At 39.4% G+C, this 72089-nt stretch overlaps 3 long non-coding RNA genes across 4 annotated transcripts; 2 read left to right on the forward strand and 1 right to left on the reverse strand.

The window, feature by feature from the left end:
- Positions 1 to 11233: 11233 nt before the first annotated feature.
- Positions 11234 to 13379, forward strand: LOC116692850 (uncharacterized). Its single transcript, XR_004332798.1, has 2 exons — positions 11234 to 11273; positions 13267 to 13379. It is a non-coding gene; the product is annotated as an uncharacterized LOC116692850 (long non-coding RNA).
- Positions 13380 to 27903: 14524 nt separating this feature from the next.
- LOC116692851 (uncharacterized) lies at positions 27904 to 50161 on the forward strand. Of its 2 annotated transcripts, none has more exons than XR_004332799.1 (3): positions 27904 to 27916; positions 40163 to 40167; positions 50034 to 50161. It is a non-coding gene; the product is annotated as an uncharacterized LOC116692851 (long non-coding RNA). The 2 variants fall into 2 exon arrangements; XR_004332800.1 differs by lacking the exons at positions 27904 to 27916; positions 40163 to 40167 and adding exons at positions 39830 to 39839; positions 49580 to 49586.
- Positions 47711 to 59260, reverse strand: LOC116692852 (uncharacterized). The gene is made up of 3 exons (XR_004332801.1): positions 59129 to 59260; positions 55641 to 55644; positions 47711 to 47721 (listed from the first exon to the last, which is right to left on the reverse strand). It is a non-coding gene; the product is annotated as an uncharacterized LOC116692852 (long non-coding RNA).
- Positions 59261 to 72089: the final 12829 nt, after the last annotated feature.

Raw genomic sequence — 72089 nt, forward strand, 5'->3', positions numbered from 1 at the left:
GTTGGTTGCTCAACCACCCAAATGATTACTTGTTTTTTCGTCTTTTGTTGACTGCACACAATCTCCCCCCCCCCAGAGTCCCACTGGCCCCATGTTAATTATTTTGTCAACCCTCATATCTCTTTTAATTGTTGCGGGTTTGTTTATCCTGGAGATCAAATTGAGCTTGGAGAGATTGTGGGTGGCTGCCAACACAGATCAACCAGGAAGACTGATGAATGCATATCAAACAGTCTGACTATGGAAGCCACTGTGAGACACGCTGACAGTATTACTGACTTAAATGGACGTATGGATAGAATAATCATACTCGTGCACCTAATATAGCCCTATTCAAAAGGGCTTTTAAACAAGTTTCAGACATGCAGAAATGATAACAGCTGCTCATCAAGCAAAGCCACTATCTTCCTTACATTACATTTAATAGCCTAAAGTGCTGTTAGCTATAAAACTGTTATTTCTGTAATGGAGAGTGAAATTAACTGGTTGCAGAATGATTCTCTGCTGTCTGACTGCCTAGAGGAATCAAATCTTTAAACCAAAGCATCGTACCTACAAGTTTGAATAGAAGTAGCTCACATACAGCGGTGTATTTGCGGTGTCGAGTCGGATTTGTTATTGGAAGTTTGGGCCTCCACTCAGAACGGTATTTCCAAAATCTATCCTATCTATGGATTGGCTCACATTTACATTATTTTCAAAAATGTGTTCACATTTACTTTGTATCCTCTGTTATGCAGCTCAGAAATTTCAGTTGGAAACCGCTTTCTCATGTCAAGAATAAATATTCATTACTGTGTTGACGAAATTTCCTGCAGTCAAAGTCAGGAAAAAGGCAAAATCACCTTACTTTGGTCTCAAAATCAGGTAACAAGTTTAAATATTGCAACTCAACCGGATGCAAATCCAAATAACATTTATGCTGTTCAGGTAGCTATTTTTCTAAGAGTAGGAAAACATGTTTGTTTTTTTGTTTGTTTTTTATAATTTAAGTATGTAATGCTGGGAAACACTGCTCGGTACACATAATTAACCAAAGCTTTTATTTCTGCTTACACTCTTGTTTGTGAGCTGGAAAAACAATTGCATTCACACTTGTACAGTTCTCTCATGGTTAATGGCTTTATTCTCTGGTGGCTCTCTTGTACCTTTAAATGCTACAACTCCCTGAAGAATTTATGGCCAATATACATATTCAAAAGACTACAGTAATTGTAAAATGAAGAGAACATGAGATAAATGTTTCTGATGTGCTTTTTATCAAAAGATCCTACGCTGGGGAAGACTTCATCTCTACCATATGACTATATTTTCAGGATATCTCCGAAGCACAGACTATTTATAAAGCAAGTATTTTTGTTTAAATGATTGCACCCTGCTGACTGATGCTTGACATCCAAAAGAATCAAGTTATGCATTTTTATAAATGTAATGTGTTAAAAACTGGATGCTTTGCATACACTGCCTATTTTGTCAAAGTAAGCAAGCAGCTTTTAAATGGCAATCTGTGACATTAAATCAGTGATGCAGTCAGTTTTATTGACACATCTGATAAGTAATACTGAAGGTAAATAACTACACAAATAAGTACACTTAAAAAGATTTAGCAGTGTTTCATTTTTTACTGTTTGGCCATTGACTCAGCATCTCTGGTTGTGCTATCTATTCAGGCTATGATTGGAATATTTCTTTAAGCTTCTGGAGAAGGTCAGAAAAGTAATTAACCTTGTTCCGTGTGCATCAACAGAAGGACTGAGTTGAGAGTTCTTTCTCTCTCTCTCTCTCTCTCTCTCTCTCTCTCTCGCTCTCTCTCTCTCTCTCTCTCTCTCTCTCTCTCTCTCTCCCTTCCTCTAACACACACACACGTACACAGAGAGTGAGGTTGTACTTGAATCGGAGTCCAATGCTTTTTTCCCTCTGATTTAAATTAATAGAAATAAAGACAACATTAACACAAAGTCCAGTGTTCACATGAATTTACCCTTTAGAGAGTGACACACAGACAGACGGACACTGACATTTAAATAATAGCACTTTAATTACAGGAAGCAGAGCTGGGCCTTTCTGTGGTTGGCTCTCACTTTCTGTTGGCTGCCCTGTCCATCTCTTCTTCTTCACCCCCCCCCCCCAATGGACTGTTGGACTGTTTCAATTTAAGAAATCCACATAGGTGTTGAGGGGGCTTTAATGGCGGTGTTATTTCTCTCCAGTCAGCTTAGTTGGCCGCCTGGAGACTTTTCACATAGGCTGAGTGATTTCTTGCTGTGCACCTAAATGCTGCAACTCCATCCTCCGACTCTCCCTCACTCCAGCACTTGTGTTTTTGCAAATAAGCTTGTTACATCACATAATGCTCCCCTACCCTTACGCAGCAGGCTATCGATTCTTGGACCAAACTGCTAATGTGAACAAATGTTTCACAGATTTTTCACTTTCTATTTCCTGGCTTACTTTAATTGTATGTGTGGGTCTTTAAAATGAGAGCTGGGGTTGCAACGTTGTTCTTTTCTTCAGGTTTCTTTGTAAGAAAAGCCATCGGTGTTTCTAAGGCAGAGTTGATGTGATGAACTATGTTCGCCACACATTTCACACATTAAAGAAAGCCTGAAAGAGTTCCTTTTTCTGAGGTACAGTGCCCAGTTTGGTATTTTCTTTTCCATTCGCAGCCAGGTTGTTTATAATGCATGTATCGTACTGCCATCACATAACGCTTTTGATCACAGAAGATGGATATTCACTTTCACGCATCATTTAACAAGAAGATGACAACTGCGGCTAGTAGCGTCAGATGCAACACATGCCTAAACAAACCTCCTCCAGATGCAGGGACGCTCGCTCACCCAACAAAATGCTGGAATAAAAACGTATTTACAGCTTTCTTTTTCACAACGTCCTCATTCATTGAACTTGTTTTTATTTTTAAGTGTCTCACAATGTCAAAAGTAAGCATATAAAAACATATATGGGTTACAGGAACATGTTTGTACAATGTCAGTATACTAACGTACTTCTGTCATTTAATAAGGTAATTTGGATAAGGTTTGGTAGAAGTTTGACGAGAATTAAAGAGTCCCTAAAATAAATCAGAATGATTGAACTTGTAAATTTAGTGTAATAATATTCTATAAAGCTAGAAGAATAATGAAAACCTAAACTAGCTTGGCCTAACATAAGACACAAAGACCTTTTCCTCGGCTATTACCCATCAAGCAGCTGATTGTGTTTTTATCATAGAAAACCTTATAATTTACACTTTCCAATGTGTCCACTGCAAAGTTCTTTTAAAATTAAGTGAATTAGATCAAACATAAACAGGGAGAGAGCCAGGAAAACCAAGGTAAGCAAGCAGGTGATTCATATTTTATCTTTGGAATCTGATCATTGCTATTACCTATAATACAGTATGTCTTTTATATCGTTTGTGTTTTTTTGCAAGATTGCTGTGTGAATTGCTGAATTGCTTAACGTGGGCACCGAAAGGAAGCAGATAGTGCTTCAGCGGCCAATGTGCAGTAAAAAATAGACTACTCAAAAGATAGACTATGAACAAATAGGGCTACACATTATGAATTAAGGAAAAATCATCTTAAAGTAGCGCAAGGAAACGATGCCAGTGGAACTTAAGTTTCAGAGAAGAAATACACAGTAAAGTTGTCAGATGGTATCAATGAATTAAAGCAGCAGCTCCTCAAGACCAACATTTGAGGCTGTGGTTCATAATTGTCATGGTGTGAAACATAGGTCTGGTCTGTCTAACAAAGTAACATTAATTACACCATAACACTTAAAATGAGTAATCCAGAACAATAACTTGTTTTAAAAATACACTGTAAAATCATAAACTCAACACTTTTGTTTTTGCCCCCATTTTTTATGAGCTGAACTCAAAGATCTACACAAAAGGCTTATTTCTCTAAAATATTGTTCACAAATCTGTCTAAGTCTGTTAGTGAGCACTTCTCCTTTGCCGAGATAATCCATCCACCTTACAGGTTTGGCGTATTAAGATGCTGATTAGACAGCATGATTATTGCACAGGTTCAGATTCAGATTCAGTCTCTCTTTCTCTCTCTCTCTCTCTCTCTCTCTCTCTCTCTCTCTCTCTTGCTCATAAAAATTGGGGGCAAAAACAAAAGTGTTGCATATAATTTTGTTCAGTATGGTATGATGACATCAAAAATCAGTCCTCAGTTTTTTGTCAAATGTATCATGTGAAGTGCTACTTCAGTACGCAACAAACACACATTATATATATACATATATATATATATTACTGGGACCACTGCAGATGAACATTTACAGCAATAGAGTGTAGTTTCTGTCGCCCCCATGAGGAAGTCTAAGTAATGACAACAAAACTGTCGGCACGGCCACTTGATACAAGCCTTCTGTGATTGCGCACAGCAATACTGACAAATACAGAGAGAGTTTTGTAGAGCTGATAGTCTAAATTAGCTTTGTAGCAACTCATTTGGCAATGGCTTGAATGTAACTGAAGTTCATTAATATCAAAAAGCTTTAATATCTATATTTACTGTACATTATAGACAGCACCGCTGACTATCCCTGAAACAAATTCATGAAAAGAAATCATCATCAACAATCACAATACCAGACCTATTTGAATTGCTGAAAAAAATGTGTGTAGCAATTCAACATGGCAGTGTTACTTTTACTCAACTCACATCACTACACTGTAAATGCTGATCAATTGTAAAAGCCCTGACACCCCAGGGAGACGATCGGCTGTTGTCCCACTAGTTTTTTCCCCGTCTGCCTCCTGTAGTGTGTCAGCACCTTCAGAGAGAAAAAGGTTGAGTGTGCTGTATTTCATTGGTGATCGACAGGCACGTTATGCACTCTTCCTCATTAAGCCCAGAGTTCTGATGGAACGCTGTTTGGTACCTGGATGAGAAAAGGTCATCACAGGAAGTAACCTGCCGATCCCAGAGACATTTCTTTCTCGGGCCTCGGTTTAATTATTAGTCTGCATCATGTAGCCAGAATGCTGACACTAGGTGTCTTAATGAAGAAATGGCATCATTGGCTGTGGTTTTAGACTCATTTGACCTCTCCAGAGTTACCTGCCCCACACAAATCGCCATTCAACTCTCAGCCATACAAGGATGAGGATTGCAATTATTGTATTCAGGCTATTTCACCTTACTCACATTTAAAACTTTAATTTAGCAAAATGATTGCACTGTGAAGTAGAAAACCTCAAGAAGCAACTGTTTTTCCAACTTTGTGTTGCCTCGTCACTAAATCTCAACTTTGAAATGAGTTTTAGCAAAGCATCATTAAGATTAAAATAAGCGCCATCAAAGGTAGCAGACCAGCTGTGGATGAGAGGAGATCTTCAGACACTAACAACACATACCCGGCCCAATTATACGACATCAGTCAAGATGAGAATCATGACTTCAATCACCACCTTTGAAACATGATCAGAAATGCAGAGCATGTTAGGATCAACACACACCAAAGACTTTGCCTTCTCAGAGGGACATGGGGCGAGAAGCATGAATTGCAAAAAGTAAAAAAAAAATTAAAAAAAAAAAGGTTGGGAAACTGATAGGGAGCACTGCTTAAAACACCCACTAAAAGGCTCGTTAGGCACCAACACACAAATGTTTTTTGTTTTTTTTTTTTCGGTTTTTAGCATTGGGAAATTTATTTTCTAATGATTTGTAATAATTTTATACAGATCGCTTTTGTGCACGGCAAATCCCTATTTTTCTTCCCAAAAGGAAATTTTTGGGGGAAAAAAAACAGTGAGCAGTTCTCTTTTATGTGGCTTTTGAATGAGACTCTCAAAATGTACTCTGACATCCATGGCAATTAAATTTTCGCTACAAAACCGTTCTTTCACTCGAGCAGTAGTAAAAAAAAAATTTTTAAACCCTGCACCTTTAACATAAACGGGACATGAAAGGACTTTCTAAAACCTTTCCGCATATTTCTTCAAGTTTCTACAGAAATGCCCCCAGTTTTGTTTCTTTTTGAAAAATGAATGTTCGACCAGTAAAAGGGCATCAATCCAAAAAAAAAAATTATTTGCCAGCAAATTAATTAATAGGGGGAAAAGGAAAAATTTTGATTTAAGCTTCATATTTATTTTTTGACAGTAACCCTCCATCTATTGTGATTTTTTCCATTATTTCCTTCTGACAAACACCAAACCCTTTTTAAAAACAATGTAGGCGTTCTGAGGAGAAAAAATCCTTTAAAACACTCCCCCACACAACACACACGCACATGCACAAAACATAAAACAACACCCGCGCCCACACACACCCTCACACCACACACCACGGAACCTTTTGACAGCCATGGGGCAATTTTTTTATTTTTGAAAAAAAATCAGACTAAAACATTTTTTGAAAACTTTTTTTAGCCATGGGGATTTTATATCCCAAAACATAAATTGTTCAAATATAGCTGGGCTCCGTCCCACAAAAAGATCCCCCCCCCTGTGTGAGATAAGAACAAAAAGGAAACATGAGATGGAGGGGGCAAACAGGAACCGTTTGGGCCAAGGATGCGGGTTACCCGGAGTAAGATTTGGCCCCAGATTTGGGAGGGACGTATTGGGGGGGGCCGCCCCCCTGTGTTCCCCCCACAAACTCCCAAAAGCCCCCATTTTAATTGACACCGGACGTCCCCCAATCGGCCGGGATCCTCAAAAACTGCTTTCATAAAAAACCCGGAAAAATTTAAAAAAAAAACCATGAACTAAACATGGGAAAAAAATTCCCTTAAAGGAGAGGAATTTTTTAAAATTGATAGTTTTTTTTAAACCCAAGGTGAAACCGCTTTAACTGGAAAAAAACTAAAATGCCTCTTATTTTTAGGGCCGTCTCTCAAAATGGTTTTAAACCCTAGATTTGAAAGAGAGATCAAAGGCCAATGTTTCCCCATTTGTTAATTCCTTGTTTCGCCTAAAGGTGACATCTTTAAAATTTAACTCAAATTCTTTTTTCTCCCCACAGTGTCCCCCGCAAAAAATCCGCCATGGGGGGGGCCCCTGACCCAAAGGGCTTTTACCCCCTGAGGGGTTTTTTCCTGGAAACCCTTTTAAACGGTGTTGGAGCGACCTAGCTTGAAATGCTCTGGCTTTCTGAGACCGCCAGGGCAGACTAAGCCAGGGCCCCCCGGGGGGGCAGACTTTACAGCTGGCTCTGACTGCCCCGGGGCCCCCCCAAAAAATTCATTTAAACCAATTCCGACTACTGGGAATGTGGGTCTGCTCTCATTTTTCCCTTTTTTGCAATAAACCACTACGGCTGACAATAAACGTATGAGCTGTTGTGCTTGTCAAGGTCTTAAGATAACATTGTTTTTCTCACAAGAGACAACAGTAACCCAAGTACTAGTAAACACTTTACTGTTTACAATTCAGCACCCATTACTTGAGCATGCATGGGTGTGTGTAAGTTTAATGAGCTGTTCCTGTCTGCGTGTGTGTGCACACCTGTGTGTGCGTGTGTGTGTGTGTAAGTGAATGCATGTGTGTGTGTGCATGTTATTGCCCTACATTTAATTTACAGCTTCCGTTAAAATGACATCAACAGCCTTTGACAAAAGCCGTAAAGAACACGGCAACAAGGAATCTAATTAAATCGTGAACGTGACCTGCTGATGGCCAACTTGAGATGACAAAGGAAAAGCAGCACACAGAGAGAGAGAGAGAGAGAGCGAGAGAAAGATAGATAGTGGGAGGAAGAGAGACAGGGAGACATATACTGTTAATGGAGAAAGTTGTGTAAGGGTCATCTGTGGGTGTAATTTGTAGTGCAGTGTGCGGGGAATAATTTCAATCATGCACAGTGGCTTTTCTTAGGGTCACTTAGGCATCCTAGATTAATTGAGCTGAAACTGGCGGATGAGGAGGAGGCATACAACAAGAAGAGGGAGGCGGAAGACCTAAGCTTTGGACTGTGGTATAGCTTTCTTGCTTGTGAGCAGAAAGGGAAACGACCCGTGTTCTGACCCTCTCGACCCTGCTGTATGACAGAAAACAGCACCACGCTGTGCTGTGCAGCAATGAGCTACGAGAGAAAACACAGCCAACGCATGGCTTCTCCTTCTCCACAGCTGGAGCCAGTAATCTGACAGCCATGTCTGTAAATCTCATCTCCACGCCCATTCTTCACACTGCAAGGAGAAGAACACACTTTTCTCTCGCTGATTTTATCCTTAATTTCATCAGAGGGAATCAGGACAAAAACCCTGGCTAACAATCTTTATGCACTATATTTGATAGAGTAGCCTTTTAATGTTAAATGGTTTACTGTGCAGATGGAAAATGGAGCATCATTGGTATAATCCTCTTAAAGCTCTCAATATCACTTGTGAAGCACTAATCTGAACAGGAAAATTCTCAGTCTAAATCTCTTTCTATCTGGAGGAATCAGCATTGTGTGTTTTAAATAGCAGTCGTGGGTCAAATGGACTGGGAGCTTAAGAAAATCTCCTCAGCGTTTTAAATTATTTTTGAACCTGGTATTTGTAACAGCAGATATTGGCAAAACAGGAGGAAATGGCAATAACATAGAGAACAAGAACTCATCAAAAGCTTGATTGCATTTCAATGGAAAACAATCATGTCGTTTCAATTTCAATGTTTTTCATGTTTTGTTTGGAGGGCCAAAATTGGCTGCAGAGAGACAATGAAAAAAAAGAATAGCAAACAGAAGAGAGGTGGACTGCAAATAAGAACCATTCCAGCAACGCAGAGGGGTGTCTTTTATACAAAGAGCACTCTAGCTGAACACAAGGGTGTTTTGAGGCAGAGGGAGTGCACACATTGCCAGCTCCAGCTCAACAAAACGGTGTTAGCAGGTGAGGAGCTGTGCACAGTGACTGCACCAGATAAACACACAGGTTTGTGAGAGGTTGAAAGCGTCTGTCACAGAAATGGGCTAGCTGGAGTACAAAGACCAGGTGAAAGCAATTCTATTGGACCCATATTCATGCACTTTGCACATCATGCATTCTCACTTCATGAATCAGCACACACACACACACACACACACAAACACATTCCAAGGTTTTGCAAGTCCGTCAAGTGGTCAGAGTGCCCACATTGGTTTATTTTTTGTCTTTAATCTCAAGCTACCAACAAGGGAAGTGGAGGCAAGTCAATGGTTCCCTATAGTGTCACCATCTCCACATTCTCTGCTGCAGCCTTGGGAATAAAAGGTTTGATGTGACATTAAAACAGTCTCTGTTCTTTGCCTGCTTTCTCTCACTTATTCAGCTTGGCTGTATGGCGCTAGATTTTGTTTCTTTATTAGATGTGAGAAAATAATCTGAAAGAAAAAAATAATGTTTGAGAGAAAACGTTATCACACTGATAGCAAAAAGCATTTTATTAGAGGAAAAAAATCATACCAATAGCAAAAAATCTCTCTCAAAATACTTTTTTAAACTCTCAAATATATGTTTTTTGCTATCATTGTGAGAAAAAAAAAAATTCTCAAAAATGTGTTTCTCTTAAAACGTATTTCATCTCGCTCTCAGCACATAAGTCTTTGCTCTGGATTCAATTTCTTGCTCTCGTCTCAGGATTTTTCTCTGGATGTGAAAATAATGTAATGGGCGGGGCCACGTTCCTATTGGCCAGTTGGGTGAGCACCGTCTTGTCTTGGGAGTCCATCTGAATCATTACACCATTGTCACCATCATACATAGATAACTAGCAGCCAGCCCACTTCTACATAAATACCTTATAATTATCTAAACACTTTTTAACAGTCAAACTGAAACACGCAGCCGCAGATGGACCGCCATCGGGGGGGCTCGGCCAGCGTGGAAACATTGCTGGAAAGCTTCGCTGCTGACCTGGAGCTCCAGCGGGACATGGAGAGCCCCACACCCGGTAGCGGCGTCACAACCCCCTGGAGCTCACCGCCAGTGTTGAGAGTTTGAAAAAGTAGTTTGAGAGAGATTTTTTGAGAGAATTCTTTTCACACTGATAGCAAAAAATATACATTTGAGAGTTTAAAAAAATAATTTTGAGAGAGATTTTTGCTATTGGTTTTCTCTGAAATATTTTTTTTCTCTCTCATAAAATGCTTTTTTGCCATCAGTGTGATAACTTTTTCTCTCAAACATTTTTTTCTATCAAATCAATTATTTTCTCGCATGTAATAAAGAAACAAATCCAGCGCCATTTACTGTAGCACTCCATGTTTGCTCAGGTAGGCCATACATTAAAACTGAAAGTGATTTAACGTGTTTCAAATAAAGTTAGATGTAAATAGTTGAAGAACCCCAAAAAAAACAAGACAGAATACACACAACGGAATACACCTTTAGCTTGAACTCCTTTTTATTGGTCGAGATTGGTCAGAACGTGATACCTGTTGTGATTGGTAGCGAGCTAGTAGATGAGAAGACGACAGACAAGCAGTGGCCACGAGCTAGCAAAGAAAAGAAAAGGGTGAGGTCGGCAGAATGGATAAAGTTTAGAGGAAAACATTGTAACAGAAAGTCAAGACGCCAAGACACGTTTCCCTACATCATTTCAGTTAAATAACGTTCGGCTAAATGTTATGTTTGTGTTTTTGAGATACTGAAAATATATAGCCACTAAGCTAGCGATAGTAGCTAAAGTAACAATGCTACATGTTTAGCTATAGGCTGCTAACGTTATCTAAAGGAAGTGTATCGGTAGCAGTGTCTTCAAGTTAGCTTATGTGGCTAGTAAAAAAAAAAAGTAAATTCTGGACTATGGAGTGTCAGATAGACCCTGCAGTGACCAGTAACGTTGCGTGGGTCCTCTGGTGAAGACTCTTGTTGGACTTTTAATGTTACAAGGTCAGACAGCTCCACTGGAAAAGCTTCTGACGAAGATTTCCGCCGCCTGCTAAGTTACTCCCCTGTTCTTCGGCTAAACAGTTAAAGACGTTCTTCGACCCCCAAGCCGTCTCGCCAGGACCAAAACACAACCGTAAGTTGGACTTTCTTTGTCTTTATTGTGATTGACTAAAGAGAATTCTACTATCTGTCACACCGCAACGTTTTTAATTGTGTGTGGGTGTGTGTCTCTCGATTTATATTTAGTAACGTAAGTGTTGTTGCCCAGTGGCGTTTTTAATAGTATAGAATACAATTTGGTACGTCCCAATCATAGACCGTTAATATTATATAACATTATATATATATATATATATATATATATATATATATATAGAGAGAGAGAGAGACACACACACACACACACACACACACACACACACACACACACACACACACACACACACACAGTCTATGGTCCCAATAGAGGCGTCATCAGACCGGAAGTTGCCATATTGGAGATACTCCGCATCACAACAAAGCACTGAAGTAGATCCCTAACGTCAAGGAAAATGGGTAATTATTGCCGTGTTTTAGGTTGTACCAATAGGTCAGACTGAGAAAAAAAACGTTCAAAATATTATTGACTTTCAAAAGTTATTCAAAACCAGGGAGAAGAATGCCAGAAGTTATCAGAGAAAAGAAGGCGCTTGTGGTTGGCAAAGCTCAAACTCACTCAGATAGTGAACAGTGTAGATAGCAAACTCGGGCTCTTTGAGATGAAATAAAACAACGATTGAGAGTCACTTGGCTACACCTTGAGTATTGCAAGGATATCATACAGTTAAGGTTAGGTTGATTAAAGATGTTATTGCATTACTTACTTTGGCCTTCACAACACAACGGTTGTTAATGACTTGGTACAGCGTCTCCCTCACCCATCCACACACCGTCGGGTTATAGGCCCTAACCTTTTGTAGGATTTAAGGTCTGCAGCTGTGTATGGGCTCGGCAAGAAAAGCAGGTAGTTGACTATATCGGGATATGCAACTGAAGGAAGAATCACCGGGTCGTCATGGATCCATGAAGACAGAGCCAACTCGTAGGGATCTGCACCGCTAATAAACTTTAATTTCTCGAAATATCTCGCCTTTTCTTGTGGTCCAAGTCCTTCCCTAAATGCCTATGCATCTTGGACACTTGTCTGTTGTTTAGATATGGCTACGTTCACTTAAAGTATCCAAAGTGCACAATAATCCACTGTACTCCGTTCAGTTGTTTACACTGAGTTCCTCCAATATGGCCGCGCATCCGGGTTACTGCCCAGAACGTCACGTCGGTGAAAACTCTCTATACGTAGGATGTCAAATGCATTATGTTGAAAATAAAATTTAGTGAAAGTATGGGGGGGTCACACTATTCCACTGATCGACAGGTGGCGGTAACATCTAAGATATGCTGCAATCTGCCAGCAAAGTCAGGGAAGAAAAAAACACACACACTTTCTGTCAACCCTTCAGGCTGTTGTGTTTTCCATCCAGTATTTGTTATATCAAAGTTGTGAAATAATCAGACATCAACGAAACATAAAAAAATGTAGTTTTAAAATATCAACTCTATTTAACTTCTTAGACCCCCATATTTTGTCTGTCCACCCTACCTGTCTTTGCTAGTTTATTGTGGTCGACATCAATCTCTGTCAGTCTCTAACAGTTTATCTGTGTCTGTGCGTGTCAGCTTCAATCAGCTTCGCCAAATCTAGTAGAGCATTTCATCTTGACAACAATGAGGGAGAGCGATCCCTGGATACTTAATACACTCAGCCAACATCAGTCCTTACGCTCAGAGGAAGTTTGTACTTCTCTCAAGTTACATCTGGGATGGATCTACCTTGTATAAGCTCTCTGTTTGTAACTTCCAAGAACTTGAACTCAAAGGCATCACATGTTCCTCACATTTATAAAAAAAAAAAAAAAAGCTGCTCTCCCAGGAAGTAATCCGCCCCCGAAGTAACAAAAATAATTGTAGAAGACCGTTGACGTTTGTGTTGTTGTAATTTCTTCCTCCCCCTCACTCTTCCTCCCCCTCAAGCAAACAGGCCATGACTCAAGCTACACTGAGCTTCATGGCTGCCATATAGCCTAGGGGGGGACAAGGAACATATTGCTCTCCCAGCCTAACACTTCCAGGATTAAACATTAATTCACAGGGCTCTGAAACTTTAATATCTGGGCATGTGTGAGTGAGTTATTTTACTTCAGCTCACACTTGGCATGTAGGTTTGAGGATAAAACAATTATTTTGTCTGACATTTGCTTAGTGCAGTAAATATCGGAGTAGTACAGACTAGGGTTGGGTACCGACCGAATTACATCGGTACTACCGAGGACCAATTCACTTTAAATCACATGGTACCAAATTTCGGTACCTAGCTTATCTACGGAGCTCCGACACGCGCCCGAGGAGGTGCGGACGGAGTAAACTTGAGCAAACTATGTCGGCTCTGCGGTTTTGTTGAAGTCACAGTGAGTCATGGCAATGCCGATAAATTGGTTTCAGGTATAGTTACAGTTTTTCAAAACTTATTATACTTATATACTTATTATTAAACTTATATGACATTAATAGCGAGCCGAAAGCAGTCGCGGTGCTGTTGACGTTACACTTCCTCTGAGACAACAAGGCACATCAGTGGTTTCTATGCCCTGGGCACTGACTGACAGGCTACAGCAACAAGGAAAATCAAAGTGCTGTACATGAAACATTAAAGAGCCATTAAAAACGGTCATGATGGACATAAAACAGGCTAAAAAAGAGTAATATACAAGAATAAAAGTTACAGTGAGTAAGAAATGAATAATTATTCAATTTAATAGATTATAGGGAGGAGTTTTGAAGGGGGGAGAGAGGGGTTTTATTGTTTTTGTTTAATTTCTTTAGAGTGTAAAATATTCTAAATAAATAACAATGGTCTAAGTAAATAAGATAAATAGGTTTAGAATTAATTTTACAACTGAAATCCTTTTTTTGTAATTACGGGAAAGTACCAAAAAAACGGTACCATTAGGTACCGGAACTGAATTTCTGGTACCGGTATCGGTAGCGATAAAAATGTGAAAGGTACTCAACCCTAGTAGACATTTTTTATGTAGCTATTAATAGACTGTGATATTGATACTGGTTGGTTTCTAATAAAACATGGAAATTAAGAGGATCCGTGTGCGGGACTTGAAAGACACCTCGGGCATAGCTGTTTATGTATTTATCTAAATTAAAATGTTGCAGGTTTGATTCTCACAATATTTGCGACAGTCCTCACAAAAAAGGTCAGCTAAATTCTATCTAAACTAGAAGTGCACACTCTGAGTGTGATTATTCCGACACCACATAAATGCAGCACAAACGCACTTGCAATGTTAACTGATGTGAAAAATAATTTGTGCATCCACCCCGTGATTAGGATGCACTCCAAGATCCATTGGGTTCTTCATTGGCCCATGCTTCACCCTTTCACAAAGTTTCAGGAAATTTGGGCATTTAGTTTTTTCAGTAATCCTGTTGACAGACAAACCAAATAACTTTCATGTGCTTGTCCAACTGTATCATTGTCATAACCCTCACAGTATTTCTACTGTATTGCATACTTCTTGATTATGTCTCTAACATAATAGACATGTAAGTTATCATAATTGATGTAGATGGATTCAGTTTCAGCTGTTGCTGTAACAGTCTTTTTACTCAGTACTTGAGTAAAATTTTGAATTACTTGTACATCACCTACGTATTTCCATTTTTGTTACTTTAGAATAGTACTCAATACAATTTTTAAAGGGAAATATTGTACTTTTTACTTAATTACATTTATCTGACAGCTTGAGTTCCTAGTTTCTTTGCAGATGTAAATGTTAAAATAAAACTTAATTGTTTAATATTGTGTCATTTTTACTTTTACTTAATTAAGTAAAGGTCATCAAGGATACAGAATTGTTTAATTAAATAAGATAAAAGTAAATTATACAGTTCAATGCAATATACATAAACTCTGCTTTGATAGGCTTAACATATTAAAATATTAATGGTATTATCCTGTTAAAATGACCAAAGATTTTTGTCAACTTTCTCAACATCTTATTACTAAACACAATGAATGTTGAAAGAATTCCCCTAAACCACGAAAACACACACATACCTCTGCATAAATACTTGTATTTGTGCAAATCTTTGAAACCCTCAGGAAAGCCAAATGCTTTTTCAATATTCTGTATGTTGTTCCATTTTTTAAGGATGGAATACTTTATTTTGTTTTTGTAAATATGCAAAACTATTACCACAAATAACATTTTCCCGTAGGCGTCAAATTCTGAAAAATGAGACCACCGATTCTCTAAACAATTCCTTCAGAGGATCAAGTCTAATTGAGTTTCGTCCTGTTATAGGTGTAAAGCAATGCTGCCGGCTCTTTTCTCTTTCTCTCTTTCTGTCTGTGCATCTGTGGTCAGTCTTCTGTTCATTTCTACTACACCTGTGGAAATAATAAATAATTGCAGTTGAGGTAACGGAGCAGAAAAAAGGAAGAGAGGAGTGGACAGCAGGGGAATTATGCAATTATGTAACAATTCAAAATATAATGGAATATACGGCAGTATTGCAAGAGGCTTCACCATCATACAATACCTAGGCCTACTACATTTGATGCAAAAGTCCAGTTTTTTTCCGTTAATATGAACAGGACTTTTTGTTGCTCTTAAGTTGAAAAATTTCAGAGTGTCTGACATGAACTTCATTACTGTTGTAGCATATTTGTACAATAATACAATTGTGTTATGAATACAACACGTTATGAGGTGTAATTTGTTTCTATTTTGAATTACTACATTCAATTTGATCAATACATTTGTGATGTTGAATTAAACACAGGAGTGTAATGGACCCTCACGGTTTGGCGTGCATTTGAAGCTGCCTCTGCAGCTTTTCAGGGAGTCTGGTCAGTGCCAGTCAAGCAGTCGCAACTAGTTTTTCACCCGTACTTCTGTCAGCAGTGGTTTCTTGCTGCGGCGCCGGTCCCCAGAGCAGCATGGTCACCGGGAGAGTCCGGTACAGCCTGACTCTGCAAACGGAGATGCCATTAGCGCGAAGTTTGCAACAGAGCGTTCAGTCCAAACAATGCAGCGACAGCCACATGTGTAAAATATAGCAGCTGTGGATGAGGGAGAGAGTTGCATTTGGCGCTAGTGATTTTCCTTTCGGTGTCAAAATTATTTTGTGGTGGGGCGGACTCTAGTTCACCCAGTGGGAGCGTTCGCCCTATGCTGGCTGAATCCGACCTGCGGCCCTTTGCTGCGTGTCATCCCCCATCTCTCTCCCCCTTTCATGTGTATCCACTGTCACTATGATAAAGGGAAAAGCCCCCAAAAATAATCTTTAAAAAAATATCTATATCTTTTGTGGTGCTACAGAGATCCCCGGACTACAAGTTGTATTCTACAGACTTAAAGTGCTCATATTATGCTTTTTGGATTTTTTGTTGTTAGATACCTTTTTCGTGCATGTTATAGATGTACAAAGTGAAAAACCCAGAGTCCACCCCAAAGGGACTTACCTTCTCCAACAGAAAACACTCTTTACAAACTGCTCCAAACAGCTCTATCTTAGTCCAGCCTTTACTTCCGTGTTGAGCGTGCGTCACATTGTAACACACATTGTAACACACATTGTAATGCTCCCTTAGCTGCTAGCATGGCATGCCCTCATACTCTTCTGACTGGCATGCAGTGCTGACCTAGGTACTGCGCATTTACGACTCCCAACAAAGATGGAACAGAAGCGATGACTCACTCTGTTACTAAAACAGAGAGAAATGCAGCAATGTGCAGTACAACAAATATATATATATATAAAATATATAAAATATATATATATATATATTTTAATTAAACCATGTAGTCCAATTCTGATATAACCTTTTAATACAATTACAAACCTGAAAATCAGCACAATATGAGCACTTGTAATATGAGATGTATTATATGAGAAAAAAGCATTGTTTGGTAGAGATCCTCTCAATAATCACACCATGATCATTTGAATATATTTTCAAAGAATGTTTATTCAATGAAAATAAGAATGATGCAAAAAGGATAATCCCCTCCAATGTGTTGAATTATATCATAATTGCAAAATCAGTCCAAATAATCGCCATTAGATATTATTAATTGGATATCCTAACATGGCAACCCTTGGAAACGTTGCAGTTTGGGCTAAAATAGTCTCGCAATGCCACAATCTCCACAGCGTTGTTGAGCGAGCTCTTACTATTCCACACACTCTGGAATAGGAGACAAAAAGCTATTGCGATAAGTATTGCGATTCTAGAGGTATTTGGATAATGTTGAGTATATTTTTCTTTTCCTTCTTTGACAAAAAACAAAAGTTAAAAACTACACTTCTACAGACAATATATTATGAGACATTCCAAAAAAAACCAATTGTTTTCGAAAAAGAATGTACGTCACATGTTAGTCAGTCAGTCTGACATTTATTTAATTTGTAAAGAAGTACATAACATGTATTTTCTGCATTTTCTACTTTCCTCTTTGTTTTGTTGGAAACTGATATGCTGTAGTCGCCTTGAGCGGTACCGTGTAAACAGAAAATATTTAAGGGAATCGTTGATATAAAACAAATAATAAAAATATTGATTGTAGGGAAATCACAATACATAGGATTTTCAATGTTGTTCCCCACCCCTTTTTGTCAGTCTCCGGGACCTGTGTGTATCTCAGTATGACCCTTGCACTGATTGTAAATTATCAAGAGTCATTTTGTCATTTTATTTTTTCTAAAGAGGGAAATATAATATGATTTTTTTATATATATATATGATTTTTTATATATATAATATATATAAAATATGAAAAATATGATTGTCAAAGAGGTAGATATAATTATAGCAATAATGATAGAACTGGCAGAAAGTAGAGAAAAATAACCGGAACATTAAAAACTACTAAAAAATTGTCAAACAATGAAGCTTTCTACCTGAATGAAGAGTCTCTAATTCTCTGGCGTAATTTAAAGATGGATGAAACTGGTTGAGGTGACCTTGCTGTTGATTGCTTCATAATGATGAAATGAGAAAAGGGTTTCAGTCAGGCAGTGATGTGAATATACAGAGCGCCCTGTGCAAGGTGTCTCACATCACAGCAAATATACAATCACACAAAAAACTGTTTTACCCTTTATAACCCTTCACTTGATTCAGCTGATGACAGTCTACGGCAAATGTAGTTGTAGTGTTTACCAGACAGAATGCGAACACAAGATTTCTCTCACTCAAACACTCATTTGGTCTCCTTCCATCATTCGGCCTTTCTAAAATGATGACACTGCCACACAAACGCCTCTAAATAATGAAAATGTGCTCACAGGGTCAACCACCTCCTTAGCTCAACCCATTTCCTGTCAGTCAATACCGTGCGGGAGTGGAGAGGGAGAGTGGGGATGTGGAGACATCGCCCTCCCTCTCCTTCCCGGAGGTTTTAATGCAGCTGGCCCTGCAGTGGAGTAGCCAAGCCAGGGAAACCGTAGACCTGTCAGGTCCCTCTGTGCTGTGGCCTTGGAGCCTTCTAATTCATCTTGCCTACCTAATCTTTATTGCATGCTTTGGCTCTCACCTGCAACAGTCTCCCCACCCCTGCCTTCTTTTTTCTCAGCCTGCCTGAATTTTTCACAAGTGTTTTTTCCCCTTAACTGCATAAATGCTTACACGAGAATGACAATTTTGGGGGATGGTGACTTTAACTGTAGGCTAACATTTTCCCATTTTTTTCCTTATTCTCATACGGGACATGATTCCAAATGTGTTAGGCCTACTTGCATTGCTCATTTGTGTTCATCTGTGTGTGAGTGTCTCTATATAGTGTCTAGTCGTGTAGGGAACAAGGCTGATCAGTCTCTTCAGTGAATCTTCACACATTCCCATGCAGAGCTCTCTGTGGGCTCGTCAGCCATCTCAGTATGTCTGCGTACAGTTAAGATTAGTTAAGATTCAGAAAATGTCACGATTTGATCCAATATTGATCTTTGATTCAACAATATCTCGATTTAAAACAAAAAACAATTCAGTATTTAAATGTTGTGACTTTTCCCATGTATGTATGTATGTATGTATGTATGTATGTATGTATGTATGTATGTATGTATGTATATTATCCACGTGGATTTATTTATTATTTTAACTTCCTGTTATGATGTATGTTGTGTGTAATGTCCGTAAGTTACTGGGACCTTGAATTATTTCCCCTTGGGATCAATAAAGTATCTATCCATCTATCTACTATCTATCTATCTATCTATCTATCTATCTATCTATCTATCTATCTATCTATCTATCTATCTATCTATCTATCTATCTATCTATCATGTGATTGCAGTAGACACACAATTAAAATAAAAAATCAATGTAAAAATAGGATCGATTTTGAATTGGTAGAGCTTGATTGGCGATTCAAATTATTTGAAAATAAATCGATTTTTTTTGCACACCCTTAGTTAATACATCTCATAAAGTTAAAACAAATTCAGATTGTTAATGTGAGTAAGTTTGACATTGTTCTCTTCTTGTGTTATCCCTACTGATTTTTGTTATTCCCCCATGCATCCTGGTCCTGAGCTGTATTACGTTGGACATGTATGTCAATATGTAATATTTAGATGAAATAGCAGATTACATTGTTTTTAGGTAAGGTTTGGTATAAGTCAGTGAAAAAATAAAAAAAATCTCAGTCACTAGAAGAGTTTACATGCAAGGTTATTTGCCACAGGAAAGCAGTTACTTCCAAAATGTGTAGCGCATCTTCAAGTCAGTTCAGCGTTCACAAAGAGTGAACAAATGAATCTTAGGTAGACTTTAGAATTCCGCCGCATCCTCTTTTACTTGCATTAGTAGTCAACACACAAGGTCACTTGCAGCTCCGGAGAGTCTGGATTATCATGCAGAAACACCCGGGAGTCTGCCTCCCACACTCCATTAAAACATCAACCCCAAGGTGTGGGATGCAACAAGAAACACACAAAATGAGAAGTGGTCTCCCCACTGGGCATGGCTCACCACGTGGGTTAAACATGTTCCCTTAAGGTCACAAAATAGTAAGGGAAGAGTCTTTGCACCTGCTTTCCCTGGCACCTGTTTCTTAATAAATCTTAGTCTTGGCACTGTCAAGTGATCTAAAGCCCTCTGAACTAGGGATGGGCGATATTTTTTGTCGTTGTCTACATTGCGATGTGCGCATACGCGATTGTTACATCGCAGGACGTTGCAAAGTTGAATCTACAACTCTACAACAAAAAAGTAAACTTTCACCGTTCTCGTTTTATGTGATTGTTACCGTCCAACCCTTCCCCTCTAAGACAGGTGGCCATGTGGGCAGCGTGTGTGTGTGTGTGTGTGACGTAACGTTAGTCCGATGGGGTTTGGGATGGGAAGTGAGGCTCTCCGTGTGTAGAAAAGTATCGTAAGCATCAGCAGCCGCTGACACAGTGATGCACATACTTTTCCACGGGTAGTGAAGCTACAGTGGTAATTTAATTTTTGCTTGCTGCAAAGACAAAGTAAATCACTGTTTAAGGCAACCTAATCACGACATCTCTCGACCATTTAAGAAACAAGGCGTCCGTCCCAACTAACATTACGGTTAGGGACCGCGACGCTGCAAACGCAACACTAATCTACAACAGCAGTCTGTGTCTAATAAAATGGAATTTACACTGATTTAGGTGCTCTTGGATACACAGCTTGTTGCTAGTGCGTGACATGCAGGCTCTGCATGCACAGCAAACCACCAATCACAATCAATGTTCATCAATTTATCTAACAACCAAAGCAGGCCCTGCTATTTGACCACAACCTCAAATTTAGAGGAATCAACATGCATGCATTATTAAATTCATTCACTTTAGCCTGGATTGGTAGTATTCTGTGAATATTTTTATCATTTTTATAGATGCACTTTCCTACAAAATACACAGTACAGTATTCAAGAATGATTTATTTTTAAATAATTCCATTTATTTCATCTTGTAAAAATTAGTCTTTTTCATATCGCAAAATAAATCGCAGGAAAAAAATATCGCAATGTAAGGTTTTTCCAATATCGTGCAGCCCTACTCTGAACAGACTTCAGATGACTTATTATATGCATTTATTTTATTTTATGTCAGTCCTTTTTTTTTGCTGGAAAACATAAATAGCTTCTTTGAACTACTCATTGTGGTTGGATGGCCTCTATCTGGTTGCAAAGAACATGATGCCAAACCCACAGACACAAAATTGGATATTAAAACACACACACACACTATGGTGGTGCACACAAATGTGTTTTCAAGTGCGTATAAATAATATGACAAGTAAGTACATGACAGCCCTCTGATGTCCTGAGGTGGATACTAGTGTGATTCAATTTCAAACAGCATTTAAATATATTACAAAAATGATTATTTCATCCAGACTTTTTCCTGGCAGCACTTCAGAATGACTAAATGAGAACATTTCGTCTTTTTTCAGTCTTTTGACAAACAACTTTTTTTTCAGTACACCTTTGTTTATCATTTTTCTTCATTTTAGAGACAGATAAAAACTACTTTGCAAATCTGCATTAAGCTAACATGACAGTAATTTCAATATTAGATAATTATTTCCCTGCAAAAATTATGATTGAGATTCTTTTTGGAGGTTACCTTGCCGTTACAAATCTATACGTCCGGGTTAGGAGTGCAATGCACTTTCTTGTACTATTTGTACATTTGTAACTATTTGTGTGATTGGTGGGCTGTTGGAGGGTATCACCATGCACCTCCTTTACCTCTCCCTCGGCCACATTGGGAGAATGTGGGTGCATAATACAAGTAAAATGTCACCATGATAAATCTAACCTTTCCAGGTAGCCCTCAGTGGCTGCGTACCTGTGTACTTGCATTAATAACCAGATCTATCAAAGGGGAGTTTTTTTTTTGTTGCATTAGTGTTTGGGGAGTAATTGCTGTCAGCGGGTCTGGCCATAAATCCTGACACCTCAATCATAGCAGCTCCATAAATCACACTTAAAAAGTTCACATCTGATACTTTCCCCCCCTGCCCTGGAAGCTAACGGAAAACTGCTGCAGGAGAGAACACTGTCTAATTTTTCATACTCCTGTAGGCTTACTTCCAGGTACCACTTCTCTTGTGGTTGAGTACAAAGTTTAATGACATTAAGTTAGCGGCCTGTTCTTTTTTTCGGATTGCTCCTTATCAAATTCCACCTTGGATGTCAACTTTTATACTTCTAAGCTACTCCTCCTCCTGTCAGTTTTCATGGCTCTGTCTATTAGTAACTGTGGTGATGAACGGTCGGTGCCATTTACCTTGAGTGTGGGGGGGCAACCAGTCCCATTATTTAATGAGACAGGATTGGGGAATTTAATCAATAAGCAAAAAATATCCCTAGTGTGGAGGATTCTCTCCTCTCTGGTGAGGCGGACAAGGTGTGATGAAATGAACAGGGGACAGTCGAAACATATGAGGAAAGCTGCTGTGTCATGCAGCCAGACAGTCACTTTATATAAAGAATACTTCTGGAGACTATTTGATATCGCGATTGTGGGTGGCGACAATAGCTGGCGCTGATGAAGCTACACCCCTTGGCCTTCAATCCAAGTATTTTGCAACATCTTTGAAGCTTTAGATGTGTAGAAATGTTGTAAGCACATGCAGCCCGTCCCCTGAAAAGAGGATTAGAACACTGCTCTTCTGTACAATGGCCCTTAGATCTCAACACACTGCAACTAAAGAAAATGCAACTAAAGACAACACAACCAAATAAAGAAAGCGTCTTCCCCAATTTATCAAAACATACAATACGCAACAAGTACAGAAACGCTATTGTCATTGTGGCTCATGAAGTTACATATACTATTCTATATTTGCAGGGCTTTTTTGTTATGTTGCATATTATACATGGTGGAATTGAAGAAGATTCATTCATTTGTGTGAAATAAAATCAATCATTTGATTTTGTGTTTAGCAGTGCATTGAGCTCTCAGGGCCACCATACTTCTGGACAGTCTCCAGGCCTTCTGTGTTTATCTTAGCTATATGCACACTGCTGAATAAAAGGGCCCTTCATATATTTATAAAAAAAATCAATGCAAGAAAGAAAGAGAGCCCCGGACAGCTTTGCTCTTGGAGCTCCTTATCTTTCAGTAACAACAGCGTTCCTGCTTGTGATTATTACAAACATGCATTACTTGCTTGTCTCCTGCATTCAGTTTTCTGGATGTACAAGCAGAGCTCCTGTAGCTGATTACAGTTAAATGAGGACCAGTGTCCGTGTGCCTCCAGATGTGTTATTCTTCCTTCATTGTTAGACCTCCAAGGAGAAAGATAGATGGAGCCTGTCTGCCTGCAAGTAATCTGATTATGGGACCATTAATAAAACATCATTTATTAAGAGCCTGTATCAATCCGCTGTCAACATAAAGTGGTTCACTCATCAAAGAATGACAGAAAAGGTGGGGAGAGAAAGGGAGACAAAGAAAGGAGTGTTGCTGTGTCCTTGTTTTGTATTTTACAAAATCACATTTTCTATTGATCATGTTTGTCTTGACGTGCCTGTGGGCACTCTGGGGAGGTAGTTGGAAATGTAAATAATTGATTTAGGCTCTTTTCTTGACTGGGAATGGAACTGCATGTTAATTAAGTTAACGTCATTTCCCTATTTTACTTTTATGTTTTGTAACTATAGCTTTTTTTTATGTATTATTACTTTCCACCGCTCCATTTCCCCTTATCCCTCCATCTCTTTCTCCAGTCTCATGAATGCTCCTCATGCGGCGGAGTGACAATAGCCTCCCAGCCTCTGGATCCCACAGGGCCTTCATTATGACTGACTGTATTATGTAAAGCACTTAAAATGCCTAGTTATGCTCTCTGCCTGGCTCTATTTTAGTTCCTAAGTGCCGCAGTCTTCTGACTGATGGTCCTCAGGGACTTTTCACTCTGCGTTTGAAATATTTTTCTCATATCCTCTCTTCACTTAACAGTGTACCTTCAGACACAAACACCTTCTTTCGGAATTGGTGACAGAAATGTGCAAGTGAAAGCACAGGGCTTGGACTCCTGAGGTGGAAATGAAGTTGATGATAATTTTAGTGGGGATTTACATATGTAAATTGCAATAAGGAAACTTTTAAGTCATGAAATACATGTTTGCTAAAACTCATTTGAAATTCCTGAAATTTTGTTTGATTTTCTTTCGATTTCTTCATCTCAAAATAAAATGTATTCTCAGTGGGCAGATGATTCAAAGCAAGTGCTTACATAATTAAAACATAGCCAGGGGTTAGAAAAATAATTTATCCTCTACATTTCTGGGAAATCGAAAGTGTTGTGAAGCTGTTTTCATTTTGATTCATGGTTGGTGACAACATAATGGGATCCGAACAGAGACGGTTGTATTGTGTGTATGGTGTTTCCGCTGCAGAGAGAAATTTAATTGAATCTCCCCCTGCGCTCCCACTGATTGCACTGTAGCCCCCTTTTCAACCTGAGCTATTTCTATTCTACTTAACTTGGTGTGTGGGTGTGGGTGGGTGTGTACAAATGATGTAGAAAGTAGTAGAAAGTGAGTGTGGTTTTGTGTGTTGGTATTGTAGAATTGCTGGAATTTGTAGCGTGTGTGATGGATTTGTGTCTGATTGTCCCGGAAAATTACCATAAACCGATCACAACAAATCCCTAATTGTTTTGGCTCTATATTTACAGCAGACATGCCTGCAGTATATTGCAGACTCCGCTGAAAAACATATTTCTTATGATGCTTCCTTCTCCAGAGAGCTGGGTCATAGCCAGGTCAACTCCAGGTTGCACTCAGGTCAGAGCTGAAAAGACAGCAAGACGTTCTCTAGATATAAAGTTGAGGGATAGTCTCACAGGTGACTGAGTGCAAAGATGATTTGATCTTCCCTGAGATTCTGACCATCTTGTCTGTACCGTGTCCATCCAATTAAGGTCTCCTGTGGGTGAAATTCTCGGCCGGGTCCTTGTGTGCTACAGTAACCAGAGCAGATGGCTGACTATTTACACGCGTGGAAGCCTGTCTAATGCAGGCGCTGTACTGCAGCGTTACCGGCAACAGGGGAAAAGGGTTGATAGAATTTAAAGTGAATTAGCTTTATGTTTTGTTAACAGTTCCTACAGCCTTGTGTCTCAACCCCCTGGGTGTTCTCGTGAAAGTAGGGGACAGCAGGAAATACATATTTCACGTTAGAGACTCAAAGGTCTTTGTTTAATCAAACCCATTCATGTACTATTTATGGTCAGCATTTTGTTCTGCTATAACCATTCCAAATGTATCGACATTCTGTAATTACTTCTCTAGAGATTTAGATAACAATAACAAATACAAAATTAGCCTTGCCTGGGGAATTTGTCAAGGGTCTGTACAGGTCTCTCTAAAAAGTTGATCAGACAGCTGCAGCTTATTCAGAAAGCAGCTGCTGGAGTCCTCACTTAGACCACAAACATGGTTCGCATCACTCTAGTTCTCATGGAGAAGCAGCATTCAGTTTTTATGCACCACGTATCAGGAACAAACTCTCAGAAACATGAGGTCTGCTTAAACTCACTTAATTGAAATCTGGGCTCAAGACTGCCACTGGCTTTTTATTACATTTTAATTTTGGGACTATTTAGTCATATGTTGCACTGCACTGTAGCTGCACAGGATTTCTTATTCTCCATCCTATTCTATTCTAGCTTATTTTTTATCTTCCCTTTTATTTTACTCTTTAGATTTCATTTGTGTCTTCTTATATTGTCATTGTTTCTTTCATGCTTATCTCAATGATAGAAGCTTTGCCGTTTACCCATAGCTGAAGACCGTAGTATCGGAGGAGTGTTAAGTTTAGGGCTGAAACGTTAAGACAATGCAAGTATTTAGATTTTTAAGTGATTACTTTTAAGCAAAGTAATGGCTCTGTTTCATGTCCTCCTTCACTTCCCCTCAGTTCTTGGCATGACGTCATAGCATACATTAACCCTTGTGTTGTCTTCCTGTCAGATTTGAAAATCCACACTTTTATTGATGCTTTTTATCTATATTTTTTCTTTTCTTACGTTTTTGTCCCTTTTTTCAATGTTTTGTCACTTTTTTTGGATGTTTTCAACACTAAGTAACACTAACTTATTAACTTTAGTTTTACAGATATTTTTGGAATTTATGTCAATAAACCTCATTTATAGGAAATTATACCTAACGTTTGAGTTAGAAAAGCAGAAAGTAGACTTTATTAAGACTAAAAATGAAAGGAATGTATGTTGATGGATAATCCCAGACTGAAAAATGTCAACTTTTACTCAATACTATTTCAAAAACACTTCAATTTGTTTTTTCCAAATGTTATAAAATTAAACAAAAAATTAGAGATGTGTACTTGCCAAAGAGCGTAATTAAAAAGAACATTGATATAGGAAAATGGGTCAATTTGCCCCGAGGACAACATGAGGGTTAACTGTATTTTTACCATTTTTAACCCTAAGGTGTCCTTAAGTGCTATGAAAGCACCCATAAATAAATTGTATTTTTATTATTATTATTAAACGTTGCACAGAGGCCATTTAGAAACCAAAATGAAAGTGGGCAGGGCAGGAGCGCGGGGGGGGGGGGAATGGAACACACCTGCCCTTGTGCACTTTCAGTCCAAACTATACAGATGGACTGCCAGTTGTAGGCTTAGTGCTACTGCTTCAAGTGTAATATCCATCTTACTTTCTATTAATTATGGCATTCTATCCCCGTCTTTATGTCTGTTCTGTCTGCTTACGTCATGCAATTTCCTTATTGTACAGTAGACCTATTTCTTGCATGAAAGGCGCAATACAAATATTTATAAAAAAGGATTACTGCTTTTTACACAACATAAATACTCATTTCAATGAGGCTTGTTAATCAGCTGCATGAGTTTCACTTTTAGAAATTTGTGATTTGTATCATAATAAATCATATTAATGCTTACATCTCACAAAAGCAGAATTTCTTCCACGCATTTACAAGTAATGTTGGGATTAAAGAAATCACACGTACAACTATCTAGTAAATAAAACTTATTAGGTAAATAGACATGAATTATATTACTTGTTTCAGTAAATTGACAAAACAAATGAGGAAAAAAACGAAATGTATCGATTCATCTTCTCCTCCTTTTGGTGGTCAGCAACAGGAGTTTTAGCGGTTGTACGTGACTGCCACCTCACCATGGTTGTATTTCCTCTCACCAAATGCATAGCTGCAATGCATTGTGGGTGATATCCACCTCTGGAGTGACCATCGTTGTTCACTCGCTCCCTCAGCCCTCCAAGGGTCGATCTCACCAAGTTCACTTCATTTTTTCAGACATCCTTTGGATTTAAAAAAAATAATTAATAATTTTATTTATCCTTTTATTTCATCAGGCAAAAGAATCACATTGAGATTACAATCTCTGTTACAAGTGAGCCCTGGCCAAGAAGGCAGCACATAGAAGATACACTCAGACAACAGACCACAAGTAAGAGACAGACACGGATGGACAGGTATAATAAATAAGAAGTAAAAACAGAAAGTCACAATTTTAAAACAAGCGCAGACATGTTGATGTATTTGATTTAGGTGGGACTTGAATTAAGTATTTAACAATTCTTGGTTCCAATTATTTGAGGGATGGGGTGAAAATAGACATGCTTTTTTCACAGATTTATTTTTTAAAAACGTTTTCATATTTATTTACATTCACAATTAACTTAATGCAGTGAAGGAAACCTTTAAACAATATTTCATTCAAATATTTTCCAGCCATTGCTTCACAGAGACGTCACGTTGCTACGTCTTCTCTTCTCTCAGAGGCTTCGGTGTACTCTGCCCGTGTCTCTCAGCGCACTGTACGATGGGGAAGGCCGTGGACAAAGTACACACGGCAATACCCTGCTAGGAGCAAATTACGTTTAACCACGTATCCAGCTAATTTAATGAGCTCACATTGCTGCATTGTGTGAACAGTTGAATTCATTTGTACCTGGCGTTTTCTTTTGCGGTGTGCAAATGTACCACCAAAACAAGTTCCTTTTCGAGACTATTTTGCATCCGGAGCTTAGCCCCGCCTCAGACGATTGTATCTGTCCCAGAATGTATCTGTGGTGTAGCCAAACATTACTCCACAGCCCTCTGGAGCTAAGTCTGGCCATGTGAGGTTTCTTGACAAGCAGATGTGGTCCTAAAAAATGTCATATTTCTATATGAATTGTTTTATTTATAAAAGCTCAGTGACATATTTGTCAAATTACAGCTATATGTCATTTCCATATAAACAATGTGAAGCTCCCTTCATTCTCCTGACAATATACGTTAATCATGAGCTAATCCACTAAAGGTGTTTGCTTATAATGCTTACATGATACTCATATTTATAAGATGACTCTCTAGTTGCAGATGTCATGAGGATTTTGGGACCTAAAATGGCCACAGCCAAGAAAAGGTTAAAACAATACACTGGCTGCCCAAATTTAATTCTTTGCTTCTGCTCTATAGACTCAGACACACTGTACTAACTAAATGAGCCTCTCATGGCACTTTTTAGATATGGGATGATGGTACAGGCTGGAGATTAATTTGTATGGCTGCTCACTCTAAAAAAAAATCAGTAGCTTTATTCACGTCTTCTCTGCTGAAAGCCTCTCTGTCCATCTTACCTCAGCAAACCTTATCAGGTAATTAACGTCATGAATGGAGGTTTAATGACCCTCGCATCAACCTTGTTTAAAGGAAGTAGAATTAAAGATGGTATCTGGACTTGTATAATGCAGGAGGAGCTGTGGTAGCAGGGATGGCAAGCCTGAGCATCAATGTCATCGTTCTGCTGATCAGGCGCTGAGAGTTCTGCTCATGCATTATGAAAGCCCCTTAAGGCAAGCAAAGCTTCCTGACACCTACTGACTTGTATATCTGGTTCTTCAGCAGACGAAGAAGAGTTCACACTCAATAATTGGGCGGTGACCCGTCATGTACATGCCTGGCTCACAATTTGCCTTGAGGTGGGAAGAATCAAAACAAAATCACAGATTGGGAAAGCCTAAAAAAATACAGTGGGGCTCAAAAGTTTGGGCACCCTAGGTACAAATTTGTATTAATGTGCATAAAGAAGCCAAGAAAAGATGGAAAAATCTCCAAAAGGCATTAATGACAGATCAGACATTTGTATAATATGTCACAAAAGGTTAGATTTTATTTACATCATTTACACTTTCAAAAAAACAGAAAACAAAAAAATGGCATCCGCAAAAGTTTGGGCACCCTGCAGAGTTTCTAGCATGCACCGGCCACTTTGGAAAGCTGAGACCTGACAATGTCATGGATTGTTCTCAATCATCGTCTGGAAAAACCAGGGGAAGTCAATCTTGCCCAGACTCATCTGACCTTGCCCCAACAATCAGCAGCTTGGGTTCTTCTAAGCAGTTGTCTAGAAAACTGAAACTGAAAATAGTTGACGCTCACAAAGCAGGAGAAGACTATAAGAAGATAGCAAAGCGTTTTCAGATGCCAATATCCTCTGTTCAGAATGTTATTAAAAAATGGCAGTCATAAGGAACAGTGGAAGTTAAAGCAAGATCTGGAAGACCAAGTGGCTGACACTTGAGTTGTGCTACACCATTCCACTATAAAGAGATACTTGTACAAATATGGTCTTCATGGAAGAGTCATCAGAAGAAAACCTCATTAGAATCAGAATCAACTTTATTTGCCAGGTATGAGGACACATACGAGGAATTTTTCTTTGGAGCATCGTTGCTCACACTGTGCTTACACATACAAAACAACCAAAACAAAAATATACACACTAATATATACACAATATAAACATACTCTAAACAGAAACAATATAGAGGCTTGAGTGCAATGAAGAGTTCAATAAAAGTTATTTAAATGTGGGGCATAGTGCAAAGGATACTGGGATCAATAGTATTATGTCATTATATTACAATATGAACAGTATGAACATTATGAACAGTTGTGAAATAGGAAATGAGAATGATGAATAAATAACAAATAATAAGTGAGACATGAGAATGGGAATGATGAATAGTACTAAATAAGTGGAACCATTAAACTGGTGCTGTAGAAACAGTGTTACTGTGTTATGGACTAGAACTGAACCTGACACTGTGGATCAGAAGTCAGCTGTTCATCAGAGAGATGGCTTGTGGGTAGAAACTGTTCCTGAGTCTGTTGGTTTTGGCGTACAGTGCTCTGCTTCTACGTCCTCACCACAAAAATCAGCGTTTGAAGTTTGCAAATGAACATACAGACAAGCATGATGCATTGTGGGAACAGGTTCTGTGGACCGATGAGGTTAAAATAGAACTTTATGGCCAGAATGAGCAAAGGTACGTTTGGAGAAGAAAGGGCACAGAATTTAATGAAAAGAACCTCTGTCCAACTGTTGAGCATGGGGGTGGATCAGTCATGCTTTGGGGTTGTATTGCAGCCAGTGGCATGGAACATTTCACGAGTAGAAGGAAAAATGGATTCAATAAAATGTCAGCAAATTTTGGATGCTAACTTGATGCCATGTGTGAAAAATCTGAAGTTAAAGAGACCACCAAGCTTCTAGAGTGTCACATTTCAAAAAGACACAGATTTCACTTTGCCTCTGTCTGGTGTGTCCAGGTCTTTAATCTCCATGTTTTTTAGCATCTGCACAGCACCTTATTGCTTCATTAGAAAAGCACCAATTTGCAATTATCTTGGCTAATTTCAATTTCCAACTTTTTTAAAGTCTGACCTGTCAATTCCGATATTGGCCGATCCCGAATATCTTTCTTTCTAATAACTATAATTGACACCATACACAAACATTTTTGTAACTTTTCTTAAATAAAAAATTTGATTATATGTTCATGATATAATATTTGATGATATATATATATATTACATAACCGTATAACATTTTCTTTAAAACTGCACCAGGTTAAAGGACTTTCTTTTACTCTCAATCAAGTAAATCTGCACCATTAACACCGTCCCACTGACTTTAGGTCTTTACGCCTTAATTATATGTCACAAGTGCATGAATTGCAGTGATAAAACGAGGACATTTCGCTCATCCACACACTGAAAGGAAATGTGTCCTAATAGCACCATTATGTGTGATGCACAATATGTGTTTCTTTTTTATATAATAAAGTGGATATTATAGTAGAAGCAACAGGGAGTTAAAGATCAGCATAAGTGAACATAAAATTGCAATTACAAAATAATGATGTTAAATCTTCAGTAGCCAGACAAAAACATGATGTCAGCTCTTTCAGATGAATGGGTGGAGATGTAATGGAAATGCCACCTAAGGGAGGAGATAAAATATGATTCCTGAAAGAGAATGAAGCATAGATAGGATTTTAGGTTGAACACTTAAATCTTAAATCAAGCAAATTACAAATGTAGTTTATCTTTTGGCCTTTAAAAATGATGTAGACCGATTCTATCCTCTCGGTTATACCACTTTGGATTGGAGGATTGCTAAAAGCTAAGCAGTTATGGAGCTGGTCAGTGGCCACTGTAGTTGATTGAAAACGCTGTCAGATTGTGTTTGTGAAACCTTTTCATATTCTCTCATGTGGTTGGCTCTTTTTTTGCCAAACATATACTAGAGCTGAAAAGAACTCAAGGCTTTTTCTATGCATCTTGATGTAAAAAAAGCCTCAAAATAAAAAAGATATACTATATTAATTAAATTTAAACCTTTTTCTTAACATTAATATGCGTTCCCCCAGCCTGCCTATGGTCTCCCAGTGGCTAGAAATAGTGATAGGTGTAAACTGAGTCCGGGATATCCCTCTCTGCCTTTGAGAAAATGAAAGCTCAGATGGACCGGTCTGGAATCTGCGCCTTATGAGGTCATAAAGAGCAAGGTTACTTTCCCTTTCTCTGCTTTGCCCGGCCAGAGAATTTGGCCCTTCCCATGAGAGAGAGACATCATAGCTTTCAAATGAGCAAGGTGGCAGTTGGTCAAGGCCACACCCCCACCCTCCAACTTGCCATGGGACCATGAGTTCAGTGAATTGCTCTTATGAGATACAGAACATTAGCATATATCATATATATCAGGACTTGACACTTGTCAAGTACATTTACGTTTCACTTGTCTATGCACAAAAGTCACTTGTCCGGATAAAGATTTATCATTTTATAATTCTTTTTGTGTGTTTTGCTAATGCAGAATTTAAAAAAAAACGTTGAAAGCATCCAAACACTATCAACATTAATAAAATTCAGCTAGCTAGCTAACATCACTTACTTGTCAGCCAAGTTGGGTTGCCCCCAGCAGACGCCGCAGAACATTACCCCTTCTTCATAACGCACCCAGTCAAATTCATCCAGCTGTCCAGCTGTTCACAAATTTTCTTTCCCTTTTTAACTCATATGGTGCTGTTGTTATAAGGTTAATTGTTCTTGGTGCTTTCTCTGGCACTTGGCTGGGCTGCAGAGCCTAAAGAAACATCCCTCTCTATTACACTCTCCAGCACTCTTCTTCTGACCCCTGATTTCCACCAACTGCAGATCGGCTTTGTGCTCCGCAGTCCTTCAAGTCCAGGTCCGGACTTGTTGCAAAACCTCTGACCTGTTGACTTCAGGCCTGGCTCCGTCCATTGTGATATTTTCAAGGTGTAATATGATCCGCCGTGATTTTATTTTGAAAATTGACCGGATGTTTTATTTTGTTTCTGTGTCAGTGACAATACACACGTTGACTTTATTGGAAACCTATTGACTCCGCCCCCGTTCCGGAGCGGATCCGCAGGTGTTCTGTAGTTCAGACTGATCTCATGAAATAGCATATGACACGCCAATTTGTATGCCATTATTGGCATGTTATCAAGACGCACACGTGCTTTTTAGCGTTTATAGCAACGCCGTTTGGCCTCCATTGACTTACATTACCTTGCGATTGCTTGTGAATTTACGCCATAGCGAGTAGTATGAATGGGCGAAAATCTGCATAGGGAGTTTGGTCGAGGTTTGGATGGGTAAAACACAGGACTTTCACCCAGGAGACCGGGGGGTTGTGACCTGCGTGTCACGTTTCCTAAACTCAAGCGTTGTTTTGTTCTGTTAATAAAGTCAACCCCGCTTTTCTTTTTCTAATCCTAACCGGTTTTTCTTTTCCTAAACTCAACCGTGGATTTCTTCTCGCAATAACACGGCAAGTGACAATAACACAGCAAGTGGCGTGTATGTGTATGCTCGCTGTATACAGCGTAGACAAACACACGGATAGCTCAAAATGCATACAGATAACATGCTACTTGGCTTAAAAAGGTTGACGTGTATATTCACATGAAGTCATGATGCCATGTTGCTGAGTTGGACGCTGGTTCGACGGATTGTGTGGGGGGGGGGGGAATTTATTTGTTTCAAATCGGTAAAATACACGTAATGAGTGGCACATGACGTGATAAACACGGCATTTCATTTTATTTGAGTTTTGGCTTGTCCAGTGGGACAAGTACATTTTTCTACTTGCCCTGCAAAAAAAAAGTCCACTTGTCCCGGACAAGCCTTAAGGTTGAGTCCTGTATATCATGGCTGAGCCCTGAAGGGGCACAGCACAGTTTGGGTTCCCTGACAACAACTCAACAACTCTGACATAACTATCTGTAATCCCAGGCGTGTTACAGGGCCTCTGTCAAGCTCTGGCAACCATAAACATTCAGGCTTTTCCTGTCCAAGTGTCACAGTAGCGTAAATTCTGTGATTCTTGACACCAAAATTACACTATGCAGGCTACTGAATTGTTATTATTACTGAAACATTCCCTACAGTGCTTGTCCACCCAGTTCATTATAGGTCACCCAAAATCCAAGCTTGCACAATTGGGAATAAACCTGAGTAAGACTTATGACAGCACCTCTTTGATGGTGTCTTCCTTTTGTTTGACGGCATTTTACTTACTCAGTCTACCATATTTTCATTGTCTATTTCTTGCCTGTATTTCTTGCCTTGTATTTCTTGCCTTGTACTTCTTTCGTGCTTACTTGTTTGTGTGTTATTGTTTTGTTTTTCTGTTTTTTGCTGTTGCTGCTATGCTGCTACTTGTAACGACAGAATTTCCCCGTCGTGGGATAAATAAAGTATAATCTAATCTAATCTAATCTAATCTAGGCTCACCGTTCAGCACTGTGAAAGAAAATCAAACCCTTAGACGTTTTTATTGTCATCTGATCAGCTCAAGGCATTTTAACGTGCTATTGTTTTGAGCTGTGGTTGTCTAGCTTGTTTTGGGCTGGAGATGTCTTCTCTTATATTAAGTGTTGCTAGGGGAAAAATACCTCAACATTGATTAACAATAATTAACACAATGCCACTTGACAATTCAATTAGGCTGTAAGCTACACTGTGATAGCAACGGTTGTGTATTTGGTTTTATTAATGCACATATTTTCAGACTGACAGTTTCTCTCACTCTCACATATACACACACACACACCACACACACACACACACACACACACACACACACACACACACACACACACACACACACACACACACACACACACACACACACACACACAGGGTAAGGCAAATGAAGAGGTGTGGATTCACAAGAAGAATGTTACCTTCCCCCTTAATTCATGTCATCCTAACTACTAAGCATGCACTTTACAAGAAAACAAGTGACTATAACTTGATCAACAAATTGTTGGGCCTCCTCCTTCGCTGATTCATCACAATTAGCCGTGATTGACAAACCAGGGTTGCACTGGGCCTACTGTGGACAATACATATGTTTCACAGTTGGATATCACAGCTGCCCACTTACCTAAAATTAAAGCTGATTTTATGAGCTGCTGTAGCTCATATGTCCCAATGGGAATTTAGGATGTTGACTATGAATTTCTGGAAATAAACATGCTGACGTTTGCAGTAATGCTTCACACCTACAAATATCACCAACCTCTTCATCTGTTGTATGCTTGTCGATCGTGCAGGCACACATTCATACACATAAAGACACACACGCATGTTGCAGCTGTGTCAAGCTTAAGGTTAGGTCGTACTACGTCTTGTGATATTGATAGTGTCCTTTTTTATTTGACTGCTATTGCCTCTCTCTGCGGTTTTTCCACACTGACCAAAAGGCTGGATTTGCATGTGTGTTCAGCCCCCTGCCCCCACCCGCTGTCTGCTTTATCTCCTTTGCATTACACAGAGGCTATTGACAATGCCTGTGGCGTGAAGGTTCCTTTAGTATCTGTCCCCACTGATCACCAAACAAGCCTCCAGCTGCGCCTCTGACCGCCTGCCTGTGCTGCCTCTCTATCATCCTCCTCGCACCAAGCACAAAACGGAGAGGAAGGGAGATTGTATTTATAGAAAAGAAGAGAGGAAGCGATCAAAAGGAACAGAGGGAGAGAGTTATCGGTTCGATTGAACGTTTCTTTTCTCCAGTAGCACGGGAGATTTCATTGAAAGGCTGTTGCAATCGATTGGCCCTCAGGGATGGATACTGTGAAGCCAAGGAGAGAGAGAGATTCAAGTAGCGAGAGAAACACAGGAAAAATAACATTCAGTTGTTACAGAAGAAAACAAGTGAGAGAAAGAACAATTAGGAGCCAAAGGAAAGGGACCTAGCAGAATTAGAATATGTAGAGCGTGTTGAATTTTTTGTTTTACTCTGCTGGTCAACGGTTTCAATACCCGTGAGCTGTTTGTAGATCCTCATGAAAAAAACACAAAGGTTTACAACCTCGAGTGTTATCCAGAAACCCCATTGTATCCATGACACAAACTTGTTTGTGTTTTTGTTCTTTCCAGTGCAACAAGCTGGGTACATAGATTTAGACTGAATCTCATTTTTCTTTCTTAACCCTACTCCTTACCCCTTTCCCTCGTTTTTGCGCGTTCACGCGGGACCTAGTGGTGTCCCATTACCTATTACGACCAAGGGGTAGGGGTGAGACCGAGGGCTGTATACCCCTAGAAATCGAGTGTGGACGCGAGCTCACTTGTAAACACACAAGCAACAATGGTTGCCGCATCGACCAGAGAGACGCATAAATGTAAGTACTTTTGGCTTAAATAATTGATTTAAAAGTTACAACAGTCTTGTTTTGTGGTCTATTCAGTCCTGTACATATATACTTGCAACCCTGTTCCTAACTGAAACTTTAAAAAAATCGCTAGCTTGCAATGTTAACGCTAATCGCTAACCGCTAACGTTAACGTTGATTTGCACAACAGTCCCGCATTTCTCTGCCTTGAATGGACTGGATACATTGCATAGATTGTTCATATATATATTAATATTAACGGTCTATGATACTTCGCTTGGTGCTTTACATATGCCGTCCTGTATCACACAGGAGGACACAGCAGCTGGTCCAGTTTGGGGCTGAAAACGAGCAGAAGTTTCCTAAATCATGTGTTCATGTTGTACCCATTCATTATTGCATTGGTACTGTAGTATTGTAATCATTTGTAATTAATTCCTGTTCATTGTTCATGCACTTGTATATTGTTGTTGGTTTTGATATGGAACACTAATGAAATGTGATGGGGGGTTACTGGCCAACAGGCATCAGACTGTATTTTTTTAGTTTTACACATATGAGTGCCTTTTTATGTGTGTGACATGTTAGTAATGGTTCTAATAGTATATGATACGTAACAGATAATGGTTCTGTAACATAATTTTATGTAATGTTTTTGCCTGTTATGTTTAATTCATCAGCAGTAAAGACAGATTTTAACAAAATGTTTTTCTGAACATCAATGACATTCAAAACGATGATAACTGAAACAGATATACAACACACCTTGTATACATGGTGTATATGAATGTATACATGATACATGTGTATACACATATGTATTGCAAACAGACCTAAGTACTACAAAGATAAGAACATCTGCCTCTACTGTTGTCAAAACCCACACAGCCGACAGACAGAGACGGCATCTTGGAAGTTTGTGGTCAATACTGTATGGTGATGTAACCAAGTGGTGTCCCATTTCATAGGGGTATGTTTTCACCCCTATCCCTTACCCCTTGGTTTCAAGGGCCAAGAGATAGGGGTAAGGGGTAGGGGTAAGATGGAGAAATGAGATTCAGCCTAAGAACATGTAAAACTGTCATTTCTTGATTGTTGTTAAATATTTGTATCAAAATATTATATATTATATTATATATTGTATTAAGCAAATTTGATTTTACAATCACGAATTTGGCTTCCCACGATCAAATTTGTGTGATCGAGCAATATTTTCAATGCGTCATTCCGTTCATTCCTTATTTCATAGAAGGCTCCGTTTTTTTTGCAAAGCCCATCTACCGCCCCGTAAACCACTGTTTGATCATGTGCCAGTCAGAAAAAACAAAAGTCAGTATCTAGAGTTATGATTGGGTTTTTATCTCTCTCTCTCTCTTAGGTCATCCTGTACGTCTCATCTCCGTTTTTTCTGCTTTTCCCCCCCCGTGTGTGTGGTGTGTGTGTGTGTGGGTGTGTGTGTGTGTGTGTTGGGTTGTGGTGGTGTGGGGTGTGTGTGTGTGTGGGTGTGGGTGTGGGGTGTGTTGTGTGTTTTTGTTGTGTGGTGGTGTGGGTGTGTGTGTGTTTTGTGTGTGGGTGTGTGTGTGTGTGGGGTGTGTGTGTGCGCACATGTGTCAGTCCGTGGGCACAGGGGCTGCTGGGATTAGTGAAGTCGCTGGAAACTCATGTAATCGTGCAAGTAAATTTGAACGTTTGATACAGCATAGTTTCGGAGGCAATACGGGGAACGGTACAAGTACGCCAAGTATCAATCTTTTTTTTAAAATAAGTGTAAGCTACTAAAGCAACTTCCGTTCTTTCCTTTTTTTTCCGTTGCCATAGGTGTGCTCATTGGAAAATCTGAAAACTTGTCCCGTTGACTGACATTCGTCATCAATAGAGTCACACAAACAGTCAGAGGGCCTACAAGACACAAAGAAAGTCACAAAGACTGATGCCTGTTCAGGACCAAAGGACAGAACCACAGAGTCCCTTGAGTCCCACAGGTGTCAGCCTTTATAGTATGCTTAATAAGTCCAACCACTCCTCTGGCTGCCTGAGCCCAGTAGTAGAGCCTTGGATCCATCCAGAGTTAGTGCGTGCACCACAGGACCACATCCGTCCTCCAGGGTCAGATCCAGTTCTGATGGATGACTCCTCAGGGACGAGAGATGGCGGAGCTGCTCCTCGTCTCCCTTTGTTTTTGTGGTGTATACGTACATCAGCAGGTAAAAATACACACAGATGGTGTATATACGTACAGTTAGGCTGTGACCTTGTCTATGACCACACACTTAAATGGCCATGTTTCTGATGAGTGGATTCCCATGGGGGAGGGAGTAAGGAAGAAAAGTGTAGATGCGATGATGAAATACAACGATTGTCCCCTGATAGATTGGGGACAAGGCCCCTAATCGCTCTTCATGTCATGTGAATGACCTCCCAGGATACAGTGCACAGATTCATCACCTGAAGCACTCCTCTCATTCACCACCAAGTGAATCACTGGTCATGATGTACTGTATAGGTGTGCTATAAATGGCACCTTCTTAAACCTGATGAAATCCTCCATCAGCCACTATTCTTAGCCTTCTGTAACCTAAAGCTTTGCAGATGTGGTGAGCCCATTATTATTGAATATAGAAGTGCTTCAGGTAACAGTAGTGTGCTAACAATACACTGCATGTTTGAAGAACTTGGATGGAGTAGTCTTGTGTTTGTAAGGGATAAAGAAGTAAAGTAGATTAGATGTGTTTGTATGAAGAAAAGGGAAGGAAGAAGTTTTTCAGTGCTATCTCAACTTTATAGATTCATTTATCAGAGCTAAATCTAGGGGTGGGAATCACCAGACGCCTCCCGATACCATATCATTACAATACTTACGCCGCAGTATGATAATATTGCGATTTTAAACATATTGCAATATTCTGCGATATATTGCAATTTATTACTTTTTTTTCACAACTTCTAATTTTTCCCAATTTCAAATGATGTCCCCAAAAGGAAACTTTGTCAACATCTGTTTTATCTATAAAGATAGATTTCTCTGTTTGTTCATCTCACTTTTGCTTCAAAATGGGATTGTCAAGCAGACAAACTGAACAACACATATATAATAAAAGATTGATACTTGGCGCTTGTGTATCATATTGCCACTGAAAATATAACAATACTATGTTGTATCGATTTTTTTCCCCCCACCCCAAGCTAAATCTGGCCCTGGAGAACTGATGTGATCCCATGGTGCAACCACTAAAGCAAGAGTGATTGCAATGTTGGAACTGGATGTATTTTTTTGAATTACCTGTTCAAAATGCACTCTTCCATTTAGAAATCCATTGACCACAATGCACTACAATTTTCATAATGATTGTACAGCTCCAGTTACCTGAGGGAAATTTCACAAAGTATTCTAGTACATTTTTTTGTATCCTGGTCCTAATTTTCTTCACTTTCATTTGAAAGGAAAAACCATTTAACGTCAGTTTCCAGCTCTCAGCCATGGTGCAATTCTGCTTTGCAACAAAGGCAGCTTGGGTCACACTGCCCTTTATTTTTTGGGCTTTTTTTTGTGAGACATTCGCTTACAAATGTGAGAAACTTCGATACACACAAATGAGATGCTTCATACAAAAAAATCAATAATGTATCTGTTTCTGATGTGTGTGTGAATGGTAAAGTCTAAAACCAAAAAAGCTAAAAGCTTCTTATATTATGTTTTCAGAACTTTTTGTGAACTTCCTTACATCAGATGCTAAAATCTGATGTAATAATTCCCCACTGTAAACATTTCTAGTCATTTGGAAATTTTGGGAAATTAGTATTTCAAAGATAACAAAGTGGATTAACAGAGTGTAGGAGGTAAACCCTCCATTACATCCTTTGTTGTGTTTATGCCCCAGTGATCCGATTTCTTCTGAGCTAATTCGTATGCAGCCCGCTGGTGCTGTGCATGGCCAGCTCTGTATGGCCAGTGTATCTATTGCGATGCTCTGTGTAGCGTGACTGCTGCCTGTGTATCATCCATCAGGGGATAGCATAACCTCGCCTTAAAATCATTTTCTACTGAATCAGAATTCAATTCCAGATTCCTCCAAGAAAGTATCATAATAATACATCACCCCTGGATTCCACTTGGGCCACTGTCATAGTGCTTCCTGACTCATTGCCTGAACTGTATTTTCTCAATAATATCGTTGACAGAGACATGATGAAACATTCAGTGAACTAATTTCATTGGCTATGTGGAGAGAACAAAACCTTGAGAATGTGTAATTTTAGATGCATGAAATCCAAAGGTGCTTACATACATTGTTGTGATGACTATGAAACGCCTCAACGATGTCTCCGATTATTGTATTATTCATACATCAGAGAGATACCACTGTGTGATGGGATAAGCAAGCGTTAAAATGCATGCAATGCAGTGTTACTTTTATTCCCCAATGTGTTGAAATGAAATGCTTTTCTGATTGTACAGCAGTGACAGTCTTCATTTTCAACGTACTTAAATGTTGAATAGAGGTAATGAGATTGGAGCTGAATAACAGTGATGGAATTTCATAATGGATTACTGCACCGTACACAATGTCGTGGTTTCACAGTTTCCCCCGATTAGTGGTGCAAATTTAACACTTGTTAGGTGTAAACAGCACTGGGGGAGATTATCTGGCGTGTAGGATTCTATCAATCAAGAGAGTCAGCCTGTGTGATGCATGCGCCTTTCACAATGCTCTCTACAGTCACAACGGCTGTTTATCCACTGATCAGTCTTTGTGCTACGGTGACATATTGAATTACATAGCATACAAATTGTGATTACATGATGAATACACGCTATAAAATGTGTGTTGAGGCAAAAAAATACATTTAATGTAACTTTGTGGTTAAACAACCACAAAGTTAGTTTTATTTGAAGATTTTATGTATTATAGGTATTAATACAATCAGGGCGTCATTACATCACTTAATGCAACGCCATCTACAAATTACTTAAATATACTATTTAATTGATTTATAATTGAATTCAAATGCTGTTTTTCCCACTACAGCCTTTGTACGGCAGCACTGAGCACACAGAAGTTGAAGAGAGTTTGGTGAGATGGCCATAGGGCACCGGAGATGGAGGCTCAGGTCCTGGGTCCATTATTGGGTTAGGTTTAATCTACTGAATCACTTCAGTTAGGGTAAAATATGATGTCTTTGGTTAAATATTTAAAAAGTACACACGTGTCAGTTTATTATTTAACTTAGACCACGTGGTCTAAGTTAAATAATAAAGTCACTATGCAACTGTGCGTAGGGTCATTACTAAGGATTTAATAAGGACTAAAGATTAAGGGTGCTTACTGCAAAAAAAGATTTGATTTATTCTTGATTGCTGCAAATTGAATTATAATTTCACCCTGTTCTTGCACAGTGTAGAGAAACCTGATCTTTAGACGACCTATATTAGTAATACCTTCTAAAATGACAGGCATTACGGCACTCAGGGACAGCTTTGATATACATGAAAATTTTATCGCTCCCCCCCTTACCAACCTGTCTCTCGCATCTTCAAAAATTCCGGAAGATTGGAAATACGCCGCATTCATCCCTGTCTTCAGGGGGGGAGACACCCTGGACCCAAACTGCTATAGACCCATATCTATCTTACCCTGTCTCTTGTAAGTCCTCGAAAGCTTGGTCAATAAACAGATTACCAACCACCTTGAATCCCACAGTATCCTTTCAACCGCACAATCTGGCTTCCGTGCCAGTATACTATTTCTCTGATAAGATTCAGTGCGTTACATGTGAGGGCCTGCTGTTTGAACCTATGGATGTCTCTTTGATTCTTGGGCCGACTCTTTTCTCCCTATACATCAAGGATGTAGCTCTTGCTTCTGGGAATTCTCAGATCCACCTATACGCAGACGACACAATACTGTACACATCCGGCCCCTCACAGGATACTGTGCCATCAAACCTTCAGGAGAGCTTCAGTGCCATCCAGCACTCCTTCCCAAACCTCCAATTACGGCTAAACTCTGGCAAAACCAAGTTCGTCAGGTGCTCACCCAATTAGCATTACCAGGCTTGATGGGTTGGAATAAGAAAACATGGTGGTGTACAAATACCTAGGTGTCTAGTTGTACAGTTCCCTCTCTTTCCAGCAACACATAAAACACCTTCAATCTAAAATTAGGTCCAGGATCGGTTTCCTATTCCGCAACAGGGCCTCCTTCACTTATGCCGCCAAACTCGCTTTGGTGTAAATGACAATCTTACCAATTCTTGATTGCAGTGATGTCATCTACCAAACTGCCTCCAAGTCTCTCCTGAAAACACTAGATGTTCTTACTTACAGTGCCATACGTTTTGTGACAAAAGCCCCCAATAACACCCACCACTGCGGCCTCTATGCATTAGAAGAGATTTGCATAGCTTCTGTCTTATCCGAATTCCTTCCCTGCTTACTCTGAAATGGCACCTGACTGAATAGCCGTAGAGCCAGATACCACGCCCGTTAACAACGCCTGTCTTCTTATTGATCAGGGCACTTGGTATGGTTGCTAGGATTGTGTTTAGTGGCCAGGAAAAATAGCCCCCAAGGATAAGTTAATTTCAGTGGCTAGAGCAACTTATAAGGACCATAAAGATGTTAAACACACTTTACCTAATGAATTACAACCTTAAAAAAGAAAAAAATTCAATGTCTACTACTTGTACTTTAAATGCAGTGATTAAATACTTTATTGCAGAATTGAGCAAGGGCAAGCATACAACTTAAAGTGATTAAACTAAAGTGATCAATACCTAAACTAATTATACTATACTGATTAAATAATATAAATGACAAATTAATAAAATGATAAAATGGTTAAAATTCAAAACCTGATTGTAATTGTCGAGCTTGGATAATTTGGAAATAGAAGGGAGGGGAATGAGTCGCCCCGTCCAAGGAGACCTCAATTCCCTATTCTGCCGCGCCGTATGATCCTTTAGAAATTTGAAGCTTTGTCCAAAGCCTTCAGAATGTCTTTATAAATCCTCAGCTGTAGCGGCAGTTGAACAGAAGATAAAATCCAGAGTCTGATGACTCTTCAGTTGGTTTGGTCGTTGTGGTTACCCTCTGTGGCTTTTGTCTCGTAAATCCACTGAAGAGAATTTCAGGAGTTTTCTTTAGCGGTTTGCTGTTCAAATCCCAATTCTTATTTTAGGTTGTTGGGTCCAGTGATGTCCTGTCCTGTCCAACGCCCTCCGAGATCCGCCGAGGTCGAACCACGTTCTGTGTCTGTCTCTCCCTTATACTAGTTGGACAAAACTCCTTGGGACCTTTCTTAGCACATACACATTTTTGGTTACACACATTTGTGCTTTATGGTTAAGCACACACACATTTCCCTTCCCAGCTGCTCCGTTGACTCATAGTCATAAGGCCGTTACACCCAATTCAACATGTCTCAACATTTTTTCCACTTCTCTTAGCTTCTACATTTCTATTAAAATCATAATTTCCTTCATTCTGTGTCATTGTTACAATCATATTTCAGTTAATTATATTAAAATCGTTACATATAATACATAACATTTCTTACTTCTATTCAATTAATAATCATAATCACATAATCAACTGAAAAGTACCTATGACTTTCTAGTTACTCAATGTGTGTTATTCAGCTTGGAAAGCACCCTACAGCCCCAATGAGCTCTGTGTTCACATTTGTCCCTCGTGATCTCAACTTACCTGACAATATTAAGAACAAATTTTGATTTAAGATTTGAGTTGGATTTTACAAGGTGTTTATGGAACAATTATCACTCAGTACATGCCCAAATAACACTGCTGAATTTATCTTCATGATAACAAGGATGATATGGAGTGAAGCAATGTGCGTGACACATCAATACCTAAGTAATATTACGAGTAATCGTTATTTCCACATTTACTTTCTGCAGTCTGACATCAGTTCACCTTTCTCACCATCTGCGTTGTCAGTTCCCTTTGTCTCCAAAATGTGCTAAGCATTTTTCAGAGTTTGCATGGAGGATCGCACATTCTCCTGTCTGTTTTTAAAAAAATCACAATTTTGCGTGGGAAGTGGCGTACGCACATTTTCAGCCCCATCCGCTAACTACATATAAAACTGCATTCAGTTAGCTTAGCTTAGCATAATGAGTCTCCTGGAGTCCCTGCCAAAAAATGTATCTGGATTAAACGTACAAGATGCGACATTTTGGGCTTTAGAGGTGCTGATTGGCACTTTTGGTTACCTTTTGGACAGATCTTCTCATTTAACTCCCGTTAAAGCAAATTAACGCAAATTAACCTAGGCCTTAACCTAACCATAACATCTTTAATCATACTTTAGCATATTCAATATTAGTAAACAATTTGCAAATATGTTGAGTATTAGCGTTTAGTGACAAGATCATTAAAACATTTCCTCCTGGAAACAATCCATTGATCTGTCAGGCAGTAATACACTTTGTTCGCTCACTGGTTTGATAGGCTCTTTGATTGATTGAACAACATCTGAATCCCTTCTGATAACTGGGGGAGCTCATTTCAGGTGTGACTTGCATGTGATTTAGCCAGACCCAAGGCCAGGAAAAATGGTATGAGTGCTGCACACCATCAATCAAAACTGCACACTGTTTGATTGGAACTATTAGTGTCTTCTCTGTACAGGGCGTCAGGCGAGGTCATTACACTTATTCATGAGTGATCTGAAGCATGGTTCCATGTCTTTCTGGATCCATGTTCCATTGACCACTGAGGCTTGCAGTCAGTGGTGCAAGTATATGGGGGTCTGTTTGTCTTCATCGACAGTAACTCGTGTCTTTCTGCTCATTGGCGAACTGTGGGCTTTGTCTGCACTTCCTTAGTTCAATCAATATGGTCACATGCATTGACTTGTAAAGAACTGTTGTATGTTGCAGATTCAAAGAGCTCCCCTGTCCCTGTGTATTGATCGAGTGACTGATTTACTGCTCTACTGTGTGACAATATGTGTGCCATTTGATTTAAATGAAGCATTTCCACAGCATTTATGTGGCATACATACGTCAAGCTTGAATGTTGAAACCAAGACTTATGGTTGTTTTATTTATTTATTTATTTTAGCATCAAACACTCCAACTCACATTGATAATTCCAAGTAATTATATCTGACATTTTCTTGATTGCGTCAAAACCTGGATTTGTTTAACTATTAAAGTATGAGACTGATAATATTCTATATATGTTTTTTAATTGTCAACAAAACCCATGAAATACTAAACGGGACATTGTGTTGATCCGTCTCCCAATACTTACCTACCTCCTTACCCTGTCTGTGGCTCTCAACCCTAAGACTATTTATATTTTATTTACTGATATAAATATTTAAAGATTGGTCATAAATATGTATTTTTTCTTGGCTTTTAATTCTTTTTTTATAAGGCTAAATGTCCTGAAACCATTGTGTGTAGTATACAGTAGTTTTGAGCAAATGTTACGTTATGTTTTATTTATTTTTTTACTATTTGCACACATCTGCATTGCTGAGTATTTAAGGCTCTAGGACAGTGTACGTGAGAGCCACTGTACATAAACTATTGCCCATGTTCATCTTAATGAAGTCAAGTAATGGATGTCAGCCAGTGCAATGGTGTGGGAGGCATGTTTGTCTTTCAAATCTTTTGGGCAACAATGGAGCTCAATGGCACAGTGGAATATCAGGCTTGGGGTACACAGTCAATACTGTGTTTATTGTTTTCATATGATTTGTACACAATAAATAAAATATAGACTATAACCAGACTTATCCTGCAAACGTTCATTCAATATAGAGTACAGTGGAATCCACTTTCTCTTTCCTTTGCTTTGAAGAATTGCTTGTTTTGTTTTTACATTACATTTTTTATGGTGTGTAAAAATATTTTAGTCTTTGTCTTAGTATATTTAGTTTAGCTAATTTAGTAATTAGCTTAATAAACAGTAAGGATCTTGTTTTCTTTGTTGTCTGTCTGCAAGCATCATGGCTCTTTCTCACACATTAGTATCCAAGTTCTTACCCGCTGCTTTGGTTGTTTTGTCGATAATTTGGCCAAATATAACAAAGCTACAGTGTGTCGTGGATAATGTTAGAGCAACACTTGTGTTTTCTCACTGTCCAAGCAGGACCCTACCAATCAGCTGTAAAAGAGGTCCATGTTTTGTCGGAGTAGGTTGTCTCTCTAGTGGTCCAAAGCCAAAATACTCTTCAACCTCTGCAGTGGTTGTAATGGCTCTTATCTTGTAGTGTTGTGAGATTCCAAGTGCTCATATATTGACTTTTCTCATTTTGACTTCCTCTATGTAATTCTCCCACAGTACGGTAGGTCTACCTGTGTTGATATTTTAAACAACACAACATTGCAATGCCATATTGACGGCCAAATCCCCTCAGATGATGTTGAGGCAGAGGTAAATCAAGGTCTGACCTTGTGACACTTATTGTGAAACTTGCTTGGTCCCAGTTGCCTGGCACTGCCTTGCAAGGCAGATAAGAGTTGTGGCTTAATGTGATGAAACAAATGTATGTTTACTGTTACTACTTCCCCGCTGTGAATTTTTAATGGTAAATGTCACGGGTGTTGTTTTTTTTGATACATGTCCTTGTTCTTCATCTACCTTTGTTTATGTCAGCCATAGTACAAAGGATGAGAAATATTGCCAGAAAAATGTTAAGCTAAAAGGCTTGATGTTTCCATGGGCTGTGTAATGGCCCCAAACCATCCTGACCTTATCATCCAGAAGCCTTCATATCTTCTTTCCATGAGAGAATTTAAGTGGTTGGTCTGCGGTCATGTTATTGCACCTGGATATACGATATGGGACAATATACGATAACATTTTCCTTTCCCTTCTGCTTTCTCATACAAGTCCCACGAGCAGATGAGTGACTCAATTGCATTTAATTGTATCGTGATTAACACAATTTCAGGTACTTCTTAACATGAATGAATTATAGATACTTTCTTGCTGGTTTACTAAGAAACACAAATAAACCATACATTTTGTTAGGTCATAAAGACAAAAAAGCATTGCTTTACACATCAGATCAGAGTCTAATTTCAGTCTTGAAGCTGTAGAAAACAGTTTACTGTTGGTTCACAACTATGTTTAATAATTTACCTTTTGGAAATATTTTGTGATAAGTAACCTTTCCAAACATGCCCTCTCTCTTTCACTCACTTCTGCAACGATGCAGTCTGAAAGGAACTCTCTGGTTTCCTGCCCAGAGGTGGTTTCACATGACATGGTCAACAGCAGACTTTGAGGATCCCTGCCAGAAACCAAGGAATAGAAACTAACCTTGGTGCCCACAAAGTATGACCTCATGTTATGAATCTAACAGAATCTGCCATTTTTGGGGCTACATGGGCAAACTAAAGTGACAAATTAAGTCCAAAAGAGTTCCAAAGACTGACTTGATCTGTTGTTGCCATACAGGCAAAGACAAGAGCAAGACTGTCTATTGACTGCGTTAATTTGATTTGGTGTATACAAAATCAATACCGGCGTGAACAAATCCGCTGTCCTTTGGTGCCTCTAACTGGCCTACCATTAGTGTGATTATTTTATTATAAATGAGCTCTCAGTTTTTAGTTTCGGAGATATGTCATGATAAAATCAATCAAGCCAACTCCAAACATTACTTTCAGCAAGGCTTCTCCATCCCTTTAAAAGGAAATCTGTCAAATGGAAAAAAGCACGTCATAGTTAAACTCAAAGCTAACTTGGTTTTCATGTGAAACACAAATAGAGTGGAAAAGTTCCTCTGCTGAGGTACTTTAGCAGGGGCCCTGCTTAAATGCTCAAAGGACGTGCTCCCTGGGGAATATGTATGTACAAAGTGGAGGTAAATAAATAATAAAAGAGATGAATAGAGGGCTAAGCAGACAGCTGATGAGGCTGATCATAGGAAGGGGGGTGAGACTGTTCCTCTCTGACGCTGTCAGCAGGGTGTGAGGGTTAGTGGTGATTAAAACTGCTTTCCTCTTACCCGTCAGCAAACACACACACACGCATGCACACACACACACATACACACACACACACACACACACACACACACACACTCTGCTATCACAGCAAACTGACTTAGAAATAAACAGCTTAAGCCCCTGTGATGTGCAAGACAGATGATATTTTTTCACTCAACACAGACGGGCCCATTTGAATAGCTCTGCATTTCTCTGTGTTTGCATGCTAAAGTTGATGGCTTCTGCCAAGGATATAATACAGCTATAGAAAAATATATTCTGTAATGTCTTACATAAAAGCCGGTATTTTAATAATGGCAGAGTCTTGAATGAAAGCTGCTAATACAGTTTTGGGTTTGGACTAATTGGGAAGCCTGTCTCTAATGTAAGCCTAATAAAGCCTGGCGCTCTTTGCCGTTGAGGTAAATGAAAGGTTACTACTTGAATTAAAGGTGTATAAAGGTGTGTGACATTAATATTTATGTAATTAATTGCTAATAATGTCAGTAGGACTTTGATGTGTTTCTGGAAGTAAACTTTTGCCTTGACTGGCAAGGTGTGTAACATCCAAGCTTAGAGGGCATCCTATTCAGCTCATAAAAAGGCAATGGGGAAAAATCAAGGTGTAAAGGGAAGGACAGAATATAAGGAAATTAAAGATTTATGTTAAGATAGAGGGTCTTTCAAATTCAAAAAAGAGAGGAGGAATAGTGGGGACAAACTCCATTGGTACAAGGAGAATATGTTGAAAGACTTAAATGAACCATCTACAGGACAATTTCATAGGAAGGAAATATTGCCACATTATTATTCATTTTCTTTAGGGCCATAGTGCATGTATGCTATGCATAATGTATAATTCGTCTTAAGTGGGCATGAATGTCAAATAGACTCATCTCTCTTTCCTGCGCAGGCCATGTCAGAGAGGAGAGGTCACTGTACTGAACGTGCTCGAAAAATATAGTTACAGGTTTAACTAGCTTAATGTACATTCACTATTCCTGCTGCTCAGCAGCGGTATTACCTGCAAATGTGTCATTGTCCCTGTCATGACATGCAGATAGGAAGAGTTAAATCTATATACAGGGTTTAGTCAAATCAAATAGCTGGAGGTGCCTTTTCTTTGACCCTTCGGAATAATAAGAACACAACACAAGACGTTTGAATGATATTAAAAAGCTCAATATTTAAAATACGCTGCATCAAAGCAGGTAATTCAGTGGGAGCATAAAAAAACTACATTGTCTGTGATATATTAAAATGTAAGAATGAATAATCACCACTGAAATAAAAACTTGGCGTACTTGATTAAAGAAAAAACTAATACAATAGCTCCAGATCACGGCATTAGATGTGTGGGAGGGAAACTACAGAATAATTTGTATACTGTAAATCATTACAGGGTATGTGCAGCTGAAGTAGCATTGTAGATTCTTTAAAGCTCAGCCTGTGTTTTTACAACATCTAATTACACAATCCCTAATGTAGATGGATGAAGTTGTACTCTGGGAGGAGGAGATGGAGTGCGAGACAAAGAAACAGAACATGAAGGGGGAGGGCAACAGTTTGTAGGGAGCGGAAGGTGGAAGTAAGGTGGAAACAAAGCAAAGACCGGGAGCTAATGACAGAAACAGAAGAAGAAAGCTATTCCAGAGCTGAGAGACAGATAAAGTCAAGATAAAGGTTCAGAAAAGGAGTCAATAGAGGACTGATAGGAGAAACAGGTTAGAGAGATGAGTAGGGAAGAACATAGATAAAGAGCTTTGATTGGGGTGTAATACCCCCCCCCCCCCCCCGCGCTTCCTTCTCCTATTATTCCACTTTTTGGATTTGTAGCAGAAGGTAAGGACTGGAACGTAGTCATTGTCCATTTTTACAAAAGACAAATGTGCCACGACAAATCTACAATAAACCATGACATCAACAACGCAGCACCTGTCATTTCTTTTGCACATCTTTGGTACGTTTCATATGCATACTGTAGCAGTTAGTGCCTTTTTATTTATATGTATCGAACCAGCTAAATACATAATGTTAAACATGTAATCATTAAATGAGACTTGATGCCAGATTATACCAGCTTTAAAAACAGCAACATGTTTTGTGGTGAATCCGTGGAATTGCCGGGTTGAAGTAAATCCAGTGTTTGGTGTTTTTTGCCCTCAACATCTCCTTCCAGGCAGCGTGGCAATGGTTATGTTTTAGGGTTAAGGCTAGGGTTAGCTGCCTGGAAGGCGACGTTGGAAGCAAAAAAACACCATTGAGCATTACATCCACAAACATTTCTAGCATAGTTCAACCTTGACATTTAAATTTGTGCCATTGATCAATAGCAAACTGTTGTCAGTGCTGACCTTTGAGGGAACAGGGAGCCAAAGAGTCCACGATGGAAGAAGCAGTCATAGCTTTTTACAGTTAGCTGTGTTTCTCCATCCACTTCTATTTATCCTTCTGTCTAAATATAAACTGCTCCACAAAGAAGCAATGCTTTGCAGACAGTTACGAAATCAGAGTCGGCCTTCACAATATTGAAAAAATCGGACATTGCGATATTTTTTCCCCCTGCAATATATATTGCGATATGAAAAAAGAAAAAGTAATTTTTTAAAGATAACATAAATAGCTCTATTTGGAAATAATAAGTCATTCTCGACTACTGTGGTGATTTTGTAGGGGAGTGCATCTACATAGAAGAGGAAAATGAACTAGAACTGCACGCAGTTTCAACGGGGTCCAAGCCTCCCCGGGCCAGTCGTCCTCAGCGACCCGGGGAGCGCGCCAATCCTTACCCCGCTGCGAGGACCGCCTCGGGAGTGGGCCTAGATGCTATTTGTCAAATTTCGTAAAATTCGGATGAGCGGTTCATGAGAAATACACTCTTTTTGTATTTGTAGCGCCCCCTAGCGGCCAATGTTCGTCAAATTTGTTACAGCGCCTCAGGGGGTCATACCAAGTAATATTGTAAAGTTTGGCTTTGATAGCATTTATTTTGGCCGAGATATGGCAAAGTTGGTGTTTTCATAGCTAGCTACACAAATTTGTTTGCGCGTAATATGCGCAATTTTTATCCTATAAATCTCTAGATAACTTTGAGTCAGGTTGGTCTGGAGATGCTATGTGGCAAGTTTCGTGCAGATCCATTGCACGGTCTCGGAGGAGTTTGAAAAAGTTGTTTTTTGATAAATCGCGATTTTTCACGCATAAAAGTCTAGGCGGAAATGGGCGTGGCCTATATCACGAGATTCAGTAGGATCCAGGGAACGCGTGGATGTAAGGTTTTTAAAATTCCGATGTACGGTTTGCGAGTTATAAGGCAAAACGCGTTTTGTCCTGGTATAGCGCCACCTAGTGGTGGAAGTGTGCCAATTTTTTTGGCTGAGGTCTTTGCGGACTTTTGGACCAGTCCTGAAAATGGCGCGTCGCCACCATGTACGGTTTAGGCTGCAGCACCACTTTTATGCGGAGAAGAATAATAAGAAAGAAGGAAGAAGAAGGAAACCTAGCGAAAACAATAGGGTTCCACAGCCCTGCTGTGTGAACCGCGTATCGCCTTGCGATTACCGCGGTGCACGCATCCTCGGGCTTGGACCCCTAAAAAGGATCTTTTCTAATTTGAACCATTCTTTGTTGAACTTTAATGCTTACAGACACCAAAGCAAGTAAGCGCTGTGACTAACGTTACTTTTCTTAAGTGGTTTTGGAGAGGGAAATTAGGTCGAAAGACGCTGGTTGACTAGCATGACACCATTGGATTCATATAATAATCAATCCAGGCTAACGTTAATGACAGTGACGGCATGTTGCTTCCTCTAAATTTCAGGTTGTGGTCGACTAGAGGGGCCAGCTCGTTAGTTTGATAAATTGATCAGACCTGCATATCACGCGCACTAGCAACAAACTCTGTGTATCCACAAACAATTAAATCAATGTAAATGACGTTAACACGCATGCACACATCGCGATGTCGATACTTAAACACAATATCGTTCAGCCCTAAACCAGAGTCCATGTTACACACATGGCTTTTGAATACATTGTGTCGATAGTGATTGGGCTAAGCTACTGACTTACTCCCTCTTTAAAAACTCTTTAATGAATGAAATGATCTACAATCCTGGGTGCAAACAGGCTAATGGCGAGTAGATTAAGGGCCGGGTACAGATAGAAAATAGAAGCTTAGAAAGCTCAGTCCGTAGGGAGTTGGGTTGGGAACCGGAGGGTCTCTGGTTCACATACGGACCAAAGTACGGTGGTGGACTGGTAGCTGGAGAGGTGCCAGTTCACCTCCTGGGCACTTTCAAGGTGCTCTTGAGCAAGGCACCGAACCCCCGACTGCTCGGGGGCCATGGGTAGCCCCCTCACTCTGACATCTCTCCATTTAGTGCATGTATAGGTACTGAGCATGTGTGTGTAATTCAGGCCTGTATGCAATGTATAGTTAGTTGGGAATAGCAGTTCAAAAACTAGCCTTGCATGTAGTCTCTGTCACCAAACTTCTGGAATTTTTTCACTGTGCAACTTTCAGCTTTCACAACAAACGACAACAAAATAGATGGACTAAACATAAGACTTTACAGTAGTGTTACGTTAAAAAACATAACTTTAGTTTGCCACAATTAGCGTACTGTAGTATCAGCAGGTGGTGGATCAGAAAAAAGTTAATACCTATATCGATCATCCTACGGCCAAAGAGCAGGGCTGTTAATAAATAAACATGCACATATGGTAGAGCCCCACCTTCAGGGAAATATGTATGTTTTCATTTGGAAAGAATTTAGCTCAAGCTCTAATGAAATATTCACCAATCGATCCCCCTGCGGCTGCACCGAGCTCAACATATGGTCATTGTTCCACTCACTCCCCACTCGTACTTTAGTGCCAGGCTCGAGCTTTAAATCCTCTTATGTGGTTGAAGGAGACGCTAGGGTCACCTGTGAATTGTGTATCGTCTGTGAACAGTTAGCCATTTCTCAGCGGCCAAAGTAAAGGTAAGAGCTCCCAGAGAGCTCCTAAAACCCGTTTCAGAGGACAATGTGCTGAACAGATTTTCTTTTTTTTTTCTTTTCTTTTTTTTAGGTGAGATAGCCATCATTTTCTGTCCATTCACAAGGTTTCAAATGGTAGAAGATGGACTGGATTGAATCAATCCTTTTATATCTTTGATATATATTTTTTTGTAGGCCCATTGAATTTAATTTTCTTGTCCTTCGTGATATGAAGAAACCCTGTGATATTCTTAGTGCAGTAAGAAATACAATAATCTCCAGATAACTGACCAGATAACCTCTCCAGCTAACTGACCTGCCAATAAATCTACCGTGATGACTCAGTTTAAACACTCATTTCCCTGCCTGTACATAGTCTAATGTCCATTAAAGGAATGTGAAACATGAACATGAAATATTAATCATACTGTTTACAGTGCTTAGCCAACTACAGTATAGTGATGATTCTGTACAACACATTATTGTACCCACAGGCACTCTTCAAAACCCTTCCCTTCTTTTCCCCTTGACTTTAACACTAAAGTGTTTATAGCGCAATCAGCTTAACAGTATAACAGCTTTCCCATTTCAAATGATCTCCACAAACATTAAACTTATAAACACATTTTATGATGCCATTAGATACTCGGGTATTTTGCAAGCCGACTGGACATACTTCATTGAGACATACAGTATCCTGATGCTGGAGAAGGGAGGTCATGGAGGAAAATATTATATGTTTCTGTAAAAACGTGTCACAGCAGTGGCATTCTATAACACAGCAGCATGGTGATTAGTCGGCCATGTTCCTCTTTATGTAGATTGGCAGGACGCATTGTGGAGGGGACTTGGTGGCTCCTAGCAAGAGGAGGTGTGAATGTTGCAGCAGGTACATGGAACATCTGGACAGTTTGATGGAAGGCTTGGGAGAGGTGAATAAATAGAGGATTAGGGGAGACTGATGTATATGTACCATTTGGTGTGGTTGAAGTTAAGGTTTGTGCTAGACTTGCATGTTTCTAAATTACATCTCTCACCAAACCACTTGATCCATTTCTTTTCTCTCCCCCAAACCAAAACCGACCCGTTAAACAATTTAGTAGTTTTGGAACTGGTAGTGTTTTATTTAACTCAAGTTGCTTAAAGTTCATAGTATGTAACATCAGTCCTTGTTTTCTTGTTCGTTCTGCTTTACCAAGCTTTGTTGACCATGTAGTAATACACATTCTGTCCATGCAAAGTTTCAAAATGACCTGAGAAAAAGCTATGTAGCATTGCTTGTGTTACATTCCACCCCTGGTGAAGCAAAAGGTATCAGTGGTACCTTTTACGCACTCAAATAGAGGGACGAGGGCAGAACACAAAACTGTTTGAAGTTGATCTGTAATACTTGATCCAATTAATAATTAACGTAATTGAAATTCAATGATATAGTCTAACAAGGCCCTTCTTTTATCTGCACTTTTTGGTTTTGTTTACACTTGTTGTTTGAACCAAATTTGACAACACTTACACAACCTGCTGTAAAGTATTGATGAGTGATTTCATATGCTGTAAATCACAGCAGGTGTTCATACACAGTTTGTATGCCTATGCTTTTGGGATTAGTGGGTACTTATGCATTCACTCACTACATAAAAACTGTTATTGTGTTCCCCATCATTGCCTCCAGCTGCTCCAGAACCACACAAACAAGAAGCTGTGTGGGCCCCCAACCCTGGCCGCCTCCCTCCCTGCCTCCCCTTTCAGACACAAACATCGGTCCCTTCTGGGCAATAGACGCTGCGCTCACTCATTAACAGAGATATCAAGGCGAAAACAAGCATGACCCCAAGGAATCAGGGGAAAAAAAGAATAAGAGAGGATAAGGTGTTTAGCTGTGGTATCCTCCTCCACCTCTTTTCTCGAGTGGTCCTAATTACCTAGTGTCTGATGTCTCTCTCATCTCGCTGTCTGTTCCAAGCTACGGCAGGCCCTCGATGGGCTGAGGTAGTTATCATAGCGCGGGGCTGACCATGATGCCGTGCTGCTGTGCTGAAGCCTTCCTCCTCTTCTGCTGGCGCGGTAATGCTCATTAAAGAGGACACCTAAGGGACTGGACCTCAATCCTTATCTTCTGCCCTACATTCCCCCTCTCAATTTCACACGACCCGGCAAGGAGTTGCCATCTGAAAATTCCACAAATTCGCTTCAGCAACACCTGCCCACACAGTACAGCCTTAAACCCCCTCCTCCACACTACTGTCTTACACTTCCTGCTTGGGCTTAACATGTGCTGCAGGGATGCCTGTTGCCTTCCCATGTAAGTTAAAAAGCTTTACGCACTTTGACAAAGTCATTATCTTCCCTCATTTTGGAGATTTTGATGTGCTCTACTTTTATATTTTTACTCTGATGAATGACAAACTGGACCTGTTCATGACTGATGAGTCAGTCAGTTCTTTGACAAAAGTTTTAAACTTTGTTAGTACTTTTTTTACTTTGGATGTTGGCAGTTTTGAAGTTTGGCAGGCGAGCAATATGAGACAGACATAGACGAGCTGGTGAGGCTGATTGGATAATGATCCACGGACGGAGCTCTTAGCAGAACTCATCAAAAGCAGAACACTGCTCACGAGGCCAGCCACCGTTGTTGCAGCATTATTTTTTACCCCCAAAAATAGATTTTCATAGAAATGGTCGCCTGATTTGGTCCTTCCACAGCTATTCCTCAAGATAATTTGCCACCATCCCTACTGTTTATTCAACAGCTTATATTCCCTAACCTGCCTCATCCAATTAGCCTAATTGGAGGAATAATTCCCCATCTGTCAAACACAGCACTCTTTCACCTGTAGGGTCACATAGATGTTAACCCTCACCTTGGCATAATGACTCAAGAAGCAACTCAGCGGAATATAAATGTTAAAAGTTCGATGCGGTACATTCCGGTCTTTTATATGTAATAGCACAACAGAGAAGTTTGTGTCACATGGTTTGTCCCTGGGGAGTGAAAACATACCCTCTTGCATTATGAACTGTTTGGATGACACTACATTGAATTTTTTTCCTGTGTTGTATTTTCTAATACATGGGCAGCCAATAACGTGGGTGTGCTTGGCCATGAATTATAGATCTGTTGTTGGCACACGGTGTGTGGATATGAACTGTGCATGCCGGGGCCAGATAAGGCCAGATTTATACCTTTAGCTGCCAGGCGCAGACTCAGGGAGCCAGCTCTCAAATTAAATGGAAATTGAGTTTGAGGGAGCTAATAAAACAGCCGTAGCACCCTCATACAACACTGTGTCCTCTTAGCATACAATGCATACACGATGGGAAAACATGCTAAAGGATTGCTGTGACCCCTGATAATTATTGTGACTCTTGGTCTTGGGTTGTTGTTAGTAAACTCTACTATATATACTGGAGGCTGCAAATGGTCAGAGATAAAGAAAACATTCTTGTTTTATGATTATGAAGACAAAGTCTCTTTCAGGACTCTACTGCCCATTTGGCTCCCAATTTTTTAAACTTGTTTTAAGCGATCAACCGAAAGGCCACCTATTAAAAGTTTTGTTCAAATCATACATATCTGAGAAGGGACATGCTGTTTTACCTTTGTCTTAGTGCTTTCACTAATGTTCTTGCTTTTATTTCAATCATTTGTGTTTATCAATGAGAAACCCCCAACCGTACATCTTTCAAACGTGTTAATAGAGTCTAGCAGATACATTGTAGTTGTCAGGTTCCCGGTGTGCAGTCTGAGACTGAAGAGATTTGCTATTTTGCAGAGCAGAGCTGGTCGGCCATCAAAGCCGCCGATAGCTACGCCTTTATCAATGATTGCACTCTGTTTCCTTTTGTGTCTGACAGACCTCATCCGGCTTTCGCTCTCCATTTTATTTGCGACAAGCGTATTTTACAAGATAGACTTTTTGATAGATTTTTGGGGCTTTTATGGCCTTTAATTGACAGGATAGCTATGAGACAGGAAAGGGGAGAAAGAGGGGGGACGACATGCAGCAAAGAGTGGCGGTTCGGATTCAAACCCAAGCCGCTGCCAAGGAATGAGCCTGCATGGGGCGCACACTCTACTGTAACAGGTGAGCTAGAGGTCGCCCCCTCAATGTTAATTGTTTTTTATTCATGCTCAGAAAGTCAATCCCTCTATTTTGATCATTTCTTTTTGAAAGGTCCCAAGTCATGAACATTTCACTTCCTGAGGTTTTTTAACATTAATATGAGTAGAAATGGTGATATATGTAAACAAAAATGCTAAATTTTTTATTTGTATTTTGTTGTTTTGTTTATTCATCATAAACACATTTCATTTAGAATTAAGGGGATGTTGTGTCCTAATGATGATGTATCGCTACCTATTCAAATGAGATGTACAGTCATTAACGCATACATCTCTGTTAATTATGACACATTTGGAAGTCCCAACTTTCATGTCTTTAATGAGGTAATTATATAGGCTAAGCAAGTGATCGATATTGTTAACCCACCCCTATAGACATGGACGCATTTTTGATATCTCCAGCATTATTCTTTCTGGACGGATCCCCGGTACACATAAACCCTACCCCAGCCCAGCCTTTCACTTTCTGGACAGAGATCTAAGGGAAGCATAGGGTGCCCCTGGAGGTCTCAGCTTGGACATTTTTGTTGTTGTTCTTAATTAATTACCTCCCTGAAGTCTGACTGGGCGTCCCATGCCGAAATACCACCCAAATGCTGTGTTCTAATTTTTTGCTTCACTCTGCTCTCTCATTGCCCTCCTTTCCATGCCACAGAGCATATCTAGCCTGGAGATGAGCCTCAGAGTCTGGGCAACTATATATGTGTGTGTGTGTGTGTGTGTGTGTGTGTGTGTGTGTGTGTATACTATATGTGTATATATATATATATATATATATATATATATATATATATTATATATTATATAATATATTAGTGTACATATGTATTACATCAGTGCAGAGGTGGGTAGTAACGAGTTACATTTACTCCGTTACATTTACTTGAGTACGTTTTTGAAAAAATTGTACTTCTAGGAGTAGTTTTAAATCACTATACTTTTACTTGTACTTGAGTAGATTAGTGAAGAAGAAACTGTACTCTTACTCCGATACAATAGGTTACAATGAGCTCGTTCCTCGTTACTACGCGTCATTGGTTTTACCCCAGCGTACGTCTCATTTTAATGTTTTATTTTGACAGAGAGAGAGTCTTCCGCTGAAGGCTCTACCACGTGACTGTGCTTAACCAATCACACGTCGTTGTTCAGTCATGTGACCATACTCGTTTCAGCAGCGCGACAGGTTAGCTTTACAGTCGTAGCAAAGACGTCAGACGCAAAACGTCGCCAAGGCAACGCAAACCAGGAGGACCCCCCCGCCTCATAGTGAAAGCATGGTTACCTTTAAGGAAAAGTGCCAAACAGCAGCTACATCATGCGGCGTCTTCAGTGTCGACCAAAACAAACGGACATGTGAGCGTTCAACAACTCAACATCTGACCTGAGGAGACGTAGCCGTAGTTTTAGTTTCTGCTGTGGAGAGGTGGATGTTTGTCTTTTAGGTTACATACAGTATGTTTTACACATGCAGTATCCATCCAAATTTGATGTGACAAGTCTCTCAAATAAGCTATTTTGTAATTAATAAATTAATTTCAATTTATTTTATTGATTGGATGAACTATAATTTGCCTAAATATGATTATTTTGTATTTTGTCGGTCTGATTGATGCTTGTGTTAAGAAATAAATCAGACGTCACTCAACAGTTACTCACTACTACTTTTTTCATCAAGCACTTTTTTACTCTTACTCAAGTAATTATTTGGATGACTACTTTTACTTTTACTTGAGTCATATTATTCTGAAGTAACAGTACTTTTACTTGAGTACAATTTTTGGCTACTCTACCCACCTCTGTATCAGTGTATATGTATGTGTGTGTGTGTGTGTGTGTGTGTGTGTGGTGTGGTGTGTGTGTGTGTGGTGTGTGTGTGTGTGTGTGTGTGTGTGTGTGTGTGTGTATATAACACTATTTTCACGGTTCATTTCGATACAAGACAATGGTGTCACAGTTTGGTACGTTTTCAATACAACAAAAAGATAGAAATGCCAGAGACATTTACTTCATTTAAAAAAAAAAATATTTATTAAAACTAACATCATGAAGTATCTGGGGCGTCTTCTTCGTAGCACAAAAAACAAAAACAGCTCCTTATTAAAAAAAACAAAAAAAAAAACAATGAGTAACAAGGATAGTTTGTTTTGTGTGTGTTGCTACTTGTTTTTGTCTAGTTCCAGTTATTGACACACTGAGGTGATGTCGGCGTAAATGAGTCGAAATGTCTTTAGCATTCCCACTGGTGTAGAGTATTCTTGGGTAGCAGATGCGTACCGTTGTTTTTTTTTGCATCCACTTCTTTCTTGCCATCACCGTCATAATTTACAGGGAAACCACAGTGGCTCCCAACACCAGACCTGTTGTTTATTGGAGGATCTTCTAATTCTGCTCTGGTAATAGTCACATTAACGTTACTAGCCATATTGCAACAAGCTAGTTCAGCATAGCATGCCTTAATGGAGTGGAGTGTTTTTCTTTGGGAGTGGGAGGGGCAGACAGCACGTTACCTGTTACCGCGTTAAAAACGGAACAAGTGAAGCTGTTGCTGGTGTTGTTGGTAGGTAATAAAAGTGTGTTGGCCGTCTTGGTTCATGCTGGTTAGGATTACAGAGCCCCTGTTTTTAATTTGATTACCCTCGGCTACAGTAGTTGGCATGCATTACTTCAAAGGGCTAACTTGGATTGTTTACTTTATTACGTAAAAGTCGTTGTCACCCTGAACATCTCGCTGACCCACGTTCAAAATTTGGCAGTTAAATGAAGCGTTTTTTGAAAAAAGAACAAAAAGTTGAGTATTTGTATTCAACAGAAAGATCCAATTCAAATGAAAAAAGTCGAGTACAGTCCTAGATCCTAATGCTAAACCCCTAATTAGATGGGATCAAAAGTCAGCAACTCTAATATACTAACACAAATTACTGTATTAAACTACTACAAGCATGAGTGTATGTTTTTACTTTTCATTCTTGCAGGCAACATGTTTCTTTAGTGGCAGTCTGTTGGCCAAAATCTCCCTGAATGGAAATGCAGCAAAGAAGATTTGACACGAATGAGTAAATTTCAATGGTTTGATTTTTATGCTCAATGTTCAATTGAGGGTGAATTACCAACTAGTGCATTTTACGGAGTATTTTTCCACTTGATTTCAACATATGTGGAACTAAATGATATGGTCAGTTAGGCTGAGATCCACTAAATAATACATGCACAACATATAATCTTTTAATCCCATGCATATTGAAAGCCTGCAATCTTACTCACTCATCCATCTAAACCTTCATGTGGTCACATCCAGATAATATCTGAAACGATCGATTAATAGCCTGCTCTGTTAATGAATTCTTTTCTTTCCATGAATTACTGCTTGTAGCTGTGAGTTTTAACATCACCAGTTCCTGTGACCAAGGTGTGAAATATTTAAATCAGTGTTCCTAGAATAGCAAATGGTTGCAATTGAATACACCAGGTGGATGTCAGAAGAATGGCTTTCAGGCCTTAACATTTGGTTAAAAATGATGGCATACTGTTGGCCATCATGCTGTGCATTTTCGTTATTCATCACAATCTGCCATGCAGGTAGAAGATCTGCTGCATGGCCGGCCATAACGGGATGAAGAAACACTTACAGACAGTAATGTGCATCAGGCCAATGAGCCATTCATGGGCCTGGTGCCATCTCATTAGTCTTCTTATGACACCGGCAGAAGCATGCCTAACGTCCCATTGTCTGTAGCAGTCAGAAAAAGCTCAGGTTAACGTTGTAGTAAAAATCCCCACCTAACTCATCCGTTTTCCCCTCTTTCTCTCTCTCTTCCTCGTCTCCTTTTCTTTTGAATTGGCATATTCCTGTGGGGTTGCCATTTTTTTGTAAGAAGCTGCTTTTAAGCTCTCATTTCTTGTGGCTTTTGAAAGCAGGGCTCTGATTTTTTGGCCATTACAATAATAATAGCTCAAAGTTCAGATTCTGACTATCAACCTTTATTCAGCCTTAAATGAGGTCCCACTGCTCATGATTTTAAGTGAGAAATGAGTCCACTGAATAGCAGTGCATATTTTCGCCAGTCATTTATCCTTATCCTGTCTTGTCCACTTCAGAACAGCCCCTCATTTCAAACAGTAAGCATAATCTTAAGCATAGAATTGATCATTATGATAAAATAACTTCTGTAGTTTTTGTTTCAAAAATATTGTACATTTTCACAATTGACCGTTTGTTATACCCTCCGTCAGGCTGCCCAATCATACTATAGCAACTGTAACTAGGCACGGCAGGCCTGTCAAACTAGATTTCTCCTCGTGCTGTAGTGTGTGTAACATGGTACTTAAAATTATGCAAGTCAGCAAATTCAGACGCAGCTGTGTGGGCAGGTGCCACACCATGGGTATGTGGGTTTATACTACCTGAGCATGGTCTTGCAGGCAGGTTGCTAGGTTTATTTATTTTGCACAGTATTATTATTTTGGCTCCTAAACACACTATAGCTTCATAGAAACAATTATATTGGTAATATTGGTAACTGCCTTGTATTTCAAAAGAAACTTGCTTACAGTTGAGTATTGTATCATTGTAGTTGCCCTGAATCACTGTAGCTTGAAGTGGATTAGCGAAAGAAGTAAATGTGAGATATTGACAGCTATGAATGTATTTTGTGAAAAAGTGTAAAACAACTGGACTTATGGATGTTTTATGCACTTTGGTAACCATTGTGGACTGAAACAGACATTTGCATGCTGTGAGAAATGTGTGTTTTTTTTGAAGTACTTTACTTGAAGTAAAGATAAAGCTTTGAAAGATGGACAGAGCGCTCTGTGTTAATTAAAAACATACTAAAGATCATTTCGCAGTGTTTGGGTTTTTATACGAGTCAGCTGGAGACATTAAAAAGCGAGCGAAGTTGGAGTTTTCAACCAACCACGCAGGGTGTCGCTCTGTTAAACGTTCCACTGTACTGTCGCTACGCAGAGCATGGAGATCTGATTGAGTCGAGACTCTACGACACCGTAGTTAAGTGAAAGTAGTTTAGGTTGTAATTTACTGCCCTTACCAACGGCAGCATGTAATACTGTCTATTTACAGAGGGAATTTAAATGTTTTTCTGATCAACTGCCAATTTAGGGGACATCGCCCATCCCTAGTAGGCTAACCATTCCCTTGTATTCCCTTCGCCACAATGCGCCATTGTTCTTTACTTTGCCCTCAACAGTTGCTATTGTTGACTCTGCGGCGGGCCTCCTAAGACCGGGGATATGTTGCCACATTTTTTAAACCCATGTGTGGAGGAAAAAGTTTATTTTGCATTTTGATCCTTGACAACAAGCTAAGTGGGTCACTTGTATAACTTGTTGATTCACTGTTGTATAACCATTATTATTGTTTTGTGTTTCATTTCAATTCATCAATTATATAACCGGTTTTGCTCACATATGTGGACTCATGTTTTGACTACGCTTTGCACCGGAGCTACATGTTTTGAGAGACGGCGCTCCTGTTTTGAAAACATGGTTTCAAGGCAGGTGCGCCGGACTCACCAGGGGAGCGCTGAGGGCGAGGACTGGCCCCCCTCGCTCACACACGTTCCCTTGTTTGTTAAGAGAATAAAAAGACGGAGAAACCCTCGGCCTGACAGAGTCAGCTGCGAGTCACGTACGGGACGTCCAGCCACGTTGATGCTGCTCTGTCCGGGCTGACGACTCTCCAGTCCTGTGTCGAGGTAAGAGCTTTGGAGTAGAGTTTACTCTGCATCACGTACTGAGTGCATGTATGTTGCATGCTGTTTGCTTTGCTGTATTCGGTAGGAAATAAAGTGATACATTTATTTTAAGCAGAAAACAGTCTGTGTGATTATTGACAGTGTGAGCCTGTTGAACACATCTGTACTGTATTTTGTGACAGGGTAAAGGGACAATTTATCCTGGCAGGGAAAAAGAAGAGAAAGATTTTCACAAAACACCATGTCACGGACTAGCGCTGAAAACCACTCCACCCACCACTGTGGTTGGTATACAAGGCAAAGTCACCCGCCACTTTGAAAATGTACCCACGATTGGCTGGTGGCGGGTGCTTATTTCCCGCCCTGAAACTACGCGTCAACAAGTTATTGTAAAATAGCTAGCTAGCTCATAAAGGTAGCAGCTAGCAAAATTGACAGTTTGTAAAAATGAGAAGCCTGAAGTCATGGACTTGTTAAAAAAACACAAGTTGTGAATGCTAAGTCTTATCATTATAAGCTGTATAAGCTCAGACAGAAACTAAGTGGAATGGGGCTTAGCAAAGGGTCAGTTACTGAAATCACTTTCTTTGTTAGAAGTGTGTCCGCACCTACTCGCAGATACATTTGTGAGTGCAATCGAATATGACAACTGTCCTCCACTGTGTCAAAAAGCTTAATGGACTGTGTACTGTATTATTCCCTCAACCTGAATGTGCTTCACAAACTGCAATCACACAAGGTTCCGAAAGCCTTCCAGAACAGAAAATCAGCAAACTTATGTCTGTAAGATGTCTATGTTTTTACAACACATTAATCAGCTGCGTCATAGTCATAAATGACCTGTGGTCTCAGCAAGCTGCGTGCACTAAAACTTGATTAATAATAGCAATAAGGCTAACCTGTGGTCACAAACCACAGACTGCTACCCTTGCCCTCTCACTCTGTTGTCTACTGCAGACATAGTATTTGTAGTATTAGTGCTAGGGCTGCTTGATTATGGAAAGAATCTCAATCATGATTATGTTGGTCAATATTGAAATCACAATTATTTTACTCATTGACTTTTGGACAGACATAATTAAAGACATAATTATTGAAATTCAAAAAACAACAGTGAAAACACCTTGAACTGTGAAATATCCCTCTAATACTTTTCTCGTTTGAGCCTTTATTTCCCTCCATTCAGAACACAAGACAAAATAAGAGTTGACTTGCAAAACGTGACGTGCAAAATAATCGTTTTTCTCAATTACTCTGTTTTTGGGATCATTAGGAACAGACAGTGTAGTCACGATTAAAAATCAATTCATTGCACAGCCCAAGTCAGTGCCCATGCCATTTAAAAAAGAAAAAAGGAAAAAAAGGAATGGATTATTTAACTGTATAAATTCTTTCAAAAAAGTTAATGTGCACTATATACCCACCAAAAATAGTCACTTCAACACTTTAATGATGGTACTCTGAGAGATAAGGGCATTACATGTATTCCTATTTCAGTAATGTATTACCTATTAAATGACCTTATGACTCGGTTCAAAGGCAGGGCAGCCTGGGAATGATTTAAAAGCAGGGTTGTGATTGGCTGCAGTAGTTAATAATGTACCTCGTCAGTGACTGACATGGGGTCATCCATGGATGCAAGGTGAGAGGGGAGGGTCAGTATAATGGCGAATGGACCTTGACATCGCTTTTAGGTACAAATCTGTTTCTTTTTCTCTTTTCCATTTCTGCAGCCATGGATCTGTTGGGTAATGTGCTGCAGCAGTATGTTAACTGTAATGTCAGTGAGGAAGGCGAGGGTGTGGGAGGAAAATAGATGTGGGTCATTTAGGCTTCCATGAAACAGAATATGAGTGAGTTGTTCGCTTTAACCAGAACTATTTAGCCATTAGATAATGATTTTGATAAAAGCCATTCTGTGGGAGGATGATAACAGCACAAAGGCAATTAATTTGATCCCAGCATTCAATTTTGTCTATGCTCAAATGTGAAACATCGAGTGAAATCATTTAACTGATAATGATGTGAACATCCTCACCTTTTTTTGACATGTTTCTGTCCCACTTTTTTTTAGCCTTCAGTCAGAAGAGTTGACGAACTGAAGAAAAACTTTTTGTATTTATATTGTTTCCAAGCCCACAGTGCTCTACATACTAGCATTTGCATGAGCCCTGATGCGAAACACAGATGAAGCCATCTGGATGTGCAGTTTTCACTTGCATCCAAGGAATCTCCCGTATGATTTGTGTGAGACCCGAAGGAGACTGAGGCGTCGGTTAACTTTTGATATTACTCCTTTTGTTGTTTGTTGCGTTGCTTTCTGTAGCCACTGTGATGCTCATGGTGTCGGGTTGGGGTTGAAGTGAACAAAGTTAGAAAAAAATAAACACAATTAAACTGTGACAACAGTGAGTCAGCCACAGTGAGTCTGTTTGGTGGCCTTCTACAAAATGTTCTCTTAAGATGCAGTTATGCCGCATATTACTCCTTCCCAAAATAATGAAATACTCTCTCTACAGCAAGGGCTTTGGAGCACTGTTTCAATTAGCAGACTGAAACTAAAGCATTTTCCACAATTCCAAAATGTATTAAATTGACAATCAACTTTCAACCAAGGTTGTTTTCCCCCATATTATGTAACAAAACTGCAGGAGCCCGGTTTTATGTAGTATTTGACCCATTTTTATGTGGGTTGTAAAGCAGATCAGATCAACTAAAAGGATAATAATTCCAACCTAAAACATTCTCAATGGCAGCCCACAAGCCACTGAGTCATTCCATGTGGGAGGGACTAACAACACATAGTGGGGTACATCAGAAGAGGTAAACAACTGCTCCTTACAGCATTAAGTATTGAACAGTAATTTCAGCATGTGTTAGCTTCAGCTTTCAGCGTTATATCATGCGTATCGTACCATATGTTTATAAACACACACTTAAACACACCAATGCCAGTGGCAAGAAGTGCCCATAGGGGATTTTAATTGGAACGCCTGGACTGTGCGTTCAGTGTCGATAGTGGTTCATCAGTCTTGAGCTGATCATCTTTATGTGTCCGGAGCTGCAGAGTTGTCGACTCTAGATACATAATGATAAAGCTTTCTGTTGTGTGTAAGTGTGTGCCAGAAGGCAATTGTATCTTTATTTAATAAAGTGTGATTGGTAGAGATTGATAACAGGGGGACATAGCTGGGCAATTAATATCCTAAATTGAGTGGCTATGGAGAGGGGTATCGGAGTGCTGTTATTGCTGCAGCCTCCAGCTGGCTCCATAGTTTAAGGGAAATAAATGACTTCAATGATTAACATCGCATTGATGTTCCTTTCTCAGCGAACAGAATGAATTTTCAGTCTTTGCACTTAGTGGCACAGGGAATACCCAAATTGCTATAATGCCACAGGTCACTGCAGTTTAAAACCTTCACTACTAATGCACTTACTCTTGCTGACGATTTAAAAAAGAAGGGAAAAAAAGCAGATAATAAACTGAAATATACTCAGATTTATCACATACTGTATTTGAATGGTAACTGAAGCTACAGTCATTGTATTACACCTCCTGTTGTAGGTAATTCTGGGTTGAAAAAGTGCAACAATGTTGTTTCATGTGAGAATCAAAGGATAAATTGGTGGCTACTGAAAAACACCCATTATGGTGTAAACATAGAAACAACTACTCAGGCTAGGAAGGATTTTTTCCTCCAATGAACTCCCTGATTTTCTCAGTTTGTTTAGAGAGTGAAACCAAATAATTAAGTCGACACCCATGACATGTACATGAGGATGATATTTTGTTATCAGTAGGAATCTCTGTCTACTGCCAAGAATTTGTTGATTTTTTTCTTCTTCTGTGATAAATAACAAGCCAAGTGCTGCTTTAATTGCATATTTTACATAAAACACATTCTGTGTAAAGCTTTTATCACATCAGCATACCATTTTGGTTACTAAGTTTGATATTCATGCAAATTTATTTATCCTTTGCTTCACTATCCTTCTTGTCTATGTTTGATAGGTATTTCCTGATGACAAAGACACACTTGCAACCAGATCTTACAAACACAGTTGGAATGACCAACAACAACAACTTCAATCATGCTCCACAGTGTCAGGAAAAAACAACTAGTAGTAGGCACTTTTGACAAGTCATCCTGCCCAACATGTTCATGCAAGCAACCCTCAAGTGACGGTTTCCCTGACAACATTTACCTGGGCTTTTAGCACCAGAACAGCAAATAGCAGGCGCTAATTCAACTGCAGCTGACATTCACAAAATAATTTGTATCTCTGTGGAGTAGACTGGGGCACTTCAAAAATACTTAATTAAGCTTATATTGTCCCTGTCAAATAATTTCCCACATGGTTTAAATCTCTGCTAATGGCTGACTATTTGTCAAATTTGTTGTACATTAATGGTTCTTCAGGTGTGATTCCTAACAGCATCCTTTGAGGTTTTTAATGCAATTAAGGACATAACTGGCACCCCAGTGCACAGTTTGCTTTTTAAATACCAGGTGCAAGTATTGCGAATTTAAATGTTTTCGTTTCAAGTCATTATTACTCCTGTCAGTTGTAGCCAATTTCCTGTCTCCTGTGCACCATCTCATTTTATGTGGTCCAGTTTAACTTCATTTTTCATTTATGTTAAGGTATATTTGCTGTCTTGTCTGAGTTAAACAACAGCAGATGGCCACCTGAAAAAAGTAGAAAATAACATACATTTTTATGCTAAAGGTCTTTTTATAGCTAAAGGTTTTGTGTTAATTGTATGCTGTTTTTTTCTCTCTATACTGTATTTTTATACCTTTTTTGTAAGCGGCTGAAAACTGCTGCTGGAAATTTCAATTTCCTTGCGGGAGTCATCCCAAAAGGATCAATAAAGTCTTTTCATCTATGCATTCGGAAGGACATATCGGTTTATCTGGAGAATACGTTTAACCGACTGAATGGTGTACGGACCAGCGTCTGAATGTAAGGTTCAGATATTGACTTCATACTTTAGAGTGACAGAAAAACACACAAAGCGCTATGTGAAACGGGTCAGAGGCTCTCTGCGCACAATTCCAGTAATCATGCAGACAAACACACCCACCCACCAGCATGCTTCCATTTACCTGTCTACCCTCTGCAAGACAAATGATAGGTAATGGATTAAAGAAAGAGAGAGAGAGAAGGAGGGAGCCAAAAGAACAAGACCAGGATCCAACTCTAATACCGTGCTGCACCAAGCATTATAAGATTAGAAATTAAGGTCAGCCACTGTTTGTTTAGTTGCAATGGATTAAAGTCATAACATCTCATAACTCAATCCTGTCAGACTTGCATAAGGCAGCACTTTGAGTACAACGGGATGAAGTGTTTGCACATGAAAGCACAACGTGAGGCGCCACCTTGAGACAGCTTTCTATGTGACGAGGACCGTTTGTTTCCCGTTCAATAATAGTAAAAATGAATGTCCTGTTTCATGTAATAACTGTGACACAGTGTATTAATCTGGTGTTGAAGCACGGTTATTCTACACTTGGCGGGGTAGTGGTTATGTAGTGTAATAGAACTTGACTGGCTGTGTCCCTACAGTGTTTGACAGATGATCCTCTCTCAGGTACACGGGCTAATGAAATCATAGTTATTTCAATGTCCTCCGCGGACACCATTAATGACAGTATGGTACTGTGCACACACACGCTCACATTTTTTTTGTACACCTAAAACGTACTCTTGGGACTACATTATTAACTCCCAAACCCTGGCCCAGGCTAAATATAGAACCGTGGCATTGACGATATGTTACAGCCGGGCTGTGTTGAGAAACTACTATTAAGAATGTGTGCAGTATATTGGCAAAAGTATGTTTTCTGAGACATTCCACAATCTATTGCTGCTGCGCACAGTAACTTGTGCTTCTCTCTACCTTCAGCTGGGGGGATAACGGAACTGGTGGTGGGAAAAGAACAAGTATCATAATTGGCTAACCATTTATAATAACCATGACTGATTAATGGGAAATTGGTAGTTAACTCATCTTAAGTCAGTAGTTTGGTAAATAAACAATGTAATTATAATCAATAATGTTTACCAATTATCAGTCATGCTATAATTAGGCTAATGTTATTTCAGCAGTTTATGTTGGCCACATTACATTTTATTTATTATATTAAGTATTTGGTAATGATAACCAAATTATTTTTGAACCTTTTAGTAAACCATTTGTAAACCATCAACTATATATATATATATATATAGTACTATATTCAACTATAAATTAAGGAATATCTGCGTGTGTGTGTGTGTGTGTCTTAAGGCAAATATTTATGTCTCAATGCCAATAGCGTCAGGAAGAAAAAACAAAGCATATCACGCAGGAGGGCGGGCCTGAGCGGAGGTAGTTCCAAAGAGGAGCGCAGCTAGTGCCAACGAGCATGCAATGAAACAGAATAGAAAACAAAGTGTGAAAACTTGAGCAGGGTGCATCAGGACACCCCGATTCTCTAGATGAGCCGCAGCCGCGCCTGATTGAACCGCGCTTATAGTTAGTATAAGTAGCGTAGTAGAGTTGTGGAGAAAAATGACTGGGAACAAAGAAATGGCCCATTCCAAACAGGCACTGCACTAGTTATTTGGATGGCTCTAATAAAGTTGCAACTGATGATTATAATACCTGTTTATGGTTACTAAATACTTTTTAAAACATCTATAAACATTATATAGATAGCTATTAACAGTTCACAAATAATCAAATAATCATCTGTTAAATCAGCAAAAAAAGATTTAGTGTGGCCAAATTAATGTTACTGGATGTTTTTATAAACCGCTTATTAGTTATTAACCAATTATTAAAGGCATCAGTTGCAACTTTATAAAAGCCATCCAAAAAATGTCTATAGATGGTTTTAAATAACAATTATCAACCATTGACAAAGTATTAACTACCTAATATATAATCTAATTATTGTACTGTATATTAAACTAAACTAATAATAAAAAGACATAACTCATAACATTGAGAATAATTACTAAACATTATAAATCATCCTTTCATTGTTTACAGTAAAATAAGTATTTACTAAATTTGAATGAACTATCAATTTACCATGTATTAATGATGGTTATAACAAAGTGTTTCCTATGATTATGAGTGGACAATGTTTTTGTGACGTCGACTAGTTGTAAGTTGTTAGTTTATATGTTGTGATGATTATGGAAGCTTTCACAGCAAAACAGACTCAGTAGTGTGGTAGTTTACCAGAGATCTTCTTCATCTTTGATTCATTATTTTGAGCTCTCTTCGTATATGCTACTACATGTACATGCACACACACTAATGTATGCAGAAATTATAGATCAAGTATTTAAAAAAAAAAAAAAGTGTTTATTAAGTTTTCATTGTAATTGTATTTTTTATACCCCTCCGCCCCCCCCGTCCCAGAATTTCCTGTAATTTAGGAGGACATTGTATTAACTTACATTTCAATGTGGAGAAAAACGCGATAAGACCCATCCATCTGAAGCTTTTTCAATAATCCTAAGCCTATCTGGAGATAAGAGCTAGGACTAGAGTCGAGATGCTGGTGGTCAATGGAAACTCAGTTGAATCTCCCTGAACATCCTGGAGGTAATACTGGGGAGGTAAGCAGTAGGTCCTAAGAGCTTCCAAGAATTGACTAAGGGTGTCACGATTTGATTTTAAATTGAAATTGATCGAAATTAATAGATATTGTTGGAATCGTCGATACTGCCACGCCCCCACGTCCCGTCCGGTCGGCTTGTCGAGCAGCCACACAAGCCTGCAGGAACAGCGCCATGTCTTAATGCAACCGTGGGCTCAGTGGTCAATGGCATGGCGAAAGAAACTTCTATATTTCCAGCAGATCATTTTTTTGGGGTACATCAACTTACTAGCCCGGACACTTAAAGGGTCCCGGTTTAAAACGTCACATTTTAACATTTAACATTTAACATTGCAGCCGAATCCAGAGTTATTGAACTAGGCATGATGAACGCGCACACTGAACGCTAGCAGACCCGCGGGACTGCGCCCGCCCACGTCACCTTGCACGCCCTCACTCCACGTTCTGCCAAGCGGAAAAAACGCATGCGTTGAAGTGCTGCGAGTCGTATCCTCAGTTACAGCCAATCAAAAGAAAACATAGGATGGCAGCTACAGAAGCAGATGCAGGAGACCCATCGACAGAACTTCAGCCCCCTCCTCTTTTACTGAAGTCACCAGTGTGGAAATATTTCAGATTTCCAGTGAGTTATGTTGACAACGTTTGCGTTGTCGACAAAATAAAACACAGTTTGCCAGCTCTGCTATGTGCGTGTACCTTGTTATTCCACTGGCAACACAACTAAAATGGCAGTGCATCTCCACAGGCATGACGAAAACTGTATGTATCTAGATGTATCTATTAAACCAACAAGAACACAAACTACTCTTCCGTCTTCATTTAGAATTAAACTCCCAAGTAACTCAACTCGTGCAAATACACTAACAAGCGCCTTAGGAGTATTCATAGCAGCAGACGTGCAACCTTATTCGGTGGTGGAAATCTCCGCTTTTAGGCGTTTAATTAGCCTGCTAGAACCTGTTTTATGTTTTTGTTGGTTTGTTGTGAACTTGAGTGTCATTTTCTGTGAAGAAGATTGCAGTTACAAGAGAAACTAGATAGCAGGTTATTGTCCAATTTCTTTTTTTTTTTTTATTGTTATGTCTTTAATTGTTATATACTGAAGCTTCACAGGCAAGGTTGTTACCTTGCTGAGGAGTCAGAGGTTTTTTACAGCACACTGTGGCTGCTCCTTTTTGTTCCATTACTCCCCTGCAAAAATGAAAAAGTATTACGAATATAAAAGTATAACGAAAAAACTGCTGAAAATGACCATTGTCTGTCTTCTGTAGATGCATTGTTAAGGAGCGATTGTGATCAGCGCGTCGACGTACACGTTGCGTTTCCTGTGGCTGCTTCACAATAAAACACATCCATTTGAATTCTTTTAATGTACAGCAGTAGACTGTTTGCGTCAGCAGTAACTTAATTCAGCTCTAAAACGGTTACAAAAAATAGTAAACTGTAAATTTCAATGGAATACGATTTTGTTTGATACATGCATGCATCGTTTTCCTGTGAATCCCTTGTGCTTCGATATATAATATAAGTCCAGCATGGGACTGGCGGACTCTGACACCACACTATCTAGAGAGAGATGATTACTCAATGTAAATACACTGAACAGCTATTGCAGGGAAAAAAATGCAGACCATAATTAATACACAAAATGGGGTTAAATGTCTTAACAATCTTAAGGATTATAACTTTAGCCGCCACCTTTAACCAAAAACCAAGTCGTAATCCTAAAATGTGATGGTTTATTTTGGGAGG

This window comes from Etheostoma spectabile, chromosome 7 (assembly GCF_008692095.1).
Source record: "Etheostoma spectabile isolate EspeVRDwgs_2016 chromosome 7, UIUC_Espe_1.0, whole genome shotgun sequence".
Taxonomy (NCBI): Eukaryota; Metazoa; Chordata; class Actinopteri; order Perciformes; family Percidae; genus Etheostoma; species Etheostoma spectabile.